The 69,199-nt window shown below is 33.9% G+C and overlaps 11 protein-coding genes across 16 annotated transcripts; 3 read left to right on the top strand and 8 right to left on the bottom strand.

Annotated features, from left to right (window-relative positions):
• Nucleotides 1–6,352: 6,352 nt before the first annotated feature.
• On the top strand, nt 6,353–7,445 carry LOC18049177 (chaperone protein dnaJ 20, chloroplastic). The gene is made up of 2 exons (XM_006443484.2): nt 6,353–7,019; nt 7,147–7,445. Exons 1-2 carry the CDS (start codon nt 6,543–6,545, stop codon nt 7,324–7,326), a joined length of 657 nt encoding a protein of 218 aa, XP_006443547.1. The 5' UTR covers nt 6,353–6,542; the 3' UTR covers nt 7,327–7,445.
• Nucleotides 7,446–10,924: 3,479 nt separating this feature from the next.
• On the top strand, nt 10,925–16,315 carry LOC18049176 (cyclin-C1-2). The gene is made up of 9 exons (XM_006443483.2): nt 10,925–11,046; nt 11,133–11,239; nt 11,544–11,583; nt 11,882–11,926; nt 12,821–12,939; nt 13,054–13,168; nt 13,594–13,644; nt 14,573–14,720; nt 15,878–16,315. Exons 1-9 carry the CDS (start codon nt 11,015–11,017, stop codon nt 15,980–15,982), a joined length of 762 nt encoding a protein of 253 aa, XP_006443546.1. The 5' UTR covers nt 10,925–11,014; the 3' UTR covers nt 15,983–16,315.
• A 766-nt stretch (nt 16,316–17,081) lies between these two features.
• On the bottom strand, nt 17,082–18,592 carry LOC18049175 (transcription factor MafB). The gene is made up of 3 exons (XM_024188778.1): nt 18,270–18,592; nt 17,565–17,695; nt 17,082–17,484 (listed from the first exon to the last, which is right to left on the bottom strand). Exons 1-3 carry the CDS (start codon nt 18,566–18,568, stop codon nt 17,459–17,461), a joined length of 456 nt encoding a protein of 151 aa, XP_024044546.1. The 5' UTR covers nt 18,569–18,592; the 3' UTR covers nt 17,082–17,458.
• Nucleotides 18,593–21,816: 3,224 nt separating this feature from the next.
• LOC18046430 (GTP cyclohydrolase 1) lies at nt 21,817–25,234 on the top strand. Its single transcript, XM_006443481.2, has 2 exons — nt 21,817–22,404; nt 23,594–25,234. The coding sequence occupies exons 1-2, from the start codon at nt 22,191–22,193 to the stop codon at nt 24,781–24,783; spliced, it is 1,404 nt and encodes a 467-aa protein (XP_006443544.1). The 5' UTR covers nt 21,817–22,190; the 3' UTR covers nt 24,784–25,234.
• Nucleotides 25,235–26,232: 998 nt separating this feature from the next.
• Nucleotides 26,233–29,489, bottom strand: LOC18046429. Of its 2 annotated transcripts, none has more exons than XM_006443477.2 (9): nt 29,215–29,489; nt 29,032–29,083; nt 28,718–28,873; nt 28,371–28,552; nt 28,052–28,226; nt 27,729–27,940; nt 27,404–27,529; nt 27,168–27,271; nt 26,233–26,501 (listed from the first exon to the last, which is right to left on the bottom strand). In XM_006443477.2, exons 1-9 carry the CDS (start codon nt 29,252–29,254, stop codon nt 26,346–26,348), a joined length of 1,203 nt encoding a protein of 400 aa, XP_006443540.1. In that variant the 5' UTR covers nt 29,255–29,489; the 3' UTR covers nt 26,233–26,345. The 2 variants fall into 2 exon arrangements, with proteins under 2 accessions (XP_006443540.1, XP_006443541.1); XM_006443478.2 differs by having other exon boundaries at nt 28,718–28,864; nt 29,215–29,488.
• Nucleotides 29,490–30,526: 1,037 nt separating this feature from the next.
• On the bottom strand, nt 30,527–37,331 carry LOC112100099 (myb-like protein X). 4 transcript variants are annotated; one of them, XM_024188044.1, is made up of 4 exons: nt 36,210–37,331; nt 35,841–36,112; nt 31,975–32,905; nt 30,527–31,643 (listed from the first exon to the last, which is right to left on the bottom strand). In XM_024188044.1, the coding sequence occupies exons 2-4, from the start codon at nt 35,916–35,918 to the stop codon at nt 31,156–31,158; spliced, it is 1,497 nt and encodes a 498-aa protein (XP_024043812.1). In that variant the 5' UTR covers nt 35,919–36,112; nt 36,210–37,331; the 3' UTR covers nt 30,527–31,155. The 4 variants fall into 4 exon arrangements, with proteins under 4 accessions (XP_024043812.1, XP_024043816.1, XP_024043813.1 ...); XM_024188048.1 differs by having other exon boundaries at nt 36,232–37,331; XM_024188045.1 differs by having other exon boundaries at nt 35,841–36,369; nt 36,455–37,331.
• Nucleotides 37,332–38,276: 945 nt separating this feature from the next.
• LOC112099989 lies at nt 38,277–39,110 on the bottom strand. The gene has a single exon (XM_024187545.1). The coding sequence runs from the start codon at nt 39,108–39,110 to the stop codon at nt 38,277–38,279; it is 834 nt and encodes a 277-aa protein (XP_024043313.1).
• Nucleotides 39,111–42,098: 2,988 nt separating this feature from the next.
• On the bottom strand, nt 42,099–47,150 carry LOC18046428 (exosome complex component RRP41 homolog). Of its 2 annotated transcripts, none has more exons than XM_006443475.2 (12): nt 46,931–47,150; nt 46,772–46,818; nt 46,623–46,683; nt 46,493–46,531; nt 46,356–46,423; nt 45,882–45,960; nt 45,761–45,797; nt 45,426–45,542; nt 45,218–45,303; nt 43,890–43,979; nt 42,762–42,826; nt 42,099–42,432 (listed from the first exon to the last, which is right to left on the bottom strand). In XM_006443475.2, the coding sequence occupies exons 1-11, from the start codon at nt 46,982–46,984 to the stop codon at nt 42,779–42,781; spliced, it is 726 nt and encodes a 241-aa protein (XP_006443538.1). In that variant the 5' UTR covers nt 46,985–47,150; the 3' UTR covers nt 42,099–42,432; nt 42,762–42,778. The 2 variants fall into 2 exon arrangements, with proteins under 2 accessions (XP_006443538.1, XP_024045361.1); XM_024189593.1 differs by having other exon boundaries at nt 42,099–42,331.
• A 250-nt stretch (nt 47,151–47,400) lies between these two features.
• On the bottom strand, nt 47,401–55,577 carry LOC18046427 (serine/threonine-protein kinase MHK). The gene is given in 19 exon segments (XM_024188394.1): nt 47,401–47,969; nt 48,578–48,653; nt 49,159–49,204; nt 49,316–49,350; nt 49,935–50,033; nt 50,141–50,201; nt 50,269–50,337; nt 50,461–50,526; nt 50,613–50,721; nt 51,264–51,330; nt 52,103–52,155; nt 52,291–52,352; nt 52,354–52,394; nt 52,546–52,684; nt 53,478–53,567; nt 53,696–53,764; nt 53,898–53,976; nt 54,071–54,367; nt 55,332–55,577. Coding segments are annotated over 18 exon segments (1,299 nt in total). The 5' UTR covers nt 54,079–54,367; nt 55,332–55,577; the 3' UTR covers nt 47,401–47,839.
• An 825-nt stretch (nt 55,578–56,402) lies between these two features.
• On the bottom strand, nt 56,403–59,475 carry LOC18046426 (pentatricopeptide repeat-containing protein At3g07290, mitochondrial). Its single transcript, XM_006443473.2, has one exon. It carries the CDS (start codon nt 59,291–59,293, stop codon nt 56,585–56,587), a length of 2,709 nt encoding a protein of 902 aa, XP_006443536.1. The 5' UTR covers nt 59,294–59,475; the 3' UTR covers nt 56,403–56,584.
• Nucleotides 59,476–59,603: 128 nt separating this feature from the next.
• Nucleotides 59,604–64,854, bottom strand: LOC18046425 (chloroplast envelope quinone oxidoreductase homolog). The gene is made up of 4 exons (XM_006443471.2): nt 64,611–64,854; nt 64,093–64,234; nt 63,248–63,345; nt 59,604–60,471 (listed from the first exon to the last, which is right to left on the bottom strand). The coding sequence occupies exons 1-4, from the start codon at nt 64,677–64,679 to the stop codon at nt 59,782–59,784; spliced, it is 999 nt and encodes a 332-aa protein (XP_006443534.1). The 5' UTR covers nt 64,680–64,854; the 3' UTR covers nt 59,604–59,781.
• Nucleotides 64,855–69,199: the final 4,345 nt, after the last annotated feature.

The raw sequence follows: 69,199 nt of genomic DNA, 5'->3' as shown, positions 1-69,199 counted from the left end.
TAGTTTGATCGCATCACGGCCTTTAACAAAACTAGGCCAACGTTATGCGCCTTCTGGTTGGTTATGCCTTGATGGGCAGTTGGGCACAAGAACTGAAGCACGAGTCTCGCTCCTATAGATGAATGAGAAAGTTACATATATTATCAAATTGTAATTTGTAAAAATAATAATAATAATAATTTTATGTTTTCCCATGATATTAACCAGCTATGTATGAAACAAGTTTCACATGATATTATTTTATTAAAATAACAAAAAGTGTCAAAAGATGTCATAGCTCAATTGCCAGAGTGCACATGTTGTCTCGTCTGTTGGTTTCTCTGATAATTTGTTTACATACACCATATTATTATTTCATTTGAAACTAATCAATGAAAGTTTGATTTGTCTTTTTATAACCAAGGAGAGAATTAGAAACTTAAATTAGGTCACATTGAAATGGATTAAATGGTCAATTTGGTAATATTATAATTAAAGATGGCCAGTGGGCCAAACGGCACGCATCCATACAACACGGCACGACAAGAGCACATTTCGATGGAGCACGCGGTGCGGCACGACACGCACGTGAGCTGGATCGGGCTTAGAATCTTAGGCACGCAAGCCTTAAAAGTATGATATAATTAGAGATGGGCTAAACACGGTACGATAAAAAAAAAAAAAACCCACAATAAGTACATTTTATTTTTTAATGAAAGTAAACTTAAAATTTTATAATTTTACAAATTAACTTCAAATTGAATTTTTTAATTCATTTAATTCCTAGTTAAAAAAATACTATAATTGATTTATATTTATAATTTATTAAATAAATAATTGATATCATGATTTTAATGAATAAAATTATAAATATCATGATTTTATAAATATACATTAATATTATTGTAAACTATGGTTTATGACTCTGTTCAAGTCCAAGTTAACAATTAAGTTGACCCTTAAAAAAATTATTATTATTATTATTGTTGTTAAGTATTAAAACTATGAGGTCAAACTTAGTAATTAATATTACATTCTCTTATATTATTAGTTTATTATTATTGAATATGGATTGAGTTTTGAATTTTTTATTTTATTAAATTTAAATAAAGGCATAGACCCCAAAAAAAAAGTACACATACTTGAAAGAAGTACACCAACAACTGGGCATGTGCTCTTAAAAAATAAAAAATAAAAGTTTAGTGGACCTTTTTTTTTCTTAGGCACGGCATGAGCATGAGCATGAGCACGCGTGGACCTTACTTTAATGGGTTGGCCAGTACAGCCTAATGGTCATCTCTAATTGTAGTTTTTAAAATAATTACTGTTAGTTGTTTTGTAGAAATAATCGAGTTGTGATGAGAATCAGTTAAACGTTTGTTAAAATTTATTTTAAAAGTACTGTGAATTTTAAAACAATTGCATGTATTTAGTAAATTTTACTGTGAACACAGTATTTTAATAAAATTTATTTATACATTTAGAAATTGTATATAAAATATTTTTTTATTGTGGATATATGATAATATTTTATATTATTAATTTTTTATTTTCGTTATCTCGATATAATTGGTAATAATTTAATAAAAATGATTTTTAAAAAAATTATTAAATACCGAAATTAACTTTTAATTTTTAGAGTGGAGCTATTGGCACCCCTACATTTTTCTTACAAAACCCCACTTTAAATAAAATTATAATTAAGGACAATTGAAAATTAAACACATATAGATTTTTTTTTCCTGCAATTTACTTAATTCTTAATCAATCCTTTTCAATTTTTTTTATATGTTACTTCCCATTTAACTAAAATAAATTATACAAATTTAGAATAATTTATTGTTCTCTTTTGATTTCTTATTGATTAAATATTTTTATACTTAAAATTGCTTTGAAATTATAATTTAAAATATGTGTTATTTCAGTCAATAATTAACACTAAAAAAATTATCACCCATATAACTTTTTAATTTGTGTGTAGATTAATAATAAAATTAAAAATAATTAAAAAATAGGACAATAATACTTTAAATTTTAACAATAAAAAAAATCAAATGAAAATTAAGCACTTAGAAAAGTGTATTTAAAAAAAAGGGTATTTTCGAAAATAAAATGAATATAACTAAAAATGGGGTTTTATGAGGAGATGAGAGAAGTGCTAATAGTCCAACTCTAATTTTTATAAAAATTATTTTTTACCCTCTAAAAAACAATTGCAAACGGGTCCTAAAACTAAAACTATGCAAAATTCAACTAACCATCGAAAAAGGAATTAATGCATGTAAGAAATTTCATAAATGATTCAATGTTTGTATAACACGATGATTACATATACGATCCCAGATTAGGCATCGAAGTTAGTTTAATTAAAGAAATCAAATTCCAATGAGGGGGAAGCTGATTGACTGATATCATCATACGGGCAAAGTGGCAATATGATAGCCAGTCGTATAGTCCGCGCGTGTAACTTCTAGAAGAGAAGAAACACGTGGGTGCGATATTTCTCTAAGTACTTAAAGTGAACACAACTCTGTTGCTAGCATTTTATTTATTTATTTATTTCTTTTCTTTCCAAAGCAAATTCTCTACTTTCTTAATTTGAAAGTTGCGGAATCTTCTAATGGACAATGGATCTTAACGACAGGGAAAAGTCTTTGGGTCCATGTTTAGTTGCGGGTAGAGGGGACGTTGGAAAGGAATCTTCTCGTCTCGTAATGTCCGTATTACGTTTGGTTTCAAACTTTGAATATTGAGCTACAAAATAACGATGATCTTCGAGATCGCCAGATCGGTGAGGTTTCCACGGTCAATTTCTGGGCCAACAACCCTCATCTCTTCCCACTTTTGAAGGCCCATATTTCCTTTAGCTGCTCAACTATAAGTTACTAAATTTGAAAACCTAAAAGCAGAGAAGGGACATGAGACATCTAATAAGGTTTGGTTTGGTTTGGTTTGGTTTGGTTTGGTTACATAATGTGTGTTAATAAATGTACCTACATCCGTAATGTTTTAAGAATAGATATAAAATTTTTTCCCCTTTAATATGTGTTATTAAATTCAATGTTATATAATGTAAATTTTCTATTATTTCTTTTAAGAAATTGATATTGTAGTTGTGTAAGTCTTGAAAAACACAGAGTTCGATAATATATTCAAATTATTTTTTTTTTACATAAGGACCCCTCAAAGAGAGATAAGAAAAAATAAAACGGAGATAAACAACCTCATGCATATCATGAAGGACAATATAATTAATAAAAACCACAAGAGGGCTAAAAACGTGTACCCAAAATCTTTAGATAACCATAAAAGGATAGATTTAAGAATTCAAGTTGGACACAACTCTACTTTCCAACTAATATCCAGCTTTTGCGGTCCCAAATGAGAAAACATTAATACACACACTCTTTACAATTTTAATTCTTTCATCGCTTTTAGTTACTTGCATAAAATAAGTGTAACACATATTTTGATTCATTCTTATCTCTTACAATGTGAAATTCCAATTTGCCGATGAAAATTAGAAATCAAATTTCGGTTTATGTAAAAGTCTGCATGATTAATTAACGCGTATGCTTAATTAATTCTCATAGCCAGCAGCGCTGGCACCTTCCCAACTTCTAGTAATTATCTATTCGTGAATTGTGACGTGCGTCAGCATCGAATCAACTCTGATGAAATACCAAATTGGGTCGGTGTCACCAAACTCGTAACATTCTAATCAGTCATTTGACTAACCCTTTAGGTCCCCTAACTACTAACCTGTCACACGATCAACTCATGCTACCCCAATTTAGATCCTTCTTAGCCTATATATCTAGCTAGCAACTAAGGAAAAAAAAAAAAAATACTCGCGTCGAAAAGTTGAGATATTATATCCAATGTAATTTCATATTTTATAATTAGCGTAATATTAATTTTATCACCAAATAGGTGAATATTAATCTTCTTCAACGTATGTATTTTTACTATTTAAAAGAGTATGACAATAAAATGATATCTAACATATTCAAGTCAATCAATCTCTCACCGAGTCGAAATCTTTTACTAGAATGAAAATAAAAAATAACACCTCGAGCTTTTTTTCAAATTATATTTATCAATTAAGTCTTTAATATATATATATATATACAAAATAGAGAAATGACACTTTTTTTTTGTAATTGTATTTATAGTTAGGCCTTTAGTCTTTTACTTTTATTCTCCCGTTTGTGACAGTGTTAGCGGCGGCAAACTCGTAACATTTTAGTAACTCATTTAACTAACTATTTAGGTCCCGTAAGTTGTCACAATTACGACTCATGCTACCCCAATTTAGAACCTTCCTTGCCAGTCTAGGTAGCTACTAAATCCAACTGGATTTTCAAATGAATCAAACCATTATAATTAAACCAGAAGTTCTCGTTTCATCTACCTGACAATGGCATCAAAGTTACCTTGATTTATAAAATAAATGTCTTAATAAAAAATAAAAATAAAAAAGCACGCGCGTTAAAGGTTGGGGTATTGAACCCAATGCAGCATCGTAATAACCTTATTTAAAAAAAAAAAGAAACTCATTTATGCTTTTTGCAATAATGATACTCTTAATAATATCTCATTTAGTTTTGATTTGAGTCTAACTATTACATATATTTCATATATCTAATAGTGAAATTTTATAATCTATCTATATATATATATAAAAAACTGAGACTTGAGGAGGTGATGTGGCATCACCATTTCTCATCTTTGTATATTCTCTATTATTTAATAAATAGAGAAATTTTCTTTTAGATTTGACTTTTCATCTTCTCATAATTAATTTGATTGTTATTACACAATAACAATTATGTAAAGGGTTTAATGAGGCACATTCTTTGTAATGAACATCTAAGGGGGAGTGTTATGAATTTATTAAAATAAATATGGATGTTCATAACATATATCTCTTAGTCTCTCCATTATCTCCCATTAGCAACCTTTAGCTTCCCTATAACTCCCACTTTCTCACAAGGAATTATGATCCATAATTTTTCATTAATTTCATGGATTATGTAACTATAAAAGAAGAGCTCATCTTTTTGTTTTGTACACACATAATTGGAATAAATAAAATCACTCTAATAATATATTCTCTCATTTTATTCTTTATCTTGCGTTGCTTCTTTATTTCGATTGCTGGCTAATAGTTTTTTTTTTTTTTTATAAGGTTGCCTCATCTTAAAAAAAATCAATTCATATTTTTTATCAGTTTCATCAAGTGTAAACTAAGAAAAAATGATAATACTAAATTTTTTTTTCAAAGCCGCATGAAACGCGGTTCTATTTTCTAGTTGATTCAATAAACGAATGACACCTCAATTGACATTCAGATATTAAAATATATAATATTATTGACTTATTGTTGTTCCAAAGGATATAATGATAAAATAACATTTGAATTATTCAAATCAAACAATCTCCTACATGTTGAAATCCTATACTAAAATTAAAAATGGAAAACAACACTTTGGTCCCTCCCCCTTTTTTTCAAATTGTATTTATCATTTAAGTCTTTTAGAATATAGAAAATGACACTTCGTTTTTTTTTTCAAATTGTATTTATCAGTTAGTTCTTTAATTTTTTTTAGTATCTTTTTTATATTTAGTGTTAAAATTATAATAGAAAAACATGAATAAATACAATGTTTTAACAAATAAATAATGCTTTAATTAACAAATATCTCTGATAATTAATTTTCTAAAAAATTATTAGTCATCCACTTAAAAATTATGTTGTCATAAAAAGTATTATTACAGTTTGAATTTGTTTGATTTTCCACATATTATTTATAAGAGTGATGATACGGCCACAAACTGTTGTATAAACGTATTTTGTACAGCTGATTTGGCATAACTCATTAGTTGAATAAAAATACAAAACAATAAAAACAAATTACGTGAATCCAGAGTTATTTAATCCAATCAATTTAATCATGTAAAATCAGTTTGTACAAAAAAAAAATTATACAAAAGTTTGTGACTATATTATTAGTCTCGAATGTACTAGTTATACACAAAAAAAAAATCACTATTACAAAATAACTACTATTATAATTTGTGCTTGATAACAAGCTATATTTAAGATAACTTCGGATGATCGACTGATGATTTTTTTAAATTTTAAATAAATAATTTAAATTTACTATTCAGTGATATACTTTTTTTCTATGTTATTATTTAATGAGTATTCAAAAAAAAATTATAAGTTAGGACTTAAGAGATAAAAATAATATTTAATAGAGACTAAAATATTTATTCTCCAAAATGAAAAATCATATACAGTATCTGAAATGCACTCATAGAAACTTCCATCCTTAATTTGATTTGTATCTAGTCATTGCTGGTTTGTCAACCCGTAGATATCTTATTGTCCGACTCGTGGGTTTCTACTTTTCAACTTGTTAAAATCCATTACCATCACTTGTCTCCATCACAAGAATAGAAGCTTCAACTTCGATCCACGCTTCTTTTGATTATATAAACATTTCAAAATTAAAGATTGATGACAGCAAAACAAGCGCATCACTCAGAAGCAAAAAATGAGTCACGGAATAGTCTCACCTGCAGCCCAATCAAATTTCCTAAACCACTCCAAATCCAGCATCCCAATCGCGAGCTCCATGCTTGCCGAAGCTTCTTCTTGTCTCAGCTTCAATCCCCATCTCCCAAAACTAAGCTTTTCTCTGAAAACTCAATCTGGGTCCTTGAGAAGAGGACCAATCAAGGCCTCTGCTCAGAGCTTGTCTGCCGCAACAGAGAGTTTCTATGACTTGTTGGGCATTCCTCAAAGCGTGACGCCGAGAGAAATCAAGCAAGCTTACAAGCACCTTGTGCTGAAATATCATCCTGACGTGTCACCTCCAGAACGCATAGACGAGAACACTAAGAGGTTCATTCGGTTACAAGAAGCTTACGAGACCTTGTCTGATCCCAATACAAGAGCTTTATATGACAATCATTTGGCCACCGGTTCATTTATAGCTTTTTCATCTAGGAAACCGTCCCGTTACAAGGAGGTACATATTTCTTGTTCTTGCTTTCCCGAATTATGTTCTCTTGAACTTTGGATTGATCGTCTGGGTTGTGCTCATCTTTTAAAATTTTTTATTAATGTGGGTGTCACTTTGTTGATCTCAATTCCAGGGTCTGGATGATTACGGGACTTGGAGGATCCGATGGCAGTCTCAACTGACAGAGCTGAAGAGAAGGAGCATGAATAAGGATTCAAGGGACCATATGTCGTGGGGATCTAGAATCCGCCGGCGCCATAGAAGCAAAACAACAGCTGATGATATTGACAGAAACTCGACTATAAAAGTTTGATGTTACAATTAGCTCATCTCGTATTACAGTATAGCTAGCTAGAAGAATATGCTCATTATGTGTACATTATTAATTTGAATGCCAAATCCAATGAAAATCAGAGTTCAAGTCTTGTTTTACGTAATGTTCAATACATGTTTAACTATCATGCTACAAAAATAGATGAATCATTTTCCACAGTGTTGTAGAATCATCATATGAAGGGGAGTTTGCCTAACTGATGTGCGAAGTCATTAATTATTTCAACAGAACCTGGACAATTCTACATTCCAACCAACAACCATGGAAAAATTGAACCACTTTCCACAAAGTGAAGCAAATAAAGTAGCGTTCTGAATCTTTAATACATATAAAAGACTTTCCGCCAATGGTTTAGAGAGTTAGGACTAGGGATGGCAATGGGCACCGTCCGCAGCGGGTTTGTCATTACCAAACCCAAACCCGCACAAAATTTAAATTACCAAACCCACCCGCAACCCGCAGCGGGTTTTAATTTATTTAAAAAAACCCACCCGCAGCGGGTTTTAACAATTACCAAACCCGCAATGGTACCCGGCGGATTTTTTGCAGGTTTCCGTATTTAAAATCACAAATGTTTAATATATAAATTTATAATAATAACCTCAAATTCCATATAACATACTCAATTTTATATTTAAACAATGTAAATAAAAAATTAAAATTTCAACATCAATCCAACACAAATTCTAAAATTTAAGTGTAAATTACACAAATCTATTTAAAAAACACAAACTAGTATCTAAAAATAATAATTATATTTCATATTATCATTTAAAACAAGTTCCAAGAGAAGATATTCACTTCATTCACCACCATAAGCACCCATCCAACACAATGCCTATAATAATAATTAAGATTAATATTTTCAAATACTAATTCGAAGGGAAATGCCTTTAGTTTTCTTTAGGTTATGACTTTAGAATGGGAGATGGGCCACATACACAACTTTGAGCCTTTGGCTATTTGGTAATTTGAATAATGACATTATTTTATTTATACATTTTTAGATTAAAATTAAATTAAAAATATTTAGAAAAAATATTGTGGGTTTGGTGGATATCCATGCGGGTATCCACCGAATATAAGGTTAATACCAAACCCACCCGTATCCATGTGCGGGTTTTAGTTTATAATACTAAACCAGCCCGCAACGGATAAAATTACCCGCAGCGGGCGGGTTTTGGCGGGTGAATTTGGACGGATTTACAAGTTTGCGGGTACAATTGTCATCCCTAATTAGGACAAAACAAAAACGTTTTTTGCTTCCCAAATGCCAAAGAATTTTCAGTTGCTTTACACTTTTAACAAGTTGTAGCATTCTTTATGGGGCCAGGCTTGTCCTAACCATGGTTGCTGATTGGACAAAACAAAAACGTTTTTTGCTTCCCAAATGCCAAAGAATGTTCAGTTGCTTGACACTTCTAACAAGTTGTAGCATTCTTTATGGGGCCAGGCTTGTCCTATCCATGGTTGCTGATTTGCTTGTTCCCATCTATAGGCTAAATTATAATTGAACCTTCAAATCCAAATATTTTAAGCCAGCCGAACGCATCTTAATTATAATTAAACGCATCATTTTCAAAGGAGGTGTGATTAATTTTGGGTTGGCTGACACAGACTTGTTTCTTTTTTTTTTTTTTTTTTTGCCCCTTCTAGAAAATCTAGTTACCTAAATTAGCCTTATCGCGTCTCAATTCTCATCCTTTTTAACACACGCGTAAAGAAGCTCTGCGCCCACTTGACGTTGACGACAAGTGGATTTAATTACTTTATATCATCGTTGAAAACAATTCACTTGACGGTAATACCGGTATGTTTTCTTTCTCTTTCGGTCCGAATGTCTAGAACAATTCAATTATACATTATGTTTTCTTTGGAGTCATTACTAACTTGGCCCAAGCAACGTCCGCGCCCTAGCCAGCCCATGTCAACGACATAAATTAGCAATTTAATAAAATATATTTAGGAGCGACTACTTGTGCTCTATGAATATACCTTGAACACAGCTATGTTTTAATAAATTTTTTTATCACAAAAATGCATAGAGATGGGCATGGGTTGTTATTTTATCACAAAAATAGAGGGACGACAATTGGGTGAGGTGGGGGTGGGAAGGCCTACCCTATTTCCCACCCTATTAAAAATTTCGTCTCTATTTCTCACCTCATTCCCAAATAAATTTAATGGGGTGGGATGGAGAATGATTTTCTTATCCCCACCCCAATACCCATTTACTTATTTCATAATAGGCATAGAAAAATGATTTCAGTAAATTAAAAATTAAATATTTAAATAAAACCATTACCGTATTATAAAGTATTTAAATTATTTAAAAAATTATTCAAAAAGTTGAAACAATATCTTGAAATAATGTCAAAACTAAAAAATATTTGAAGAGAGAATCACCTTGAGAGAGAAAAAAAAACATAACAATATTTTCGGATTGAATAAGAATTATAATGTAAGGTTTTCTTTTAGTTATAAGCTATTTATATTAGGTAAAAATAAAAAGAAAAATTTATTAACCAACATTGTAATTGATAAAACAAAAATTATTGAACAATAATTAAAAAATATTCATATATAATGGGGATTGGGGTGGAGAGTACAAAACTAAACCCACCCCATTAAGAATTTTTGGATTATTTTTCTCCAGTTCCCCACCCCATTTCCCAAAAATTATTTAAAATTTACTCCATTTGGGATGAGGCTCCATGAGATTCGAAATTTATGGAGGATTTTGCTATCCCTACAAAAATTCATATGAAATAAAATTAGGGGTGGGCATAAGTTGGGTTGGATCGAATTTATAAAAAATCCAACTTAACCCACTATTGATTGGATAAAAAAATCAATTCAGCCCAGGTAAAATAAATGTGTGGAACCCTTAAAATAAAGTACTAACAATGACAATTTATTACCACTAAGTTAATAAAATATTATTGTTGTTAGGCTTGGTAGAAAAGACAAGACCCTCACATGAGGACCTAGAAAAGGACTTAATAATAAAAGGAAAAAGACAAGACAGTTTATATTTTCTAAAAATATAAATTAAAAATTCCTAAAAACTTAAAATTATAACACTAAACTCTCTTTCTCTCTCTTGTTTTAGAGAAGTATTAAACTCTCTCTTAAGTCTTAATTAATTGAGAGAGTGCTTCAATTAGAGAAACTATTACTGAAAAATTAAATCTGTAAACTTTGATTTACTTTATTTTCTTTTTTTATTATTTATTTTGAAATAGACATTTTCTTCAACTCATTACAAGTTATACAATAATTAAAAAAATAATTAAAACTATTTGAAAGCCTAGCACGTCCACAGTCCAGCCCTTATGCTTTCTCTGGGCCTGGGCCGAGCTTGGAAATTTGCCCATCCACAATTACTATTGACGCTCATCTAAGACACCTGTTCTATGTAGTTGAAAGATATTCAACGGATTCTTGCAGGTCGGATTGAGGATTTCGTTGACTGCTGACAGGACCCAACTCGATTAGTTCCCCTCCCAACCGCTGAAGACATTCATATAACAAGGCTAATGAGGCAACTAACATACAGGCGCAAACTTTATGGGCCTCAGCCAGGCCCATTAGCAGAAGGGAAATCTGTTAAACGCAGCAGAACTCAAAAAGATTATTCCAATTCCGGCAAAGGTGGGGTGAAAAAATGGCTGCCAATTTCTGGACATCGTCGCACTAGTAAGTTTCAGCTTATAATTATATCAAACAAATTGTTTCAGAATCAAATTCGTAAAAATTGATTTTGTTGGTTTTTATGGGTTCAGCAAACAGCTTCTGGACCAAGAAGACGTGGATGTGGCGCAACCTCTTGACAGAGAAAAGGGCATCACTGTTGAAGATTACAAGCTCATTAAGATGCAGATGTCCAACTGTATGCTCTCTCTCTCTCTCTCTCTCTCTCTGTTTGGATTTCTTATTTTGTTGGGTTTTAATTTAATCGCCAAAATTTTATTTAAAAAAAAAAAATCAAGAAGTTGAGCATCAGTAGTAAATTGTTTTCGAAACGAGCAGGGTTTTGGTGTGTAATCATGATTGCAATTTTGTTGTCATAGGAGTGTTCCAGAAAATCGATAGATTTTGTACCATGTTAATTGAGCTAAGCCTGTTGTTATTTACTCAACTAGCTGATACTTGTGTGTTAATTGTATTTTTTTTTTTCTTTTTTTTCCTTCCAGATATATCGAAATTGGCCCAACATGTCAAAGTGAGGCAAAGGTTTGACCTCATTCTCCTGATAACCCTTGCTTTCACTAGATATAGGAAAATATTATAGCGAGGGAAATAATAATCGATATATTGAATAACATCGCAGAGATATTCTTGTTCTCCAAACTTTTTGTTTACACAATGAGATGGTATTGATAGGTCCATGTTCATTTTTATACAAGGAACTTGGGCTAGTGAGTAGGGCTCAATGAGCTAATTCTTTGAGAATCTTGTTCGTTTAAAATTTGATCTGATATTAATCTTACATCGTTAAACTTTCTTAATATCTCTGATGTCGATCTTTCAGGGTTGTAGCCACTGCAGTTACATATATGAGACGCTGTTACACCAGGTATATTACATGATCTTCTGATAGAGCGAGATAGAAGAGCACGGTTAGCAACCAGATACTTGTGACTCATTGCTTAACTGATATATATTGGTTCTATTCTGAGTCATCCTCATTTTTTTTTCCCTCATTTATTAATCATTCCCTAACCTGCACAGAGGCTGCTTAAGGCAATTTTATGCCCCACACAAAATTTGAAACTTGGCCTTGCCATATATTCTAAAGGAATTCAAATTACCTTTTTATATTCAAATTTGTGCTTTATTACAAATAGTCGTTACTCAAAATCAATTGCAAGCATTTTAGTTTTATCATGAACACTAATATAATAGGAATGATATAAATTTCAAACCATAATAGATGCATAAAAGTTGAAAATGAAAAAGAGTAAAATTTGAAAATGAACTTGCAAATGGTGATCATAGATATTATTGGGAGAATAGAAGGGAGGAGACTAGGGCTAAAGAAATAGTTAGGAGGAAAGAAATAAGTTTTTGTCTTAATTTTTGAAAGGGATAAGAGAAATTTAGCAAAAGCATCCAATTACTAAAATTACCTTCAACTTCAAAGATTTTATAAACAAAAATTAATAAATGAAAAAAGTTTTGACTCTTTATCATAGAGCACAAATATTTGACGAGATTGTAAAGAATATATTTTCATTAAATGCTTGTTAATAGGGTGCCTTAACTCAACAGGGGCTCGGCTCGGCTTCTTCACTTTGTCATTTCTGACAGTTGTACTGATGTGGGAAAATTGGACTATTAAGTAGCTAGTCTGTTTTTCCTGCTTGCTTTTCTTAGTCTTTGATTCCTCTCTATCTCTGTTGGAGTAGCCATAATATCAAGCCAAATGTGGATTATCTCTTGCTAACCAAAACTTCCTTTTGTTCTTTAGAAAGAGTATGACAGAATATGATCCCCATCTTGTTGCTCCAACCTGCTTGTACTTGGCATCAAAAGCAGAAGAAAGCACAGTGCAGGCCCGACTTCTTGTTTTTTACATTAAAAAAATATGTAATTTCTTGCTTCTGGACTCAATAGATCACATTGTATTCCTCTAAAAATCTAGTTGCTTGGATTCTATATTCTTTTAACAAGTGCTGACTGTCTGCCACTTTTAATTTGCAGATTCTGATGAAAAATATCGGTACGAAGTCAAGGATATACTTGAAATGGAAATGAAGATTTTAGAAGCTCTTAACTATTACTTAGTTGTATTCCATCCTTACCGTTCACTTGTGCAGTAAGCACTTTTTTTTTGGTAAAAAAAAAAATATTGCATTTAATGTGCTCTCTTGTTTGCTTTTTCATTTTTGCTAATTGTTTGCACGAGACTATTTTTATGCATGAGTGATGAAAAGAGAGAAGAGAAAAATATTTTTTTTGGGGAAAGGTATGCCCTCATTTTTTGTCGTATGACATTACTGTATTTGCCCTGGACCTTACTAACATATCTCTGTTAAGTTCAAGTGAGGTCGTTGTGGTCCTTGAAAACTATCTGGATATTTTTTGACTGGATGTGTATGATGTATTAACCTTAGTGCCCATAAGGTTCTTTTGTGATGTCTTCCAGTAAATCTTATCACTCTTTGGCTGTATTTAACTATCTTCTTAAGGGAATATCTTTATTTTGTTAATGGCAATATTTCTTCTCTTCTATGTTGCTAGGTTTTTGCAGGACGCTGGCATGAATGATATAAATATGACCCATTTATCTTGGTAAGAGTCTAAGATAACCTTTTCCAGCTGTTTTTCATGAACATGGGATACATGTCAACATTCTTGTTCTCATTCTTTGATTTTGAAATAGCTATGTTTCCTTTTTATCTTTTTTTTTAAAAAAGAGTAATAGTAGTAGTAATAATAATAATGATGATTAATATGTTACCTTAAGCAGTATCAATTGCATTTCTCAGAATTTACAGGTTCTCCCGTTTTCTGTTCCGTGTTTGGTAAGGGTGAGCAAATTTGGGTTCAGATCAACCAGATCGGTTTTCAGGATAATCGGGTTAGGAAAAAAGTTATCCGAACTTGTAATTTGATATGATCTGATCCTAATAGGATTAGATAAAAAATTTCAAGCAATTTTTCTTTTTAGATTGTGTAACCTGATTGGATTTTCAGCCAATCACAAACCGATCTGACCAGGTTGGATGGATTCCTACCCAATCGGGTTGAGGGGTTCATCTGCATCTGATCTGAACCTGAATTTTTTGGGTCGGGCTGGGTCGGATTGTTTGCCCACCCCAAAATATAGGTAGGTTTTCAAGATTGCTAGTTCCTGCTGTAGTGTAAAAAAATTAGTTGAAAGATAACCTTTTAGCTTGCAAAAGATGATCCTATATGGTTTGTTTATGCAAATTACAAAATGGTTAATTTAGGAGAATTCTGGTAAAATGATTAGTTTTATCCATCTTTCTCACAATACCTGGGGAAGGTGGTTCAGACTTCATGTGGCTAAAGACATTCATTTGAATGATGACAACTGGAGATGATCTGTGATAGCATTCTGAATATAAAGTGCTTGGGAGATGTCTTTTCTTGGTGTTAGTGCTCAGCCATTTTTTTTTCTTTGCTTTTTTGGTGTGTCAGATTTTTTTTGCAGTTAATGAATACAAGAATGCACTAACCCTGACATATTAAACAGGGGAATTCTGAACGACACATATAAGATGGACCTTATTCTTGTACATCCTCCACATTTGATTGCTTTGGCTTGCATATATATTGCCAGTGTATATAGAGAAAAAGATAACACCGCATGGTTTGAAGAGCTTCGTGTTGATATGAATGTGGTGAGTTTCTAAGCTAAAACTTTTTTCCTTTTCCTTATTAAAACTCTATAATAATTGAATCTTTATTAAAACCTAAGTAGCTTTCTCTTTGGTGATAATAACTAGTCAGAGAGAAGCCAATTAGGAATTATTTTCTTAAAAAGTGTTATTTTATGAGCACTCTGGAACAAGATATGGACTTGAAAGCGATATGTTCTTACAAGGGCTTTTTTTAGGGATGGGCAAACCCAACCCAACTCAACCCAACGGACCCAACCCAATGCAATCCAACTCAATTTAATTTGACTGGTTGAGTGAATTATTATGGGTTAATTGGGTAAATTTTTTCAAATCCAATTAATAATGGGTTTTTTTTTTTTTTTCTTTTGGGGGGGGGGGGGGGGGTTGGGTTAATTTAAGATAGTTGGTTTTTTAGTTTTCTTTATTGAATACTAGATTGTGAATATAATTTTCATGTTATAATATATTTATATTTGATTTCAGTAAGTTTCAATTGAGGTTTCATATCTTTTCCTTTATGTAATTTTTAATTTTGATTTAACCTTCAAATCGTTAACCCAACTTGATGATCTAAGGATTGGGTTTAACATGTTTATTTAATTAGATTGGGTTGACTTCATTTCAATTCATTCTATAATGGGTTGGGTTGGGTTTTCACAAACCGTGTCCAACCCAACTCAAGCCCACCCCTACTTTATTATGTGTTACACAAGGGATAAATGAGATTTTGTGAACATTTTTCTTTTGGTTTTTAAGTATTCCTTCCTTCCTTCATCAACCCCTGTTTGGTGCTTATAGTCATTAAGATGGAAAAAACACAATTGCATAGTTCTTCATAAAGCTCTCAGAATTTTATAGGGTTCCATATGGCTTGCTTTTACAGTATACGAAAACATACACGGTGTGACGTACTAGTGTATGCTATTTAAATATTCAAAAGAATAAAAGAATTATTTGAACAAAGCATTGGGGCAATGTTAGGTCTATTATAAACCCTGAACCTAATAAGCATTCCTTTTTGTTATATGTACTGCATGCAATCATGCATGACTGCTATGAAGTTTTCTTGCTATCACTATTATAATCTATTGTTCATAAAATTTTTAACGGGGCAATTTTACTGGAGTTTAAACTAATGTTAATGTATGTTTTGGCAGGTGAAAAACATCTCAATGGAGATATTAGATTTTTATGAAAACCAAAGACTGGTTAGTGAGGAGAGAATAAATGCTGCCTTCGGCAAACTGGCTTTGAAGACTTAAATGGCTAGGTGACTCTGCTGCTTTGCTAGATACCACCCTCTGTGTTGTATCCAAAATAGGGATGATTGATTAATATGAAGAAGTATCTGGTCGTGGTGTAGGCAATCATAAAATCATCAATCCTTTGATTCTCTAATCCTTTGAGCACAGCTATGCGCTCCTGGTACAGGTGGCATTTTCCATAAGGCAGTCATATCATATATGGGGAACAGTTAATGTAGTTAAAATTAGTGTTAATAAACTTTTATAACCTTTTATAATCTGCCTGAAAAGGGGATTTGTACTGGCAATGTGTTTTCTTTCTAAATTGATTTATTCGAGAAATTGCGTGCCTCTTTGTATATGCGCATAATTGTTCGGTAAACTTCTTAACTTTTACCTTCCAGCAGCTAGGCAGCTAGCTTTCAACTGTTCTGTTGTACAGATGTGGATTTAAAGTCAGCACACCACAATCTCAAGGAGAAAACTATGGTGCAACGGTGGTACTGTGCCACTGTTGCACCTAGGCGTTGAATTTTAATGGATCCATCCATTCAAGTGGATCCAACGGTTATGGATCCATCCATTCAAGTGGATCCAACGGTTAAATGCAACGGTAATACGGTACCACCACTGCACTGTAGCCGGACCCCAATCTCAAACATCAAACCCTCTGGGTTAGATGACAGAACTCACCCAGAGACCCAAATAAATAAGGCCAATCAATAATTCTGAAATGTACTAAAGGGACCTGACTTGGGAAATCGAGGTACTTTTGGGAGTGAAAACAAGATTTTTTTAATGATTGCAAAATTAAACATGAGAAGCATTGATGATCTCTATAATTGAAAAAATATATTACCTGCTGCTGAACCACTGCCAAATTTTGCTACACTTAACAACTATAACTTCATTTTGCACTGTAAACTCTGAAGTAAAACTGGGATGTCTTAAAGTTGCACATTATTTTCACCAACCTTGTCAAAATCCAATATTCCAATTCCTTTTTATGAGTCTCCAATGGTATTTCAATTCGATTTATTTTCATCTTAGTTTCCTCATCGTTAAACAATATGATAGCTGATAGCATCAACTAGATAACTTGGAAAGTACTCCAATGGAAAACAACAGACGCCAAAGATAACTCATTTCAGTAAGACAAGTAAGTTCTACATTTGTGTGTGATACAGAATAAATGCATGTATCTACGCTATCCTTGGCGTTTCATTCCCATTAACTACCTGAACATAACCACAGAAACAGTGGTGCAAGTGATTGATATAAGAAGATTCAAATAAATGACATATCGAAAAAAAATAAAAAATCTAGCTCTAAAGAACGTGAACACGACAGAATTATTCTCAATAAAAGAGGATAATCTGTGAAATAAAGTCAAGCAAATTCTATTTTTATAAGGCATATGCTTATCCTCCAATCTTGAATGCTTGTAAATCTTGGACTGTTAATAGAGCATTTCCAACTCCTCCATTCATTCTGCTATTTCCTTTTAGTCTGCTTTTTCTCTGTGAGACAAGTAGATATAATCAGAAACAAAATTTCCAAGTACATAACATGGATAAGAAGAGAAGTAAGAGTTAGGGACCTAATTTTCTCTTAGCTTCAGATTTTGCAAAGAACTCTCTCCATTCATCGGTTAGAACAAAGATAGGCTCATCATCATCATCTTCCTCTGCCTCCTCTAAACCCCAGTGCTCCTGCTCTTGCAACATATTCCTATTCATCAAGCAAGACAACATACAATAAAGGAAACAGAGCCCCAAAATATTGAAAATAACAAATCGGAATAAGTGCATTCATGTAATAGACAACAAACCAAAGGCTTCATTAAAATTCCCAAGTAACAAACTACATTACTTTAAGAAGGTAGACCTCTAAGTGCATGGCATAACTCAAAAAGAAGATTTTGTTTCTGCATGATGGCACTCCAAGAATCATAATGACACTAATATCCATGATTTTTGTATCGTCTAAAATCAAATAAAACAAAGTATCTGCATTGAAAGAGCAGTACAATTAGCCTTCTTTTGACTCCTTGCACATAATGGCATCAACCAAATTGGGCCTAATCCAAAGGAATATCAGAAACTGACTGCTCCATCCATTGGCAGTTAGCAAGTAAGATATTGAAATTGAATGGAATCTGAGTTTACTAGACCTAATGCTTGTAACCTCACCGAGCGGAAATTAAGCTAAACACCAAAGAGCAAAGTAACCAAAAGTTCATTACTTCCCCTGAATTACAATCCCAGAATAAACAAAAGAAGCAAGCAAGTTGAAGCAGGCTTACTGAGAGTCATCATCTGTAGCATCTTTGAAAAGGGTAGCCTCATCATTTTGCAATGGAGGTGGAGCAGCACCCACGAGTTGTGAATTTGGAGGAGCAAAGCTCGCGCTTGCAAGCCCATGACGGTTTAAGTGGTTGTGAGGATGATGATGATGGTGTTGATTGTGGTGCCGGCAGAGGAACAAGTGATGGTGGTGGGGAAAGACAATCAAGGGATGGTGATGGTGATGGTGATGGTGATGGTGGTGGTGCAGCGAGCACGATGTCCACGGCCTTGCGCTGCTTCTGCCCGAAGGCTCCATTAACGGCGCAATACTTTTTCTGTTTTGTTGCCTTTAGGGTTTATATAAAGCCCAAACATCATTGGGCCGGGCCATGACTTCATGGACTCGGCCACTCGGGTATATACTCACACACACACACAAACACATTTTTAAAACATGAATTTCCACAAAATTATTTATTTATTTTTTTTCCTTAAAAATCCAAGCTGTGTCTTCACAAGTTTTAAAAATGATTACTTTTATCTCATTGTTTAATTAATGAATGTCACTTCATTTATAATTATAAAAATTGACATAGCATTTAAAAAATATAACACTCTCAAATTTTATATATCAATATCATCTTACTAACACAATAATCCTAAAATTGTTGATGTTGGGTTTGCGATTTCGAGTATGAGTTTCCCAGACTTCAATCTAAACTTTGACTCTTGCTAATGGATGTAACCAAGCATGGTTCTTACTTGAATGAATTGAACAGACCAATATAAAATACTATTATAATCGCATTTGGCGAATTTTAAAAAAAAAAATACTCGAAACACTCAGCATCAAATCGACAACATGCAAATTGCAACCATTGGCCTCTTCTTCTACTTACTTTATGAATGCTGAGGAATGAGTTTGGTTCCTTTTGAAAAAATTAAAAAAATAATAATAATGAAATCTTGTGTTGCTTCATTCATGCCTACTCAAAAGTGTCAAGACTCAACTCATTTTGGTTGGTGGAAATAACTATGATTGAGCTTTTCATACCCTTTAGCCGCCTGCTCCATCGCAATCATTAGTTTCTCACTTCCCATTTTAGGCTTACTTTTTGCGATTCGTCCCCTCCCCCCCGGCTCTCCTTCGGCTCTTCGTCTTGGCAGCGGCAAAAGGAAAAATAGTAATCAAAGGCGTATTTGTTACGGTACTAACAAATTTCATAGCAAATAACAATGACCCAACAAAATTAATGATCCATCTTAGTGGTTAGATTGATTAAACAAACTATTGACAATCTCTTGCTCTAATGACCATGTTATATCTTATTCCATCTTCGTGTTAAAAAAAGGACAAACTTGAGTAGGTGAAGTCAATGACGTAGTACCTTTTATTATGTATTTGTATCTTGTAGTCTATAGATAGTTAGTATTTATTGTAAAAATATAAGTTATCTACTTTTAAAAATTATTTATATAATAAAATCATAAAAATATTTCAATCTACAGAAATTATAAAATAAAATTATTTTGGCAAAATTATAAAAAAAAAAGAGGATTTAAACTAGATTATATAGTTATATATAATGGGGCTGAAGTAATAAATAAACAAATCCTCTCCTCATTCTATTTAGAAGTTGGGAGATTGCGTGTATTATTTGTATGGCCTAACAAGTGTGGTAGGTGAAAAGTTTAGGGTGGCCAAAGATGAAAACTTAAAGAATAGTCAAACCAAAAAATAAAAACTAAAAGAAAGGTGCAGTAAAGCATAATGTATATGGAAAATGCACCAACCAAAGCATCTTAGATCCAGGAAGTGCGGGTCTACTTTTCCAATGGGAAATTTTCATTTTAGCCCATTTGTATTAACATTATTCAATCCGCCTTCATCTTCATTCTTCAAGCTTAAGAAAATAATAACACATCCCATCAGTTGGCAATTTTTGTTGATTACAACCGTTTGACTGAGGACCTGTCTATGGTACAGATTCTGTAACAAACATCTCCCGTCATCCCATCATCCGATTTTCTATTGTTTAGTTTCTCACTCCACATCCAACCACATCCAACGGCTGATGCTGCAGTCTGTACCTTACAGGTTCTGTAAGCTAGTCGAGTCCTTTGACTGATTTTATCTAAAATGAATTAAGGGGCGGCTTGGAGTATTATCATTAGGGTCCAACTATCTTGAAACCGTTTTAAGGTAGAATATTTTTTTATAACCATACGATCAAAGTTATAATGAGTTTTTTGTTATTTAACACTTTTTATGTGTGACTAAAATTCGTGCTCCACCATATATTGGCTCCAACGTAGCCATAGCCTTATCATTATATCAGAGGTAAAATTAAAATATTTCATTTCTCAACTGGTAATGAAAGGCTGACATCAAATTAAAATTTCTTCAATTGGGTCCAAATACATTCAAATATGATGGGAGACTGATATCGAATCAAACCAATTAGGTATGGGAAATTTACAAGAATAGCCTTAAAACTTTTGTAATTTTTGAATTTAATCTACCTAATTTTTTTTTATCATAACTAGCCAAACACTCTATTTTTAGACTAAATTACCCTCACCGCTTTCATCAAATTTACTAATGCATGCCACTCGATAAAGTCCAACACAACTATAATGCTCTTAACCCTAAATAATTTAACAAACATTTATCACTCTCAATAAATCAACAAATTCTATCAAACAAACATTGCATAATTGAAGATATAATCATCAATTGGAGAGCTTCTTAAAGTTAGTTTATACTCTTACACAATATAAACCTTTAATCTATTGATTTTATCAACTAAGTTCGAAATTAAAGTGGATTTTATTGCAAATGTTGTTATTTTCATTTATAAAATAATGTGATTTCGTAAAATACTTAGTTTGAGTTGAGAAATAAAGAAAAATCATTGAAAACACAGAAAAATCGGGCAAAAAATAAAATTCATAATAAGTGAGGCAGGCAATAGGACATGTGCCTGTCTCACATAAACGCACTGTGTTTATGTGTGACAGACACCTATCTCACTGCCTGTCTCACCAAATTTAGTTGATAAAATCAATAGATTAAATGTATATATTGTGTAAGAGAATAAACTAACTTTAAGAAGCTCTCCAATTGATGATTATATCTTCAATTATGTAATATTTGTTTGATAAAATTTATTGATTTATTGAGGGTGATAAAAGTTTGTTAAGTTATTTAGGATTGAGAGCAGTATAGTTGTGTTGGATTTTATCAAGTTATATATATTTATAAATTTGATGAAAGTGATAGGGGTAATTTAGTCTAAATATAAGGTGTTTAACTAGTTATGATAAAAAAATTAAATAAGTCAAATTTAAAAATTATAAAAATTTTAAGGCTTGTAAATTTTCCGTTAGGTAGGAATCAACCACCTCCTTTCAGACATAGAGATCTCGCCCCTCCCTACATGGCTACACCTACCACCTAGGCTGCCATACTACGTGTGGGTCCCAGTCCTTTTTGCAACACGATGTCGTATTCTAGAGTGAGGAAACACGAAAAACAAAATTGCCCAATAAATAAAATGACAGGAGGAACCCTTCCAACGGCCAGTATCCACACATTCCAATAATCAACGGCAGCCCTACGTATCCTCTTTCTTTTCCCTTACCCTCTCCCTCTACTGCTTCTGCTTGCTATCTCTTCACATCTCTCTTCTTCTCGCTGTTCTTATTGTCTCTGGCTACCTCTTCTTTTCTTTTTTCCTCTCTCTCCCCTTTTTTTCTTAATTGACAGTTTTACAAAAAATTGATTTTTTATTTTTGTGTGTTCCAGAACCAATCTCTTTTCGAGTTTCCAATATCAATATCAATATCAATATCAAAGTTGTTTTGTGTGTACTTTTTTGGGTTTTTGATTGGTTTGTTTATCTGGGTTGTTGTTATTTTGTGTGTCTCTCAATCAAATGGGCGCTTTGGATGAGGGACATTTCGATTTGGAGCTTGAGAATGGAGTGAAACTGAGTAGCCTTGAGCTTGGCTTTGAGCAAGAACCAGACGCGCTCGCTATTGAGGATGCCGTCAAAGTTCTCTTGCAAGGATTAGGTGAAGATATTAATAGAGAAGGCATCAAGAAGACTCCTCATCGCGTTGCCAAAGCTCTTCGTGAAGGAACCAAAGGTGCTTACTATTGCCTCCTTTTTTTTTTTTTAACAATTTATTATTTTAATTTGGTTAATTGATTGTTTTGGGGTTTTACTTGGGAGATTTTGTTTTGTAGGGATCGTCATTTTTTTTTAACATTATTTGGTTTGGTGGCGTGGTATTTACTAATCTGTGCAGATCAAAGTCATCAATGGTTTTAACGTTTTGCGTATTACTATATTTTCATGCTTACTTTCTATTCATTAACTAATAGAGGCATCAATCTGGTTGTTTTTAGTTCCTTTCGTCACTACATGTGTTGGTTTGGTTTCTTGGGTCCTTTTCATTGTGTTTGGTGGGTTGCTGAGCCTGAACAAACGGCTTTGTACTTGCCAAATCCTGGGATTGCCCTGTGTGACTTTCTTAAATGAAAGCTAGCTTTTACATTATTTTTGCTTTTTGCCTCACGATTGCATTTGCATCATCTAAACAGGGCATACTGCATTCATATAGACACTTCCTGATATCTCTGTGTTTTCCTTCCAGCGAATGCTTTGGTTGTTTTCCATTGTTACGTTGTCCTCTTGTGAAATGCATCTATAACTAGTTGCTAATAAATGTATTTGTCTACATGAGTCTAATGTGGGCCAAGGTGGTATGAACCTTAATGTTATTGAGTAATCCTAGCCTAGCTTTTGCCTATACGCTAATTTATAGGACATTATGGCCATGAATGCATTATTAGCTTCCAACTCATCTGCACACCAAAATTTGTTAGGCAATTAGGAGGATCTGGTCATGTAGAACTGATTTACGGTGCCCAAAAGTCGGTAAAGGATGCTCTATTAGTACATTCAAACATCATATTGGTCAGTTTGGATTCTTTATATGGCTGGGACCTAAATATTATTCAACTTTGAATAAGTAGAAGCCTTCAACAGTTGGATAAGTGGGGAATGCTAGGGTGAACCAGAGAAGTTTGGGTGGAGCCGGATCTAAATGTTGGCTAGGTAAGCCTCCTGTAGTAAGAGGAGTAGTTATGAACCCTGTAGACCCCCTAGACCCCCCCCCCCCCCCCCACCTCCCGGGATGGGCCTTCATTCTTTCGTAATATGTGATACTAATAACTTTATGATCTTTTTTCCTCTAATATTTTCTGTTTCTTTCTGTATCTTCATTGCCTATTGCTTATTATTGATTAAGGCATTTTTGATATCTGTTTCAGGTTACACACAAAATGTAAAAGACATTGTTGAAGGTGCTTTGTTCCCTGAAGCAGGTGTGGATCATGGAATTGGTCATGCCGGAGGAGCAGGTGGGCTTGTGATTGTTCGAGATCTTGACCTCTTCTCATACTGCCAGTCTTGTTTGCTTCCTTTCCAGGTTAAGTTTCATGTAGGCTATGTGCCATCTGGTCAACGAGTTTTGGGATTAAGCAAGTTCTCCAGAGTTGCTGAAGTCTTTTCAAAACGACTCCAAAACCCACAGCGTCTAGCAGATGAAGTGTGTTCAGCTTTGCAACATGGTATCAAGCCGGCAGGTGTTGCTGTCATACTTCAATGCTCACACCTTCATTTCCCAAATCTGGAGTCAGCCTTTCTTGACCCGAACCACCAAGGATGGGTAAAGGCACTGGTTTCTTCAGGTGCAGGAGTTTTTGAAAATGAAAATGCAGATATTTGGAGTGATCTTTTGAGTCTTCTTAGATTCAGAGGCATAAATGTGGATAAAACTCATATCAAAGACTATGCTGAACGATGTTGGTGTCCTTCTATGTCTTCCTCAAGTTCTAAACATTCTTCCAAGATAGAATCAGCTAATCAAGGAATGGTTGCTGCAGTTGTTTCAATTCTCAGATCGCTTGGGGAAGATCCATTGAGGGAAGAACTTTTAGGAACTCCTAGACGGTTTGTGAAGTGGTTGATGAACTTTGAGAACTCTATTATAGATATGAAGTTGAATGGCTTTGCTTTCGGTAGAATGGATCTTCTTAAGCCCAATGGAGAAGTCAGCCGTGGTAATGAACATATACATTCTGAGCTTAACTTGTCATTCTGGTCCCAATGCGAGCATCACTTACTTCCGTTTCACGGTGTCGTGCATATCGGATACTTCTGTGCTGAGGGACTTAATCCAATTGGAAAGTCACTTTTACAGTCAATAGTACATTTTTATGGTTTCAAGCTCCAAGTACAGGAAAGGCTGAACAGGCAGATTGCTGAGACTGTTTCATCACTCTTGGGTGGGGATGTAATAGTCGTCGTGGAGGCAAGTCACACCTGTATGATCGCCAGAGGGATTGAGAAGTTTGGAAGTAGCACAGCTACAATTGCTGTGCTGGGTCGATTTTCAACCGACCATTCTGCCAGGGCAATGTTCTTGCAGAATATTCCAAAAACTACATTCGATGGATGATAATTGAAACGGCCGATCAATTTATCTTCTAGAAGAGATCAATTTATCTTCTAGAAGAAATAGTAGATTCTATTATTTCTTTGGCATTCTGGATGGTAACTATATCTGCAGTGATTCAAGCATGAGGGGAATAAGATAAGATAGACCTGTCAGGATTGGGACTGAAGGCAAACTGCTTCGCCCAAGTTTCGTACCAATGGAGCTGCAGTTTTGCGTCGGTCACAGTTTTACGATAATCAAGGGCCCAAAATCACCTTTCTTTGGTTCAACTTCGGCTTATTCGTCTGTAATGGAAAATTTCAAGGGCATTTCATTTGTGTCCTTCATATTTTGTCGTCTCTATTTTTCCTACTCCAAAAATGTTACTGATATTGGAAAATCTGAGAACATTTACTTCATTCCTCCCATTGATACAAAGAAAGAAGAAAGGTAAAAATTTCTCGGTCGGTTATTAGCATTCTCACAACTCTAGTCTCAGCCATTTTATAATGCATTTAATTTTGACCGATAAAGCTATGTAAACTCCTGGAGCGCGGCTGTTTTATTTCCCGCATTTCGTCTGGAAACAATATACAATTTTTAACGACTGAGAATTGCTATTACCCTTACACCAATCCAACTCTTATTTTACAAATTCTAGCAGTGGGGCAACACTAAATGAAAATGGCAGTCAGTAGTAGATGCAAAATCAAAAGGTAAGACCAGGTCTAACTCCAATATGCAATTTAAGTCGGAAGGTTCTGAGGCACAGAGAAATTAGTACTGTGCATAATCTCATTGTGTTCCATTTAAAGACGATTCACTGTTACATCTAGCGTATCACTTCAGCTGCAATAGCACAAAAGTTTTGCAACAATGATTTGTTGAAAATTGATTAAAAAAAAAGTGTCAATGGTGGGTGGTTGAGCAACCATCTTTGAATTCAAAAATGGTGGAGGGCTAGCCATTGAACAAGGAAAATAGGTAGATGCCGCCCATGGAAAAAAGAAGAAAAGGAAGCCATAATTTGGCTATAAATAGAGGAGTGCTCCTCCTTATTTTTGTATCCAAATCCTAGAGAAGCGATCCAAATTTTGGTGAGAATTGAGAGATAGAAATATTCTTAAGCATGTAGTTATATTGAAGGAGTATTTGACTCCTCAATATGAGTATTATGAGGTTGCTTTATTAAGGAATATTTATCGGGATTATGTATTTGAGGCTTGGGGGAGAGAAAATTATTTCTGAGAGTGATTGTAATAATTTTCCACATAGTGAATATTTTTCTCTGATTGTCTCTCAACAACGACTGTGATTTTTCTCCAGATTTAGAGTTTTCCACGTAAATCTTGTGTTGTGTGATTGATGTATTCTCCATTTAATTTTTTTTTAATTTGTTGCTTGATAAATTGTTTGGAGTGATCTTGGGAGGAAGCTCAATTTCCTAACATGATTACCATAGACTCAGTATGGATAATGAGGCACCTTAAATAATAAAAGAAAAGCATTTGCATCAATGGGGTCAATCAGATTGTTTCTATATCTGATGTGATTCAAACCTTAACCATAAGCTAATAACAATCCTAGTCTAACCACAAATGCCGGATAGCACGCCAATCAACATGACTGTTTGATTTCGGGATACGGTGAGCATTCAAATGTTGCATTTTGAATGCTATAATGGCAATACCCAGGACTAGTAACAGATTTAAGAATGCCATTACAGAGACTCTAAAACCCTGCACATAAATAGCTGTAGTCAGCTCACTCTTAATTAAACAAAACATTAAACTAAACTAAAAAAAGCAGAGAACCGAAGTCTGTCACAAGCAATTACTCAAATCCTAAAAAGCAGGTTGAACTTTTGATGTCATATATTATAAGGATATTACATTATGATCGATAAAACATCAGAATAACATCACTTACCAGGCATTAATTCACACAATCAACAACACAAAGTTTCAGACTGCTTATATAACTAGATTTTTATGCCCTCTAAGATTTCACTTTATTACAGTTTGCAAAACTCAAAGGATTGATTAACAGGAATAATCTAGGACATTGGATTTCCTAAGAACTTAAAAACAAAAGGTTTTTATGTCCCCTCCTTAGCTGTAATTTTTATTTTCTTCGATCTATTCGCCTAGTTCTGTCTGGGTTTAAAGAAAAGAAACGATAAAGGAGGAGGAGGTGGGGTGCATGGTAAGTACATGTATTTTAAGGGCACTTATAATCAGGAGGTGGGGTGTGTCATTTTAACTGGAAGATATATGCAAGAAAGAAAAGTTTGCAACTCTAATTCCATTTCATATGTCCTTATAATCAGAAGACAATGAAAATACTAAGACCCAGAAGTTCAACAAAGCCATTAAGCATCTAAATCTTTGCAAGAAAGACTAAACCTTGTTCCTCGCGCAGCTTTTACAAGATAGATTTCTATCGGCATGTTCAAGGCAGTAGCGCAACATATCAATTATTATCAGCTCGTTTTCTGGATCAGAGCTTTCTGCAAGCAAAAGGAGATGGAACTTATGGTTTATTCCCCCACCTTATAATCATGAAAAAAAAAAAGACAAAAAAGCCCAATAGATAAATTATGAGAGCAATAAAAGGATCAAAATAACTTGATGTGGATCACCTGGAATGTCGAATATTTGTTTTGCAGGTGGTATACCCAGAAGCTCTCCCAGATAAGTACGGATGCGAGCACGGTCAGTGAGTGAAAGTAAATCACCATGTGTGACAACAACAACAGGTTTATCATCTGAAACAGAAGGAGAAGAAATCGCCATGAAAAGGTAAATAAGAAGTTATCATAGAAGTGTGCAAAGAGAAAATGTACGAGGAGATTGTAACAGATGTCGTATCTAGAATAATATATTATGCTTAAAAAGCAATGTTATTCCACCTTTTCACAAGAACTCCATCAATAAACAAATAGATAAAAATAAAGAGACTAATACCTCTGAATGACAAATATGGGCAATTGAAAGTTGTAGCAACAATCTGGTCATACTGCTTCTCTACATCACTGTCGCCTTCCATGGATTTCAGAACTGCTAGTCCATCGACAACAAATATGACAAAATTAACCTTCCTAATCACACTCGGGTCACAACCAATCTTGCGAGCTTTGCACCTCATTCTGTTCCTTAAGCTTGAACTATCTGACCTTCTGAAAAGCACGTCACAGGATTGAACTAATTTAAACAATGTAGATTTTAGGCCTCCGCAACCCAACCCACCCGACAAAAGGAAAAAGCTCTCTGCAGTTACAAAATCATACCTGATAACAAGTTCCCCGTGACGAACACCTTCCATAATCCAAAGCTTTATCATATTAATATTATCAGATGCGTCATCAGACAAACTGCGGGTATCGTAAAGAGAGAAGGAGTTTGAACCTCTTGGTATCGTGTATTCCTGAAGGAAGTAGGTTCCATCTCCAACAGATGAATTATCTTGCATTAAAAGAAAACACAGGGTAAACATTTTAGTGAAATGACTGCAAAAAGTCTGTCACCAAACTCTTCCTAGTGAAAATTGCACTCATTCCACCACATCATACTTCAAATCTGAAAAGCAAAAGTCAAAGCTACATGTACATGTTACTTGAGCTCTTTCTGATGCGAACTTGTCGTTTTCAAAAACCTTGGAAATTCTATTGACCAGACTGCTTTTGCCAGAACCTTTTGGACCAATTAAAAGGAGGGATGTTGTCTTTGGCACATCATAATCGCTCAATGTCATGCCTCCTACATTCTCAATCCATGCCCCAGGGGTATAGCTGTCAATATAAAATTACACATCGATTCAAGCACAGCATAAAATCAATTGCCACATAAGCCTTGTACAACAAAATATTACTGCTTAAATAAAGCAGTTTAAGCTAACCCGACTCCTGTTCGAATCTGTGAAATAGTAAAATGCATGCATTCTTATCAGTAAGTACCTCAAAATTTTGTTCTTTGCATCTGTCAAGCTGCCAATTCGGGTCCGCAATTGATCATAACTCTGCAAGACCTCCCTAAAAACAGCATCTCTCCTCCGCTGATCCACCAGAGAATCCCAAGAATCTTGACTTCCCTCATCATCACCACTATTCATGCTTAAATTATTATTATTATTATTACTATTATTCCTAACCCAGTTCACAAAAATATCAATAATACTAGTACTAATAATAATTAAAAAAAAAACACCACAATCAAATTAAATTTAGTAATAAGATGATGGGAAAGACATATAATAAGAATGTTAAAATACCTGAGCAGAGGGAAATCAAAGTCACCAACGGGAGAAATTATTTCCTCTCCTTCTAAAGCAGGGACATATTAGAACCATGTGAGTTTAATTACCAAGATTTCTTTTTTTATTGGTTGGGGGGGGGGGGGGGGGGAAGTTAATTAATTTAATTTAATTAATACAGAGAGGGAAGGGATCATGTACCAGGAGTGAAGAAACGAGAGGTAGTTTTCTCGCCACCCATGTTTGATGTTTAGCTATGCTTGTTTTCGTTAATTTTGCCTGCTCTTCTCTTTCAGTTTTATTTATCAACGGGGTGAGAGAGATGAGAAAATAATAATAAAGCAATTGTCTTTTTTCTTGTCAGTTAAGATTCGAGAGAGAGTTGAGTGTTAATGGGACTGCTGACTCTGCACCACGTCCAGGTGGAGGCTTTCAAAGTCACTTGAAAGCTCGTGCAGGGTGCCAGCTCTAATCGTTAGGCTCAGGTGAGTCCTATTATGGAACTCACTATTTTGCTTTCTTTTTCTTTTTCTTTTTTTAAATTAGATTTTGACTTGAGTCCCCAGACCCACTTCCACTGCTAAATTGGCAGAGCCGCCTTAATCATCAAGGCATCCAAACTGCTAAAAGTCAAGTAGTTAGCGTGTTTTTGTAACAACGGATGACGACTTTCAATGCCTTCAGGGTTAAATGAAATTTGTCAAAAGATTCGACTGTGTAATTAAGATTAACCCGATCCTTTTTTTTTTAGATTTAGGTGTTATAATTATAAAACAGTTATTATAAAAAAAAAAATTAATAATTATAAAATAAAAATTAATAATATGTAGTAAATATAAATTTTAAATAATAATTTTAATAAAATTATTACATATATAATAAATTTTTCATCATATAAATAAAAAATCATATCAACATAATTTTTAAATTACAATAATTAATGTTCACCAAACACTTTAATATTAAAACTTAAATAAATACAACTGTTCAATCTCAATTTCAAACGCACTTGATATATAATAATAACATTGATTTACTCTTTTATCAAAATTATTACGTGACAATATATCATTTGCAACTGAATTTTCCATGTAAACTTAATCTTTCTACTTGGTGGTTCGTTAATATTAGGTTGTGATTTTCTTTAACAAAAAAAGAAAAAAAGAATTGGAAGAATTGACATGGTTAAAAGATGGGCACGTTTACATAAATTAGAATATTCCTAGCGTTTAAATCCCGCAAGAAGACATCTTAGTTAGCCGCCAAACGATAACATTCTCTGGGATGCCACAGAAGCATACCATGAATCTGAACACTTCGGCAGTAACGTGCCGTCTTCGTTTACTGCTCTCCAGACCCCATTGACCCATTACACTCAAAACACGGATGGATATATTACAAAGAATTTCCCCAGTTCAGTATAATAGATACAGGCCCATACAAAATTCTCTTTTTAAGTTCTCCTGCACATCCTTTCAAAAGAATCACCAGAATATCTACCAAAGCAGCTTAGTTAGATGAGTACTAAAGTCTCTTTTCTTCCGCCTTCTAATATAAATTTTACGTATATCATCTTTACAATATACAAATCAAAATTGTTTGCGGAACAAATACCAGAAAAAAAAGGGGGAAAAAAATCCTATGTTTCTCATTTCTATAGACTTTAGTCTAAACTATTTTTAGCTCTAAGCTAACAAAAAATGACTCCTAACCAGTACCATATCGGTATTCTCAATTAACACATCCCTTCCTCTCTCTCTCTCTTTCTCTGTGTTGTGAGTCTCTCTCTCCAGTTCATTTTGGAGATGTTCTTTCAATAACATCCAATGAGGGTTCTCACACAAAGCACAAACAGTGATAAAAAATCACTCTTTTAACAGTCCCCAAATAATGAAAACTCAGTCCCCTTTAAAGTCCTGAAATCAGTGTCTGATGCCAAACATAATAGATCCAGGACAAGGTAAATTAAACACCATTAGTAATGACTGCAACAGAGATTTGACCACTGCAACGAAAAGCAAATGCAGTAATAAATCGATGATCTCTGGACCCAGGCATGCCTTCGTGGAAGGTCAGTTTAGTTAGGGTAACAGCTGATTGGAGATGATAATGGAAGGGAAACTAATAACAATCCAGTGTTCTTTAGAAAGGGATGACATACGGCAGAGCTGTTAAATCAGCAGACTCTATCTGCAGAGCTTCCGCCCACACTTGTGTCCCACCGACCTCAGGAGAACCCACTTTGGGCTTCTTTGACTGCACGCAGTCACTGTTAAACAGCCACACTTGGTTGTCGAAATCATCAAAACAATCCTCCAATTTGGGTACAGAAAGAATCTGATTCAAATACTTGGAATCAGGATGTGGTGGCTTAACTGATGCTTCACCATTCTCAATAATTCTTGCTTTAGTTAACAAAGGCCCAGAAGAGTATACAATTGGTTTTTGAACTTCCATCAAACCATTACTCTTGTGTTCCTTCATATCCACTTTACGACTATGAACTCCCCCCCGCCCCTCGGATTCAAGGTGGCCAGCAGTATGGTACGGTTCCAATTTCCTTCCATTTTCCATGACTTGGTGGGAGGATGAGACAGGTCTCGGCAATTTATTAGGCTTAATTCCATTGTCTGTCACAAAGTTGAAAGAATAAGCTACAAAAATAAAAATAGCTGACAAAAAGCTACGTATTTACATTAAACATCTTATCCCGGACAAAGGCAGAGATGAAAATTTTATGACAAGGTTCTTACCAAAATATGATGTAAGAACAATTTCAGCCTAACATATTTTTCAAAATTCAATCATACCACTTATATCCCCAAAGAATACAGGGATTAAGCACTGGACCATCCAAGTAGTAAAAAGGGTTTGTGGTTAACATAAATTTGTGTTTCCAATCACCAGATAGATATAGAGGTGCTGCAGTATGATCATTGTACGATACAGGAAAGGACTCACCATGTGAAATTCCATTTATCTCAAGCTCCTTACGTTTGCCAAGATTTCCCTCACCAGCAGGATTGTTGCTGCTCGTCTTTAAAACATCTAATGGTTTTGTATTGCAAGAATTCAGGAAGCCTTTGCCATTGTCTTTCAATTTTGGACTGCTATCTTTCAACTTCGGACTCCTGTCTTTCAGTTTAATCTGGTCTTTATTTGTTTCAGTTACCTCCTTCGCTTTCTCCTCCTTTTTCTTTTCCTTATCCCTGTTTTCGTCTTTTGATCTGCTTTTGTTCTCCCGGTCTCTATCCTTCTGTTTACCATCCATATTATTGTTCTCCTTGTGCCTATTTTTATCTTTCTCCACCTTCTTCCCAAAATCATTCTTCTCCACAGGTTTAGCAATTCCTTGAAATCTTTTTTGATCCACACTGGGAAATCCTGGGACAATTGCATTTCCTGAACTTCTAACCTCGACATGGTTCCTTTGCCCATTGACTTTCCTATCATTAGCTTTCTCTTTTTCTTCCAAACGACTGCCAATACTATGCTCCACTGTCCTCCCTGGCAATTCACCTCTTCTTGGATCTTTAACAGTAATCTTCTGACCAATTTGGCTTCCTGTTGCTCTATCATCGTTCCTGATTCTCCTAGCCAAATCCTGCACATACTTGGAACCACTGTTCTCAGAATTTTGCAAGTTGCTTGGACCAAGCTTATCTCCATTGTTGCACTCTGGCTGCCCTCCAATTCTCTTCGCATCTGAGGTTCGGTTCTTATCTTTTTCCTTATCCCTATCTTTCTTGTCTTTGTGCTTCTCCTTTCGATCTTTCTTATCGCTATGTTTTTCTTTACTTCTCTCTTTATCTTTGTTCTTTTTTTCTTTACTACCTTCTCTCTTGTCCTTATCTTTCTTATCTTTTTTATGTTTTTTCTCCTTGTGCTTTTCCTGAATATAACATTTCAATTGTAGAAAAATATAAGCAAGCAATAATGGAAGAAAATAAATAAAATTATCTCAGGTGGATGCAGAAAAGATGAAGGAAATAGGCTATCCAAACACCATAGAAAAAAATTCCAAATATTGTTTGTCAAGACTGATATGTCACCTGATTGATAAAATTCATCGTCTCTATTTAAGTCTTTCATTTTTTTAACTTATAAGTTTAGTAAGTGAGGAATATATAATCTTTCCACTTACTTGATAAACAAGATACTTCAAACAACAGAAGGAAAGTAGTCATTAAAATTTAAAACAACAAGGAACATAATTTTCTCCTTTTTGGCAGCTGCCATTAAACTGCTTGGTTTTCCAAACGTGCATGAATTACAACGAAATGAATAGGAAAAAGAATGAAAAATTCATTTTCATTTTTAATACTCCAGAGAACATAACACTAATCAATATACAGTCAAACAATTTAGTATAGAGCCAGGGAGGAACCAAGCTTACATTATCCTCAAATCTAATAAACATAGGAGTTTGACTAAAAGCTCAGCAACAGCAGATCATTGAGTCTATATGTATTTTATTCAAAATAAATACACACACACACAAAAGAAAGTCAAATACCAAAAATGTCACATTAACAATAATCATAATTTTTTAAAAAAAAAAAAAACAATGGAAGCATCATACACAGAGAGGGGAGAAGAGAGAGCAAATGACTGAAGATTTGAAAGATAATTGGGGTCATTATCATAAGACTTGAGTTTCATTTGTTATTATGAATATCTATAACACTAGCAAGAACAGGTAGGGATACAAGTAGCTATAACGGAAATTTTTTATTAAGCTCAGTATGATAGTTTACATCATTACCGTCATTATTTGGAAGAATACAAGACATACATAGACAGAGTTGTGCTTCGTGTTAATAAACTTCTAGTTTTAGTACCTTAATTTTTATCTAATCCTCGATGTCATTTTCTTTTAATTTTAAAACATATTTTACGCATTTATTATTCTCTTCTGGCAACTTTTTCCTTACCAAACAGACCAAGCTTGAAGTAAATGATGTGAAATGGTTTTTATGAATCTAAAGCAACATTAGATTTATATCACCGCTGTTTGTTACAGTTACATATCCATTAAATTATATCAACATTGTTTGTTAATACTACATACCCTACATTTGGAGTTTCTTAATCGTCCAGCATACAGGATTCAATTATAGAGAACCATGTCCTATGCCTATAAAGATGCTCGTACTCATATAACAAAACATCCTACGTTTAGGAAGACCCCATGTCATTCATGGGTGGAACATATGCGCCTAGCACATCAAAAAATAGCAAGCCATCAAAAGAGCTTCTCACCTTTTTGCCTTTTATATACATCAAATCACATTATCTATACCCTAATTTTCTTAAAAAATAGGCTTGATCTGCAATGAGTAAATGGACCACAAAGAAATTGCATTTTCAGTGTAAAATCTCAGAAAATATATGGAAAAAATGTATGTTGGTTTATTAGTTTAGAAATCTGTCTTCATGTAGTACCACAACTTTAATATGCATCAAGTGTGACAAAACAATGGATTTTAAAAGGAAAAAATCCATAACGTGTATTTTACAATATCAAAGCATATATCAATTGCTATATCATTATTGATTTCCCTGCAACTGAATTGCACAAGAATTTGAGAGTAAACAGCATCAATATCAATCCCGTAAACAAGATCAATATCAAACCCACAACTTCATCTAATCTAACTCATGTTTCTTTATGAGAGAGAGAGAGAGAAAAAGAGAGAGAGAGAGGGAGGAGAATTACAAAGATGGACCGGATATCCACATCACATTAGCCTTAAAGTCATTGTTTACCATAGTAGGCTATTGTGTGACATTATAAAAAGACAGTCTCCTAGGATTTCTATAAATGTCCCAGGCCAAAAGAAACGGAGCTCCTTTTCTGAATAAACTGCTCCATGTTTACCCCCCTCACATAGACACAACTCTCCATATGGCCCCAATTGTGTTAGGGTGAGAAATTCATCAAACAAGTGTTCCACCATAATCTCAAAGTTCAATGAAGTGTACATGTGTAAGGGGGCAGGTCTAACCAGATAATAGAAGGGGAAGAAAAAGCCTTCAAAAATTCAAAGAGTTTGTCCCATGAGATTCATAGTACAAACATACACTTCATTCTTCCTTCATAAATGGACATGTCTATAGGGTGTATCAAACATGACACATATCCCACAACCGGGTGTTCATACCCATGAGCAAGAGAGCATTTTATGAATGTTAAAAGTGGGAGCATAAAACTTAGTTTGAGTTAGTGAAAAGATTTGCCAGAAAAGCAGTAATATATGCAAATTAAGGGCAGTTTTGTGCTACAACTCAGTCCTAGCATCCTCCTCAATTGAACCATCTAACATAACTCTGATGGTTTCGCTAAGACTTGTCTAATTACATCACCATCTTGCCCAAAATTGAACAATGTTAACAAGGATTCACCAGTGAAAATACGTCATAACAAATATTTTAACAGGAAAAATCAATATACGAAACTACATTTGTATACCATTAAACCTAACATAGTACTGTAAGTCTATGCTTTCAGGACACGAGATCATCCCCCCTGAGCTGTTTCAACAACTTTCTCCTCTATATAATCTTTAATTGTTCAGCATACATGCCCTAGAAGGCTGCAAAAGAGTTGCAAGGTTTTCCCAAATTCAGCCATACATCTATTTTTGTATCTCAGGTCAAAAGTACCTTGATAACAAACTCTAAACCAAATCCAATGATTAGCAATTGCCAGAGCCCCATATAAATAAAAAAAGCACAGAGAGTACCAGACAAGCAAAGCAAGATCCCACTGAAACGAGCATAAGCATGCTAGCAGTGGTGGTTAACTGAAAAGATAATATATAAACCTTTGTTAGCAAGTCTGTATCTTCGATTCTGGCCTTCTTTTCATATCCTGGAGGCGGAAATGGAAAGCAGCGAGACATTGCATGTAATCCTTGAAACAGCAAAGTGGGATCCTTCCACCAACCAAAAAGCTTCTTTTAGCTTCCAGTATGTTTGTTCCAACACAGGAACAGACCAGAGACTATGCCCTTGCCCATGCACCATGTCCTTGCAATCATTTCCAGCTTGAAAATCACTTCATGGTCATCCAAAGCCACCTCCCAGACAAAAAATCCTGATACCCAGCAATTAGAATATTCGCTTATTTACATTCAAATCCTACGAATTGCAAAATGATAACAAAAAATTTGCAGGGAACTAAGAGTACCCACAAGGCTCAAATGCTTAACTCACTCCTACAACCACTGAACTAACACAAATGTGGCCAGATAATCCAAGTTCCACCCCAAAAGATTTGTTGACAAGAGAAGAAGTCCCAATGCAATTTGAAAATTTCCGTGTTAAACTCTAAGCCAAAAGGGGTATCACCACCTGCTCATCAGCAAAAACTAACTGAAATCAGGAGAATTCCCTTATTACAATGATCAAAAACTCATAACACGATACCAAAACACACCATAACCTTAAACTTGCAATCAAGAAATCTCCACTTCCTTGATTCCTCCTGGTTTGTTCTCAAAAGCAATTCTCAAAATAATCCCTTTCACAGATTCATTGTGAAGCTTTAAAGCAATCAACTGATCCCAACACCTCAAAATTCAAGATAATATACTTAAAAAGGAAAGCTATACAATCCAATCCTCAGTTTCTATGTACACTGTGTATTCTTCTTATGATCATAACCCTAATAGTACAAAAACTGCAATTAGGGTTGATTGAAGTAACGATCCCACCAAACCCTAGATAAATCAAAGCAACAAAAATACGTCAACAAAACCGCCCACTTAACTCAGTTTTAATTCTTCAAACAGAAAACCTGAATCTTCTGGAGAAAAACGATTAAACCCACGAAAACAAGCCTTTGATAACGAAACGTGACAAAATTATCCACCAAATTGAAGTGAAAACATGAAAGATAAATTATGGGTTTTAGGAATTTTATTAAGTAAAACACAAAGTAGAGAGTTTTAATTAGAGAAGATTGCAAGATCTTCAAAGTAAATGAGAATATAATTTTAATAAATAAAAAAAATCAGTGTCTGGTTTTTGTATTGGCTGGTGCCTGTACAGACACCTCTCTCTCTCTCTCTCTATATATATATATCTAAAAACTTGAATTTGATTGAGGGGTTTCGGTTTTCGGAAGCTGATCGATGTTATGTTCTATTGAGATCTCTGTTTGCTTCAATGGAAGGAAGTCTTAAGAAAATGGGTTCGTTTTTGGGGTTTCTCCTTTGTTCTTAGAAAGGGAACTTCGCTCTCCTGTCAATTAATTGATAGAAAAAAGGCAGAAAAAAAATTATATACACCCCAACAAAGGGTAGAGAAGTTATAAAAAGGTTTGTCAAATGGTATTTATAAGAGAGTGAGAGTAGAAACGTGTCATTAAGAAGCATCCAGACCCATCACTTTACAAATTTGCACATTACATAACCTTAGACAATGAGGAGAGAATATAAGATAGAATAATTCACAACTCCCCAGTCCACACCAACACTATCACCATCTTCTGTTTCTAAATTTTAATTTCACTTAGTCTTCGATACCGTTCTTGCTTGGTTGCCTGATATTGCGGACCGCTCCAGTTGCTACTCCAAGTGCCTACAGTTTCAGGCCAATAGCCTAAGGCAAGGATAAGAGTGCTAGGTTAGTCCGATTCTAAAATTTTTTAGTTAACTCTAGCATATCTTAAGTTTGTATTTATCTAAAATTCTCTACACATCTCTAGCACATGTAAATATTTAGATATTTAGACAAGTTGGTAGAATTATTTAGAATTCTAGAGTTTGACAAGCCTCCCTATAAATAGGGTATGACATTTGACATTTGAGCATCAAGGTTAGAGCAAGCAACTCAGTCACTTTTGGTAAGCTCTCTTGTAATCTCTCTTGCGAGTAGTATAATTTTTCTTATTCGGCTCTATTGCTCTCTTCTATCTAACTGTTTTGAAAACCTTTAGGCTTAACTAGTTGAAAAACTCAAAAGCTTACTTAACAACTTTCAACAAGAGTTGTCTAAGTGCCGCACAAGTTCGTTGCGTAAAACACCTAATCCCGTGACACTGAGTACGCTTAGCTATAAAATATAAAATACAAGCAAATCTTATTCATGAGTTAAATTTTTTGTTTGAGTAAATTAGATGATAAATTTTATAATTTATAAGATTATTTGTTAAATCAATTATCTTTTGTCTCGTCAGTCGTCACTTATATGAAAAATTTTAAATGTTACGTTGACCGTGTTTTTTTTTTTGAAAAGAAAGTATGCTTTTCGATTGATTAGGTTAAGAACAAGTACATAATCTCCGGTGGAATTTCATCCAACCAAATTACAGTTTCCTTCTTTTGCAAAGCTAACTTTGCTAATGAATGAGCTGCATAGTTACAATCTCTAGGGAAATGTTGAGCTTTGAAATTCTGGAAATTCTGCAGATTTTCCTGAATGTCAGAGATCAACCATCCAATTTCAGTTAAGCTACTGGACTTCTTGTTGATTAAGTCAATAACTTCTAATGAATCCGATTCAAAAATTCCAAAAGTAATATTAGCTTTTTCAGCCACTTGTAGGCCCCATTCCATAGCTGTTGCCTCCGCCATTGCAACACTACCAGGAAGCCTCAGACTTTTAATTGCAGCTGCTCTGCAGTTTCCATCTGAGTCTCTCACCACAACCCCCAACCCTGCCATTTGTTTCTCAACATCCACAGCCGCATCAACATTAACTTTTTGCCATCCATTTGGAGGAGGACTCCATTGCTTTTGCCTGTCAGCATTCCCCTTTGTCTTATAAACTATCTCCGGTTGTCTAATCTTTTTAAAAGATTCCACTATCGCCTCTGCATTTGCTACTACTCCGAGAGGGTTTTCGTGTTTCCCTTCAAAAAGCCATTTGTTTCTTGCCTTCCAGATAGCCCATAGTAAAGCTGCTACTTCAGCTCCCTCAACTTTAGCATGCTGTCGTGGCAAAAATTGCAGCAGCCAAATAATGTCACACCTGTGAACTCCACGAAATTCCTCTGCCAGATTAGAGTACCTCCAGATCTTCCTTGCCCTATTGCACTCTACCAAGGCATGGGACACCGTTTCTACATGACAGTGACAACTTTGGCACATTGGTTCTTGCAAAACCTTTTTTTTCCATAAGTTTTCTGCTGTGGGCAATAAATCGTGAGCTGCTCTCCATAAAAAAATTTTCACTTTTTCTGGAATTGCAAGCTTCCAGAGAAAACGTTGACCGTGTTTTTTAAGATATGAATCAAGTGATTCATAAAAAGTCAAATTGAATTTTGTGCTGTTAACCAAATTAAAACTCTTTGTATAAATTGCGTTTGATGATCAAATTACCGGATATCAATTCGTGGTATTAAACATGGAAGTAAATGCATCGATCACGCGTTAATTAGACAGTGCAGTAATGCATATCACCAAAAAATATAAAAATAAAAATTTGATTTCTATTACATTGCGGTCTTTAAAATCTTATTTGTAGAAGATCAATAAATAAGATGTTATTAATTATGCAATACAAGATGTGCATGTAATTTGGCTCATCAAATGGACCAAATAGATTTATCGATAGAATGAGAAGAAGCACTGATTGTCTATAAAACGGGTAGTGGAAGAGAAGAAAAAGAGGGGAGAAAAGAAATGGAAGACAAAGGAGAAAAGAATTTCTTCTCTTTCTTGTGCAGTCTTGTACTATATTTTAGAAATTCGTTAAATTAAATGAGTTTCTATTTGTCAATATGAGCGGCTAATTTCCTAAACTAAAGTAAAAGGTAAAACTCAAAAATTTAAATTATGAAAGTGATTACTCTCTCGAGTAAGCTTATAGTTTATTATTTCAATTATATATTTACAAGTTATATTAGTCACTAATTATTTTCATTTCATTTTGATCTGTAGATCTGGATCCATCTAGTATTTAGACCTAATGTCGGCACATCATTATGGCTATGAAACAATATGTACTTTATCCCTATTTTTATCCATAAGCGGTTAATTAATAATTAAGCAATATAATAATTAAATAAATATAAAATATAATATGAGAGAGTATTATAATTATAATTTGAATACTAAGAGTAAATCATGTAATCTTAGGATTTTTTAAACGTATAATTTCTTTTTTGTAAATTAATTTTATTTAATAATTAATTACTAGATTCTTAGATTTCTTGTGATTCAACCTGTGACTCACTTGGCTATATTACAAATAAACACTCTTTTACTTGAGCGTAATTAACAATTTTGAGTCATGTCATTTATTTAATGTAATTTAGCATTAAATAAAATTTATTCACTGGCCCATTTGATTTTACTGTTATGTTGTCTATTTTTATACTAAAAATATCTAGTTACAGATTATAATAAATGTAACTTAAGAAAATTCAATAATATAATTTTGGGTGAATTTAATTTTTTTCTGACAGGCTTCAATTTGACAATAATTTTTCTAAAATAAATGACATGCATGGCATGGGACAAATGGCTTTGCATCGATATAAGTACAAAAGAGTGCGGTGTGTCAATATGGTTAGCAATTTTAATCTCAACCAAAATTTTGTAAAAAAAAATATTAAATAAATAATAAATAAAGATAGAACTAATTACACAATATAAGAATTTAGTTGTATAATTCTATATCGGAGAAAAACCACGTCTGCCAAAGACGACGAAAGAAAAATCTATTATGTAAAAAATTATTACAATCATTCTAGTATTTTTCTTTTCTCACACTCAATAACACCCAATCTCTTAATAGACCTATCATTTCTTTCACACTAGAAACTGTCTATTTACAGAAAAGTGATTAATGTGTTATACAAATAAGTAAATCTAACCTCCCTATATATAGTGATTATTTCTTATAGGAGAAGTTTTTCTTTTCTTATACTAGTTATATTCCTCCTTGAATAAATTAATTATTAAATAAGAAAAGCCTAGAAAATATCCTAAATTAAGATTTACAAATCCTCATTAAAAAAAGGAGATATATTTTTCTAACACATTGTACACCACATAATCAACTGTTCTAGATCTATGTGATTATTTTACTTTATAAAATAAAAACTCTCTCTATTCTATTTTATAAAATAAGAGTGCATATTACCTTTTTTCCTATATATTGTTTAAAAACAGAAAAAAGGGAAATTGTCTCCAGAAATAACCAGGAGGTCCTACCCAAAATTTACTTTTTAAATTTTTTAATATTTTTAATAAATAATTAAATTTAATTTGAGTTATTTTAATGAAGAAAAATTTATACGGGAAAAAACACATCATCTCACCATATTGAAATAGTATATCCAGCATTGCCACTTACTCTCATCGGTTTAATATCCGAAATAAACCGGTACTACAACGAGTACAGCTGAACCGTCCACATCAGCTTCTTTCATCAGCAACGAATTTCTTGCTTACGTGAGTAAAAAGGTTGTGGATGATTAGAAGAAATTAGTTTCTTAAGCTGCCTTTAACAAGAGTCCTGGCATTTAACAAGTTCAATTGATTCCGTCAGAGGACCACAAATTAAATAATTAAATTTAGATTATCTTTTTTTTTTTATAAATAAAATAAAATAAAATTAGGATCTCACCACGAGACCCATTGGACCTGCTGGCAAGTCCTTAATGGCGGGGGGGTGGACCCCCTCTTCCCCAGCTAATATGAGCGGCCATGACCAAAATTTCGTTGACCACGTTGTGAAGTCTTATCGAAAGAATCAACTTATCCTTTTAATAAATGAATGCAGCCCTAAATTTGTGAATTGTGATAGCGGGTCACTCTATTGAGTAATAATAATGTTTAGTTAAAAAAACTTTTAATTCAATTTAGGGGCTCAATTCCTGTAACTGTTTGCGAGCAGTATTTTTTTCCTTGATTTCTCATGGAGGAGGTTTGGGCTGTAATTAAAAGGAAAATTAACAGTTGGATCCGCCCATGTCTACAGGTAAAACTTTGTATACTAAATAATTGTAAAATAAAGTAATTCCTAACCTTGGAAAAAGTTTCTCACAAGAAAACCTGATGGCAACTGCAGTTATATCCCTTTTTCCTAGGAAATAATGATTGTAAATTGAGAATACAATGGCCGAAAAAAAAAAAAACAAGAAATTTCCAATTAGAAAATGTGGATAATACAGAATTTTCCTATGCTACTTAGTAATTGCTTTCCAGTAGCTCCATAACAAAAATTACCATGTAGCCAGAACAAATACAACCAAGGGATAATCTGGTGTACTAAAAATTTTCCACAACAAAATTGGGAATAAGGCAACCATGCTTTAAGAGACCAGGGTTGGATTTGAGTAAACATTGCCATTCAGTAATCCCTGTATGATCTCACATTTCCATGTGAAAGATGGTACAATTCAAAGTCAGAAAATGACCAGGGCAAACAACACCGGTCAGGCAACAGTCAAAGAACAACTACCTGCATTTTAGCAACTTTATACCTGTCAGGAACATAATTGTATGACCTAATCCCCTAGTTTGAATATTGCCATAGAAATGAGAGTTGAATGTCAAGAGTTCCCAGATTGGGTCAACTTGACGCACAACAGATACTCAACAAATTTGTTGAACCAACGAATTTACTGTACTTTTAAAAAAGAGATTCGAGTATTTTCTTCTTTCTAATGTTGATTGTCCAAAAGATGTTTGGAAGGTGAGATTCAGATATCAAGTGATGAGCATGGAACTACACTCTATGCCATACCATAATTTTAAGACAATTTGAAAACAATCAATAGAAGATTTTACCTTGCCATGACTATCTATCATAAACCCCGGCGGCATTCCAACTGCTTGGTATTCTCTAGCAATACCTGTATAACAAATGAGTTAATGATTCCAACTATTTCTATGAATAGCTGGTATGACTTTATGTTGTGTTTACTTGCTGGAGTGGGAGTGAGGAGTGTGGATTCCTCCCACTCCAGCGTTTACTTCCTCTAAATAGGAAGGGAGTGGGAATCCCACTCTGTGGACCCCACTCATTTTTGGAATGGGGAGTGGGAGTGGGACTCCCATTGGGGGAGGTGGGAGTCCCACTCCCACCTCTCCATTTTTTACCCTTTTATTTTTTTTTTAATTTAATTTAATTTAATATTTTATAATTAATAAAATAAATATTATTATATTTATTTAAATATTATTATTATATTTATTTGAATAATAATATTATATTTAACTAAATAATAATTTACATTGATTCTAAGTTAAAATTATTTTAAAATAATATTATTATATTAATTGAGAATTAATAAATATAATATTATTATAAAAATAATATTACTATATTTATTTAATATTAATAATAATAAATAGTTTATTCTAAGAAAATATTAATTTTGTACTAAATAATATTATTTTATTATTTTATATAATAATAAATTTAATATAATTATATAAAATAAAATAAGGTTTCATTTGTATTAAAATTAATAATTTATTGTTCATAATTAAGAATATTAATAATTATAATAAATTTACAAATATAATAAAATAAATATTATTCATTAAATATATTTTTTATTAGTTTTGTAATTAAAAACTATAATTCTTTAAATAAGGATAAAATTGTAATTTGAAACAATTTACTCCCAATCCAAGACAAAGTAAACACATAAATTGGATTCTGATCTCTATTCCATGCTTCAATTCTAGTGTAAGTAAACAACCTACTCCCACTCTCACTCCACACTCCCAATCCTAGGATTCTCACTCCTCAGGATTCCCAATCCAAAAAATAAACGCTACCTTAAAGCAGCTAACCATGAAGCATGCAGTAGATACTATTTGGAATGGTTAAAACACAAAGGTTATTCTAAATTTAATCACAAGGCAAAGACCAACTATATCAACAGCTATCAGCAAAAAATTTCTTACTTCTCGAATGTAATTTGCCACTGCCTTACAGCCTTCAATTGCAAGTTGCATGACATCTTCAAAGGTATTTGTAGGTAACTTGGCATCCATCTGGCCGAATAAGCATCATAAATAAGATGTCTATGACTGAAAAATGAGACTAAATAATAGGAAAATAGTGCTTTCTTTTTGTTTCGCTGCCCCGGGGGGGGGGGGGGGGGTTGTGGCAGGCAGAAACAAAAAATAAGTATATTAAGACGTAGGAAAAATGTACATAGAGGAGCAACAAGAAGTCCATATAGTCAAAAGTTAAAAATCCCCAAGCCCCAAGAACTATCCTATAAGATAAAAATTCTAATTAACGAACTTACACCATAGCTGCTTCCCAATTAATCAAAATAAAGAAGAAAGACAAATCTTTAAACTCCAGAGAGATAGAAGCCCATATAGAAGCTAAGAATTTAACTCTGTCCCAAAGAAACATGTAACCCTCCACCACTTTGTTCTTAAAAATTCTTAGGTTTCTTTCAATCCATAGGACCCAAAGTATAGCCATAAGTCCCACAAGACAGAAGCCTTAACCCTACCATTAAGTGCAAAATCAACATAGATAACCTTATCTAGAAAAATAATACTGTTGGACAAGAAACAGGATAGAAATCAACAGCCTGGATTATGTTCTTCCTTCAAAAATACGTAATACCATATAAAAAAATTATAGAGATTGAAGTGTTCAACTAAAAAAACCAGAACCTTTATATCTTGTCCATATTAATTGTGACTAATTATTATATGCTTTCTTTCAGTTTGAAAGTATTTATGACAGCCTGAGAGAAGGGTCTAGCATGAACCTATAGAGATTCAGCAATTAAGATGAAAATTTAAAATAAAAGGGAAAGGAAAGTAGTGGAGAGCATTATTGTTCAATTTTTCTTTTTGCTAAGTAGATAGAGTTATTTATTCTATCTGCAGAATTTGCATTCTAACATGTGCAGTACTGATTTAACACATTGTAGCATGGTGGAAGATCCGTGCTGCCTTTCACTTGATTACTCTATCAACCTGGGTTATATTGCCGGTACTTTTGACAGAGATGCAGTGCAAAAAAATTCTTATCACCAAAATAATTTCAACAACATATCATACAAACAAAACATAATGGTTCATAAAAACAAAAATTCATAAAGACCATCGGCACCCACAAGTCGATAAGTCTCAGATTTGAAATGAAACTAAATTACAGCATCCAAAACTTGCGCATGCAGGGAACCATTGGAATATAAAAGCACGGATTAAGGTCGTTGAGAAATTAACAGAGAGAAAAAAGAGGAAGAGAACTTTAAACAAACCTGAAGAAGAGTAACTTTGTCCAACGTAGGTAAAATACCTACAGTGACATCAGGGCCTCCAGCACTATCTTCAACATAATTCAAATCTGGCATGTGATAAATCTTAATCAAATAATCTTTGGTAAAAACTTTCATGCCAGACCATGTAGTAATTAATGGGGAAAAAAGAAGCACATGCGCTCAAAGGGGAACAAGGAAATGAATTTACCAAGAAGAGGAGTGCTATTGAGGTATCCAGCACTACATGAAGTAACAATATCGCGCATTGGAATCCCAGCATCTTGAAGGGCTAATGTTGCGGCATTAATACATGCGGATCTTGTCCCTGTTGACCACACATTACAAAATCAGCAAGAGACATTTCCTATTTCAGAAGATGAACTACTCAATGTCGTGGCAGAAAAAAAGGAAAAAGATAAGGGAAGTATACAAATGCACTGTCAAGCAAACACACAGAATCAGAGGATGAGAGAGAGATAATATAAGAGGTTCTTGTCGTCTAGGGGATCATCAATAGGGACATATGATTGAAATATAAGCTACCTCCATCTGCTTGGAGAACTTGTACAAAAATATCTATCTGCAAAATCCAAAAAGAAGCACTCAGAAAACAAATATTGTGTTTCTGAAAAAAAATATCTATCTGCACATCTCTGAAAAAAACCTGGGAACGAGGCATTAAGTGGGTCAAAATGCACGCTTCCATAGTCTGGCGAATAACCAAAGATATTTCTGTCGATCGCCTGATTGTACCAGAAAAACATCAAAAATTAATGTTTTCAAACAACAACATAAGCTGCCTATAAACAATTTGCATTTTTTTTTTATATTTCTTTCACATCAGAAGCTAAATCCCCTCAGCCCCCATATGAAAGGTTTTAAAACTTTCAATCTCAGACTGTTTGTACCATCTTAAAAAATTTTACCAGTTAAACCAAATAGCAAATACAAGCAACAACAATATGCACAAATTAAGTAGCATAGAAAAAGCAGTAATCGCTCATAGCCAATAGTTCTAAAATTACTTCCTAACTCCATACCAGAAGGAATCATTCTCTGTGTGTACCCCCAAAAAAAAAAAAAAAAAAATTCCAATGATAAAGTTTTATAAAAAATTTCAAAGGAAAATTGGTCCAACCTGTCACCCTTGGGTTTTCTCATGCGATCCCCCGTACTAAAATTAGCCATGCTGTACTCACAGCGCACCTGCGAAAATATATTTATATAAAAGAAAATTTGAAATTAAAAGAAAAACAAAATCATCGAGAATGGTACCAGTGCTTGGTCACTCATTTGTTGGCTCTTATTTTGGACCTGAAAAATCGTAGTAATTTAATTAGCTTAAACAAAAGGCATCACCTCTTAACAAATTATATGTACAAACGATAACTAAAATTGAAGTTACCTCTCTAGGGCCATAAACAGCAGCTATGACTTTAGTGTTACCCATTTCGAACACAGCAGAGCTGTTAAAAACGTAGTGAGGCAAAGTAAATTAAAAGGTAATCCTATTAAAAAAGAAATATTCAATTTGTCGAAGAAAGAGCGAACTACCCGTCAGCTTTAGCAACGTTACCAATTTCTGCTCGAAGTTGCCTCATCTGAGATTGTGAAAGTACATGAGTAAATAAGAAAAATATATGAAATAATTACGAAGTATAAATTTAATATTCGAAATCTTTAACCCAAAAAAAAGCACGCTTAATTACTTACTTCAGTCGGACGGCGACCGTCCAAACGAAGTCCTTCAGGGCTCACGAATTCCATCTCCGTCAACTAAGCGAAGCAGAAAGCGGCAGAAGAGATGGAGGCGCGCAAAATTGAACACTCTGACGATGAATATGATTTTGTTCTGGATGCGACCGGGTTAAATCAATACGGGTTTCCGGACCGGGTTTTAATCCGGAACCAGAAGCGTTAATTTCAAACGCACGTCAACTTATTCATTTTTTTAATTCGAAATTTAATCACAGTTCTTTTTTTCTTTTTTCTTTTTTTCTTTTTTTAAAAAAACAAATCAACTGACCCTGCAGTGTCATCGGCCCCGGTGTTGATGTATTCATATATCAAGTTTAACCTACCCAACCAGTATTTGTCACATCTTCCAAAATTGTACACAAATACTTCCAATTTAGATCAGTTGAAGTGAGAATTAATATAATAAACATTTCTAAAATGAAATAAAAGTTGGGGCTGCAAAGCCAATCGCCCAATCACCAATTATCCATTGTTTCACTATTTTGTTTTTTCATACAATGTTTATACCACTTAAGAGCAGAATGGGTACAAGACTTTATATATATACTCTCATAACTAAGAATTAAAATATCTTAGCATTTGACATATTTTCCCCTCCAAAAACTATGAAAAGTGAAACAATTTTCAACAATCTTTGTTTAGACATAATTGTCCGCTAAGAGAAAGGTTGCTAAAATCTTTCCTTTCTAAAAACTTTTGCCAGGATTTGTAACTTTCCCAGACAAGTGCTCGCAGATGGAGCAAACAATAGAAAACATGACAGTCACGGTGCTAAACAGCTCTTTACAAGAAACAAATGTGATAAATTACAGTATCTTCTTCTACACGTACACCTTACTTATTAGATCATGTCAATCGGCTCAGTCAAAGGCAGTGACTTTGCTGCAAGGGGGAAGACACAGCCAAAAAGGGACAATCTAGGAGGTTAGGCTGTAATGATGTGATTGCGTATCCAGCTGATTGTGGAACTCCGGTTGATGGATGTTGGATTGAACTGCCATGCAAAATTTGAATAAATCAAGTTTCATGTCAATTGGAAGCCCTTACGATGAAACTTATAGGGGGTAGAGAAAAGCAACCATGTACAGACAATTGTACCTTATTTTATGTATCTTCTACGTATGTACGTGCAAGAACTATTTTACAACAACTGATTCCCACAATGTGAATATGTGATTACCAAATTTAGATGAACGTAAATTCATAATTATTGTGCCAAAGACAAGCATATAGAAAATAAAAAAATAATTTAGAATTATCTGGAACACTGCACACACATACCCCATGCTCCAACTCTTTAGTCACTTAAAACAAGATTCGTACTAAAGCATGCAATGTAAAACAGGGTTCATACTAAAGCATGCAATGTTGTTCAGCAATAATGATTTGATAATTCTTGGTATGGCTGCATGGGTGATGATCAACAAACACTTATCTTGGCCCATGGAAACAACAGAAGCATGGGAATGACAAAATCAAAGCAGTACTGTGAAGAATGTTCAATTGCTGACATCTTTTGACCTCTGTGATTGTTTTACCTCTAAAGCCAAGACACATAATAATTCTACCTAGAGCAAAGATTACAGCACTGCATAAACTAACCTGAATGACAGAGACAAGGAAGATTCAACTGGTGCGCGCATTCTGTTTTGATCAGGAGAAAGTAGAGACCAAAAAACTGGGACATCAAAAGTTATAATTTATTAGTAAGAATCATTTAATAAGAGCAAAACAAAATTTGATCTCTTTTCCGGAAATGATTAAAATGATGTAAGAAAATAACTCCTGTTATTTAAATGAAGCTTGAGCTTTTATGACTTTGGACAGTGTGTTACAAGCTAAGTTCATAACAGCTTATGGTTGCCTTATTACGTCAACTGATCTCAAATTTGTCTATGCTAAGTCTGTTATTGACATTTCATTTTCCAACAGGCTTTCTTCCAATAGTACACCACAAAAAATTTCCTCAATCACACCAAGAGGAAAAATGGAAACAAACACCAAGTCTACTCACAATATTATAAGACTTCTTTTTTCTTTTTTTTCCCCCTAAAAAACAAACTATTTTCCAACAAAAACAGAAAGACTGCATTTGAATTTCCTTATAGTCTTCCCCTTAAGACCAAACCCATGCAATCATAGAGCACGTAGGAGAGATATCAGAGACAAAGACAACAAATTACCTGTCTGTTCGGAATGATCTTTGAGATCAGAGCAAAACAGTATATCCTGCATCATGAAATTCACTATATTTCAGGATATGGCCTACGATATATGTAATTTCAGCCACAAAAAGAAGTTGTGACAGTATCATCTCAGATAACAGCATTCTAAACTCACCTCTTGCATACCTTGAGGTACATTATGGACCATTTCTGCAGACAATCAATTTCAATCAGATAACTGTCTGGTCTCTCAATGTAAACCAATACAATAGAAGAGAGAGAAACACAAGTACTCCAAAACCAAGAGTAAAATCTAGCAAATACGGGCTTGACAAACACATTACTTGAAGATTCTTCAGTTAAGAAATCAATTTTAGACATCACCAATGATGGATTAAAAAGTAACACTAAAGGATAATATAAGCAGCCCAAGGATGCACTGCAAAGTTTACACATCAACTTTTCTCCAGGGCAAGTAGCAACCTAAGTTTCACATGCATCACCTTCTACCTCCCTATCCATAAATAGGATAAGAAGAAAATTCTTATCAAAACAGTCACTGAATAGGCAATTGGAGCAGTCCAAGCAGAGATTATGGACACTATGATATTATTCTATTGGGCAGAAAAAACATGCAAGAGATGGTAAACGTGCACATCTAAAATTAAAGGAAGAGAGATGGTGGCAGATGAAGCAAGTTTTAGATTTACCCTGCCACATGACTGCCTGTATCCACAACAAAAACAAAATACAAATGCACTAATTTGAAATACAATAGGCATAATAATATTTACCCAAGTTAGAGGGCTTGACTGCCAGCGTTAAGCCAAGAAAACAGTCATCAGGTTCAGTGCCAAAGTCCCAAAGATTCAGCTCAAGATTTGGCTTAGATCCTGCAGAAGAGTACAAAATGAGAATTATATTTTTGACTTGACAAAGTAGACCAAAAGCCAGATCATATATACATCGTGAAAACAGATGGTGAACTCCAATAACTTACCCATGTTATTTAGCCTGAGCTCAAGTGGATCATGGAGTGGGTATGGGACCCATGTTTCAACCTATAAGCCACATGTTAGTAAATAAACACAGGAAGGTGCTTAAAAAACACTTGAGAAAGAATATTACATTGAAAAATGGATGTTGTAATGCTTGATCTGCAGTTGGCCTCCTCAAAGGGTCCCACGAACAAAGTTGCTGAGGACGGTCAAAAAGTGAGGGTATAAGAAGTCAATAATTCAAACTGGTAACACTTGGAAAGCTAGTCGATGATAATCAATAATTTAAGAAATGAAAATATAATGCAATGGAAACACGCACCCAGATCAAATCAATAGCTTCCATGCTAGCATTAGGAATGATGTCAGAAAGGTTGATAGGTAAAATCTATACAGAAAAAGTTATGATGGTTAGAGAGAGGGCGATGTTGAAGCAGAGGACATTTGGAAAGTAATACCATCTGACAATTTTACCTCTGAATAACTAATACTGATCAACCGAGAGATATTAGTTGCCTCAGGAAAAGCAGTCCAGTCTGGGGCGCCAAGAATGCAGCATACCTTGTACAACTGATCAATTTCACTGCCATCACAAAAATTACCAGCATCAGCAAAACCAAAGTGCATGATCGGCCATCTCCAAATTTTATAAAATTAGCGATTCTAATATTTGCCAACTTTACGCGAATGACCATAAACATGCCACATAAAAAACTTCAATCCTTGAAAAATAGACAATAATATGGGAGTAGCAATAAAATATAAGGAGTACAGGTTGGTGGTGAAAATAGTCACACCATTGTAAATTCCAAATGGAACTTTTCAAGCCTAAAAGTACATTTTTCATGCCAATGCACTTAACATGCAAAAGGGAAAATGATTACAGATAGGAAATTTTTTTTTTTTTTTTAAACATGCCCTTCTGACCCTAGTGTGACCAAGGTTCCTACTCTTCTATCAACCCAAGAGGTTTTGAACTAACTGACACCCATAAATGATTAAAAAAGGTTCTTAGAAAATAGACTTGTACGTACTTAAAATAATTGCCTTTATTAGAATCTTTTCCCACCAACCATTAACTAAGAAGAAAAAAAACGCGCTTAAAGCATAGGACAATAAATTCACCTGTCGCCGGGGAAGATTGGAGACAAGGTGAAAAGCTCAGCTAATATTGCTCCAACTGCCCACATATCTGCAAATAAATTCGTTTGTTAATCATCAACCAATGGAAAAACAAATTTGGAAGAAGTAAATCTCAAGAAAATGTGCTAAATAGAACAACTATGCACTAGCATAACATGAATTGTATTCAGATAAATCGTTCAAAAACATACTCATGACTGTAAAAGCAAATAAACGTACACAAGTGTGTGTATGCACAAACACACTCTGCCATTAAAGCAATCTTTGGCCAAAACCATCAACATGCCCAAACACACCAGAATATTTCACAATTCCCATGGCCTTCTGCACCCTTTTGAAAAATTAAATTGTGATTTCAATTTCCATTTAAAACTGATATAGACTTGGTTAAATTTCCAGGACAAAACTGATGGTTATAGTCTAAACCATTTCAAGTAATGCAACAAAGTAGGATCTTCTCCACTTTTAACTTATTTGTTTTGACGTCCAAAAAGGCTAGAATGACTTTCCATTATTAAACAGTTTGATTGATATGTTGGAATCATAAAATTGAATACAATTTAAAACTATAGTTTTATAATTCAAATTTTGTGAAAAGAAGGAAGTTTAGAAGGCTTTCCTTAAAAAAGTAAGGATAGTTTGAATGTGGAAAATTGCTACCTACCAGTTGATGGGTTGGGTTCAAGTTGGAAAGATAAACTTAACTGATCTACCTAACCAATTGCCAGTCTTTGCAAGAGAGCAGAAGCATTACAGTTACAAATTAAGATAACAAAAGTAATTTTAGATTGAATATGTGAAGGCAAAGAAACAATATATACCTATTGCAGGAGAGTAAGATGAGGACTGCAACAAAACTTCAGGAGCTCGGTACCTGGCAAATTATTATCTCAGCTCATGAAATAATATTTCAAAAGTATTGAACAACCGACATAATCAATGGGATCACATGCACAAGTGCACACTGATCTGCATGTGTACGAAAAACTTATTAAATGAGATGACTCACCAGCGTGTGGAAACATATTCAGTATATGGAGGCATTGATGACAATTCTCTAGCAAGTCCAAAAGTCAGCAATTTTGAGAACATCATTTGTTACCAGCAAGTTTTCTTTAGAAAAGAAAAGAAATTTGATTATTAACTTGTTAACAAAATCTAGAAACAAAAATATGCAATACGAAATCTGAATTATAGATTCTACTAATACGAATGGCAATTTTAATGTAACAAAAAACATAACAGGTTAAAGTAAAACTTTTACCAGGCTTTAAATCCCTATGAAAATAACCATTCCTGTGCATGTGAGCAAGTCCTTGCAGCATCTGAGACATGAAGCTCCGAATCTCTCCCTCCGAAAATGGTATTTGTCGTTCTCTCATTATATGGTAAAGATTATGTTCCTGGTGAGTTGAAATCCAAAGTCAGGCACTATTTAATAATGATAGAGACTCATCCAACCTTCACTTTCTGTACAGAATACTGCTTTCCCTGAAAGTATAACAATACAAGATCCCAATTCTAATGATGATAACTTGACAATCTTTTTGTTGCAAGGGAAATATGGACACGACAAGTTTTAAAAGTCATGTGCACCTCAGTGCTTGTAAACCATAACATGAATTCCCAATCACACACGTTTTACCTGCCTATTTGGCAGATTTCAATATTGGCTTGTTTTGAAGAGATTGAACATCAGTAAACAAAGGGTACCAATATATGGTGAGAAAATGTAAAGAATGCAAATGCTGATGCTACACATATTATCTAAAGAAACAGCTATATTTTTGTTATCCATCATAGACGTCTGTTTGTCTATTATTATCCAGTTGAAGCAAACAAAATATTTTTTCAGCCTAATTTCCAGTAATATTACGTTGCAATAACTAACTCATCTAACTTCAGTGAAAGTAAAACCACATGATATTTGCAGCCTAATTTCCAAACTATACATTTACACATATACCTAACCAACCACTAGGGTTGCAGTTTCAGAAGCTATTCAGGCTGCTAACATCAATGATTGTACATATGTATCAGTTAATTAAATGTGGTATTTAAAAAGAAAAAATGAAGCTATAGAATCATATAGTTAGTGAACTCAATATGTGAGAATAGCCTGGAGTTACTGCATATTGCAGATAGAATACAAGAACTGTGAAAAAATAGAAAAAGCAGGAAAGCAAGCAATCTCACCATGTATTCAAAAATGAAAAATAGTTCATTATTTTCCCTGACAACCTCCTTCAACTTTATAATATTTGGATGATTCAACTTACGAAGCGCCTGCAGAAATACAGATCATGAAAAAATAAGTAGAAATACATGATTTATAATCAATGATATGTTTTTTGATTTATAACCTACAGAAAATATGCAGTAAATTACTATTCAATGACAATGAAAACACATACCTTAACTTCTCGCAAATTCATACACTCTTCCCAAAAGTAGAATTTTCTCTTCATTTTTTTTACTGCAACCTAATATAAGGGAATAGAACCATAAGGGGATGATTAAAAAGGACCAAAATACCTCAAGCATATGCAAGATAACAGTAGAGAATTAACATGTACTATAAAAGTTCAAAAGTTATTCATGGTTGGAGTTCCCTACAATTTCGTACGTTTCGACATTGAAGGCCTTGTATACACAACCACAAGTACCATCTCCAAGCTCTTCCAAAATTTTATACCTGGGAAAAAGGGGAAGTGAATAGGATCAGATCACGTCTACAAAACTATTGCCTAAAAATCTCACATAACAAGGAGCACTGACAAGAAGCTCACCTCTCCATTAGGTAGAGATGTTACAAATTATAACCAAATTTGTCAATGAACTTCCAACAACCTCCAAATAGAGGTATCAACTATATCAACAGAGCCTTGCTCACTATTTTGAGTATAAGGTTTAGTGCTAAACTGTAGCTTGAAATGTAAGAGGTCGAAAGGAACCCACTTTTCATTGTAGAAGTAATTGAATACCAGCCAAAAAATAATCAACATTCTTTAGATGCAGCTTCTACAAGCTGCAATCAGCTGGTATCATCTAAAGAGAACCACTGCATGAGTCCTTCAGTATAACTCCTGCACAAACAGAAGACAATTTAATGCAAAAATCCATTTCCAATAGCATCTAGGACATAGCTGCAAAAAATAGATCATCAATCAATAAAACTCACGCGGCCCAAATCTTTCAGTATAAGCGCCAAACACACAACTGAGAGTTACCAAATATGAGGAAATACACAACTTGATATGAGCCTGCTTTAATCCAGTTTACTCTTAAAACTATGGATCCGGTCGTTGATTCCAGCAACAATAAAATATATTTTATATTTACAAATACCGGACAGTGTAGAGATTTAAAAGAAATTTATCAAAAGGTCATATGATAATCACTGGTCAGTGAATATTAATTACTACCATTAACACAAATTAATTGATATTTTTCATAAAATATGATGAAGATAAATAACATCACCAGCTTACCAACTCAGGAACTTAATTTTCCCAAAAAAAAGGACAGAAAGAAAAGAGATAAATCGAGAATTTCAAATCTGATGATTAAAAAAAGAAAAAAGAAAAAAAACTGTAATAGGATAATAGTAAATAATTTAAATTTTAAAGTTATTCTCAACGTTTGAACAATATGTATTCCTATTTTTTGGTTTAAACGAAAGAAAAAAAAAAAAGCAAAACCACAACCGAAATCATCAATTGATTTTTTTTTCCTTTTTTTTTCTCTATAAAAGTTTCTTTCGGTAGCTGAGAAATTGCGGAAGGAGGAAAAAGAATCAAAATTCTGAAGTAAACTTATTATTAACGACCACCTCCACTCACTGAAAGTTTTTCTTATAAGCTAAAAAGCAACAGAAAACAAAAGCCGTTCTCTCGGCAACCACACACAGTTTCATTAACTGAAAACTCCAACTGCATTTCAATGAAGCAGAAGGATTACAGCTGAAACTATAATCAGAATAAAAATTCTAAATTGAAGAGCTAAAATACACAAAAAATAAAATCAACAAAAGTAAAAAGATCGACTCACCCATTGATGCTTGATAGATAATAACAATAATAATTATATCAACGATCTGAGGAGAAAAAGAAAGAGATTACCAACAATGGCTAAAGCAATTTCGTTGGAAACAAGAAAATGGAAGAAAATAAAATTTATGGAGAGAGAATTTTTGGATTACTGGTTAAGCCATGAAAGAGGATTCCGCAGAAGAAGCAAAGGAGAAGAAACCAAATATTTGTTTTTTTTTTTTTAATTATTAAAATATTTTAAAAAAATTTAAATTTTTTTATTCGTTTTAAAATTGAAACGAAGAAATGCTTGGTGGTTGTGGGGAAGGGAGGTGGTCCCCGGGGCGATAAAATATTCATCGGTACGAAATGACTGAACCATCCCTCAACTACTTGGATATTACGAGAATTTTTTGTTCTTGTTGACGATATTAACCCGATTTAATGGATAAGGACGAGGGGTTGAAGGTACATGAGATGGTACTGAAGAGTGATTTCTGATAATTGTGTGGGTATTCTAGTGAATTCAGGTGTTGCCTGGTATCCTTGGTCATTAGTTTGGCTTGTGGTTGATGCGGTTCAGGATTCGGGCCATTGACTTGAAGCGCGTAACAATGGGGTCGGGAATCCGGAACCGGATCGATGGGAATTGGCCGTGGTAACAAAGAAAGTATAGAACACTCGTGCTTTCGGGATCTAGAACTGACGCGTGTTAAAAGCAAAAAACCTGAAGGAAATTTCTAGCTTAATTACAAGTTAATTAAGCGAAATCTTTCAGACAAATCTTGGAAAATAAGTTTTGTCAGATACATTAATTCGGTAATTTGTAAGGAGATGCCAAATTACCAATTGTCTAATTCAAGAATTCTAGCCAAGAAAGCTGTTGGTTAAGGCAAAAGAATACGGACAATCTTGGTCTCAATTTTGATTATTATAAAATTTGGTTACGTGTATCTTTCTTTGTCGATTTGTTCAAAATATTCTCTATTAAATTACTGATGCTGATGTTAACCTATTTCATTGTAAATTGCTTTGTGTAAATCATTAGTCACAAATGTATTATAAGATTTTTCATGGAACAATGGTCGAGTCTTAATCATATAAATTTGGTTACATGAATATCATTCTCCCTTACAATGTGATTAAGGTCTAATTATCGAATAAACTCGAAATTTCCAAAAAAGTGTATGTACAACAATGAACATTCTTGAGAAATTTCTCTCTGGCCATTGTAAAAAATTTACAAGCATCAGCATTGCAATGGAAATTGAACTAGATAACTGGTCTCTGTCTATAATGTACTTGGTCAATTAGATTCAGAAGATCAACAGATTTGCCAAGTTCATCTCCCGTCAACAAAAACTCAATATAAGGTAAAACTGCAGCTTTTTCCTCGATGCCATTGTATCTGAATAGGTCAGAAACCAGGTTTTTAGCTTGCTTATTCCTCCCTTCGCTCTGAAGACCTTGGATCACCGTACAATGAGATTCGAAAGAGGGAACAAATCCGCTTTCGAGGATTAGGTTCATGAACTCTAGGCAATCATCATATTTCCGCTCCTTGCAGTAACATCCTATGATAGAAGTAATGGCCTTGGCAGGAAACACACCAGATTTCATAATATCTTTCGTTACGCGATCTGCTTCAACAATTCTCCCTGCTCTGCATAATTCCACGACTAAAAAGTTGTAAAAATCTGTTGTAGACCCACCACAGCTCTCGATCCTATCTCTGAGTCTGAAGGCATGTTCAACATCCATTTCCCTTAGAAAATTTTTGGAAGAACGCTCATAATCATCATCATCGTGCTCCAACCGTGATGAACCAGCATCAGAATGACAACTGGTGCTAATACTTAGCACTCCACTAGCCTTGTTTGAAGAAACTAGCCCTGCTAATAGTGCAGAATATACATTACTATTGAGTTGACAACCATTAGCCACCATGAAACTCACAATTTTAAAGGCATGATCCAATCTACCAGTACTAGCATGTGCTCTCACTAAAATGGAATATGTTATGTGGTTAGGGGATACTCCTAAATCAAACATTTTAAAGAGAAGCATCTCCGCCTCCTTAAATCTGCCCCTTTGGCACAGTCCATTAATGATAACAGTGTATGTGTGGACATTGGGGGGGCAGCCAGCTAACTTCATCACTTCTATCATGCTCATGGCAAGGGCAATGTTACCTGCTCGGAAGAGCCCATCAACTAAAATTGTGTAAGTCACCACAGATGGAACTAAACCGAACTTTAGGATCTTTCCAAACATTGCATATTCCTCCTTCAACTTGTTTTCTTTGCAGAGAACATCAAGAAATGAGTTTAAAACATGAGGAGTTTTCAGATCAGTATTCTGAACCATCCTCTCAAAAATCATTAATGCCTCTCCAGTTTTACCATTCTTGCAATGCCCATCTGCTAGGGCTGTAATTGTTGCTTCATCAGGGGATATTCCCTTCTTTACCATCAAACCAAAGAATCCATTTGCCAGCTCTGGCTTTCCCAGCTTGCAGAGCCCATCAATTATTGAGGTGAAAGTAAAGCCGTCTGGGACAAGACCAAAAATGCTCATTGAATTAAAAATCTTTAGAGCTATATCGAGTTGTCCTTCCCTGCAGAATCCATCGACCAAAATATTGTAAGTAATCTCGTCAGGAAATAAGCCACCATCAACCACTCTTTTCAATAGGTGAACTGCTTTGTAAGATTTATTCATTCTACACAATCCTTCCATAAGCTCATTGTAGGTACGTATATTAGGTTTGCAGGTTCTTTTTTCCATAAGAGCAAGTAGCTCAAAAGCAGCAATAATCCGCCCTTGTTTACAATATCCATTAATCAACACATTGTAAGTTACCACGCCAGGAAAATGCCCATCTTGTAGCATCTTTCCACACATCCCGTTCGCCTCATCAATCTTCCCTTCTCTACAAAGCCTATCAATCAAAACAGTATAAGTATGAGCATTTGGTTTACATCTCTTCACAACCATTTCATCAAACAAACTTAAGGCTTTATCAGTCAATGAAATATCACACAAAGCTTTGATAAGTACAGTGTAGGTGCGAGTACTTGGCTGCCAACCCTTCTCACACATTTCATCCTTTAAAGAAAAAGCTTCATCAAGCCTACCAACTTCACATAAAACATGTATCAGAGTTGTAAATGTGACCGAATTGGGTCTATAACTGTCCTCTTTGGACATTACGTCAAACACCTTGAATGCCTCTTTGAGATCATTTCCTCTACAATGACCCAGCACCAAAGAAGTACAAATATGAGTATCTAAACAAAACCCATGTTTCAAAACCCTGCACAAGAACATTTCACCAGCACGTACAAGTCCACTCTTGCATAAAGCATTAATTACACTTCTGTAGTCAATAGCACTAAGAACAAAACCATCAGCAACCAGTTTTACAAAAACTGCATATGCAACAAAACCCAAATCTAACTTAGCCAAAGACATTAAAAGACAGCTATAACAAGGGTAATTAAGCTTAAACCCATCCTTGCTCAATCCATCAAGCGCGACAATTAGCTTCAAAATGTCATCTTTACTATCACTACACTCCTTAATCAGTTCAATAATAGCTTTATGTGCAACCCCATATAAACTACAAGATACAACAAAATTCAACAAATGGATTCTGCTATTTACATCGTAGCAATAAGTGGATTGCTTACAAACCCACTTGAAAAACCGGACACCCAACTCGGTGTTTTCACCATGAAGAAGAATAACTTGTGAAGCGACATGTGGAGGCATATGAGAAACAAGTGATTTAAGGATGTCGTTTTGTTGCCAATTTGGTTTGTGAAGCAAAGCAGACACTTGACACGCGGTGTCGTTTATGGTTTCTGGGGATTTCAGGTTGTAAGAAGAGAGAAGGGAAACAGAGACGAGGTTGTAAAGAGAATGTAACCCGTGAGGTCTGAGCCCGTGTTTAGTGAGCTTTGTTAAATGAATCAACATGCAGAGAAAGAGAAGAGGCTCCTGGGGACTAAACCCAGAAGGGAACGATGTCGTATGGGATGAGCACGAACCGCCATTGAGAAAATAGGGGTATTATTTCTTTTTGGCGGGCAATCTCGAGGGAAAGAACCATTTGGTCAAAAGAGTCATTTTCTTAAATTTCTATTTATTTTGCTACGTTGTTTTTTCTCCAAACAGTTTGTAGGCCACAACTATGGTACCACAGTGGTACCATAGCCGGACCCCAGTTTGTAACGTATTTTGTACTGGCTCTCGTTTGAAGTTCTGCTTCCCTCGCTGAGTCAAATAATTTACCCAAATCCACATATCACTTGGACAACATATCGTCTAATACACACAAACGATCTAATCACAGCATCTGGTTGAAAGTAATTACACGATGAAACAGCACATTTGCCATAAGCTTTGTCCTACAGACAAATTCTTCAGTGACATAAAACTTCAACAATAAACCAAATCATATGAAGTTATGGCTCCACAATGATCTTCCCTGTAGCATGGCCATCAATACTCTCAGCCCAAGCATCTTCTGCCTTGCTCAGGGGATGCTTTGAGTTGATTACTGTCTTAAGCTTTCCTTCCTTCACCAACTTAACTAGAAAATCTAGGTTCTCACGCTTGGGAATCAGCAGCAGTGGTACCAGCTGCTTTTTGGAGAAGGTAAGTTTCTTCAAAGCAAAAGTCAGCATCGCACTAGGGCCAGGAGTGATATCTATCACCTTCCCATTTGTGCCCAGATTAGGCTCAAAAGTAGACCAGGGAATCCCTGTTGCACAGTGGATCACTGCATCGTATTTTCGACCAGATGGACTCTTTAGAGCTGCCCCGTCAGGTGTCTTGTAATCAAGAACCTCATCAGCCCCTAAACTCTTGACAAATTCAATGTTGCGAGCCCCACAAGAGGCAGTCACGTGCGTGTTTCCAAGCTTCGCCAACTGAACAGCATAGTGACCTACACCCCCTGAGGCAGCAGTTACTAGAATGTTTTTCTGTTGCCCACTTCCATCAAGCTTGACACCTGCAGATTGAGTAAGGGCCTGGTGAGCAGTGAGACCAGCAACAGGCAAGCCAGAACCTTCAGCTGCTGAAACCTCTGATGGCCTAGCAACTGTCGAGCTCTCCTTAGCCACAGCAAACTCAGCTAGTCCACCTCCATTCTGTAATCAGGCAAAACAATTAATAACTGAAACAAAGTGGACATGTGAGATCTAACATTCATGGTATGGTGTTATACATGTGAAACATCAATTCTCCATAAGTTGCACATTCAACTAACACAAAACTAGGAGGAAGAGCCTGGAAGCAGCAACCCTGATGTAGCAACGTCACATCTCCGTGCAAATGCATGAAATGACTGAACCTTTCACATGCCAAAGATATGGTCGAATGAGTAGTTCAGGGCAGTAGGCACTGAGGTATCCAATTACAAGGCCCAAAAAACAAATAAAACTTCAAAACAAAAGTTTGCAGTTTAGTTGCATAACTAGAGATTTGGGGTACATGCCTATGACCCAGTCCAACAGTTGCAGCATGGGGTTCTTCCCCCCCTTCAGAATCTCATCTGACAACAACAAAATCTTTGAAACATTGATGTGGGTTCAATTGCCCATACTGGCACATTCTTGCTTTTCATGATTGACCCAAGCACCATAAGAAACAGAGAGAAACCCAAAAGAAAAAGAAAAAAAGAAGAAGAAGAAAGGAAAAATCCAATTCACGCCAACAGCTGATCGCAGGTACCAACAGAGAGTTTCAGAGAGAAAATACAGTTGCTAGCATAGTGAAGAACCTTAGCAATGTAAAGACATGCTTTTTCCACATATTATTAATTATTAGTAGATGCAACCATAACCATATTAATTGGAAGGAAGTTTAGGACTTAGAGTTTAGTGTTTGACTGGTGTTAGAAAATTGAGCTTCCTCTCAAGATCACTCCAAGCAATTTGTCAAGCAACAAATTAACAGAAAAAATTAAATGGAGAATACACCAATCACACAACACAAAATTTACGTGGAAAACTCCAAATCCGGAGAAAAAACCACGGCCGTTATCAAAAGACAACCAGAGAAAAATATTCACTATGTGAAAAATTTTTCCAACCACATTTTCAGAAATAATTTTCTCTCATCTAAGCCCTAAATACATAATCCTGAGAAATATCACTTAACAAAGCAAACCCGTAGTACCCATATTGAGGAGCCAAATACTCCTACAATATATCTACATGCTTAAGAATATTTCTCTCCTCTCAATTTGGATTGCTTCTCTCCATGGCCAATATTTCATGTCCATTTTCTTGAGCAATGCTGAAGCTCATTGCTGCTCTTTTGTCATCAAATGACACTCCAATTTATAGCCAAACTATCACAGCAAAAATCTAACAAGTCGGCAACTACTTTCTTGTTTTTTCACAAATTCATGCATGCAGTTCCAAATTGCCATCTTCCAAGTTGTTTGTCAAAGTTTCCAGCTACCAATTTGAATGCAGTCCATGTGCTTCCATCCATGTGCTCCCATAATTCTCAAAACATTATCTTCACCAACAGTCATAATTTTCAAAATTGGTCAATAAATTTGGTGATTAAACCACCAAATTTGAAGCCACAATTTTTGACATTTTTTTAATCACATTTACAACAATTTCCACCATAATTAAAAAAAAAATTCATAGCCACTGCTACAAAACACTGTCTTCACCAACGGTCATAATTCTCAACATAAAGAATTTGAATGTTGTCCATGTGCTTCCATAATTCTCAAAACATTGTCTTCACCAACAGTCATAATTTTCAAAATTAGTCAATAAATTTGGTGATTAAACCACCAAATTTGAAGCCACAATTTTTGACATTTTTTTAATCACATTTTCAACAATTTCCACCATAATTAAAAAAAAAATTCATAGCCACTGCTACAAAACACTGTCTTCACCAACAGTCATAATTCTCAACATAAAGAATTATCATACTCCACCATAAAGAGTATACCACTTAGAATCAACGATTCTAAGATTTTTCTCAGCACATGTCGAAATATCCTGCTAAAATTTATGGTGCAACTTCCATGTTGACTTTCCTGGAAGTCCGTCAGCCATCGACATAAATTGACCTAGTTTTCCTTAAAAAAACGAGTGATAATATAAGAGATACTGTCAAGAAGATGGAGCGGATTCGGCAAATTGCTCCAGAATCAGTAAAAGAGATACTGATATTCTCGCAAATGGTGAGTTTCTTTTTAAGAGATTGGATTAGTTCTTTTGGCATGTAAATCTCCGAGTTGCCATGAAAGAGTCCATGTTATTATTAGCGGCGTCCACAAAATTTGCACACAAGGTATGGTTGGCATTGATGCAGGGTGTGTGGTGGAATTTATGTCGATGGCTGACGGACTTCCAAGAAAGCTAACATGGAAGTTGCACCATAAACTTCAGCATGATATTTCGACATGTGCCGAGAAAAATCTTAGAATTGTTGATTCTAAGTGGTATACTCTTTATGGTGGAGTATGATAATTCTTTATATTGAGAATTATGACTGTTGGTGAAGGCAGTGTTTTGTAGCAGTGGCTATGAATTTTTTTTTTTTTAATCATGGTAGAGATTGTTGAAAATGTGATTAAAAAAAAGTCAAAAATTGTGACTTCAAATTTGATGGCTTAATCACCAAATTTATTGACCAAATTTGAGAATTATGACTGTTGGTGAAGACAATGTTTTGAGAATTATGGAAGCACATGGACTGCATTCAAATTAGTGGCTGAAAACTTTGACAAGCAACTTGGAATATGCCAATTTCGAACTGCATGCATGAATTTGTGAAAAAACAATAAAGTAGTTGCCGACTTGTTAGATTTTTTTTTTTTTCAACAACTGGAAATTTATCCAGACAAATTAAAGATAAGATGAAACTATAAGAGTATCTATGAGAACTTACAGTTACGAGGTAGTTAAGAAAAGCTACAACTTTGTCACCAGCTTTGAAAATTTTAACTTCTGATCCTACCCCTACGACCTCTCCTGCTACATCAGTTGCTGTCTCAAAAAAAAAAAAAAAAAAAAAATCCTCAGCAAAATAAATAGCAGAAATGCAATGGTTCTAATAAATTATACATAGAGAAACAAATACAGCAGAAACCAGAATAAATTCATTGACATTTGATAAAAAATAAAACAGAAAAGCAAAACTTTCAACAAGTATTCTATATCCAAGTTTGTAGCAAAATCAATCAGTATCATCCAAAAACTGTTTTCTTAAGGCTTTGAATCTTGAGTGACGTACGATACAATGATGTATGTCATAACATATCTTGTTTTAAAGTTGATAGCGTTTGAATGACAAGTAATTTGTCCGATAAAAAATCAAACAGAAGCAGAAAAAGTTAAAAATAGAAGTCGGAGACAAATCATAACAACAACATTCCAAAATCATCATAGGAGTAGGACAGCACAATGGAATGGACCATAAGGCTCCACAAACATATCACATAGCATCTTGAGTAAATTAACAAATAGAAACTGAAGTAATTTCGAAAATTCAGTATGATGAAAAACAAATTACTTGATTTATCATATGAAAAGTACATCACCATGTTAAGCAGAAGAGAGGATCTGAGAAGTCAATATACAGAAGGGGTAAGCGGAAAAAGGCCAGCGTAATAATAGAATTGGTATTACAAGCTTGGCACAACTAAGAATCATACACATCAAAATATGTTCGAGAAGGACAAAAGTTATTAAAAGATTCCAGTTCACAGAAAATCAGAGGCAAAACTAATATACCAGGTATGCAAGGAAACTTGCGAGGCAAAAAAGGGCGTAACTGGCCCTTCTGGATTTTCCAGTCAACCGGATTTAGAGCAGTTGCTTCAAGTTTAAGCAAAACCTCATCTTTGCTTGGGGTAGGAACCGGCAGTTCAACATGCTGCAAAGGGAAAGTATAAAGATACTATCATGCTAACACCCCAAATCAATGCTGAAACTTAATCACAGGTTTCTCCTTATTTTTTATTATTATTGTTACACATGGAAAAAGATTAACAGAAATTAAAACTCCAGAAAAAGGAAAATTTCCCAAAAAATCCCAGGAGTAAAATAAAAATGATCGCAAACAAGTAGAATCACTTAATTATAAAAGTAAAGAGAATAATTCTTCACTCCACAGTTCATACCCCTTATTTAGCTTCCTTGTTTAATACTAATAGTATTGTAAAAATCTTGAGCTAGGCATAAGAGCAACTTAACATGCCAAAATCGTTATAAATTGAAAACAAAAATATAAGCAAAGAATATAAGTGAACCTTCAAATCAGCAGCTCCTCCACCATAAGAATTATACTGAACCGCGTGCATAAGAGGCTTTCCTGCCATTTTCACAGCTAATACACGATGCCGTTTCTGGGATTTCGAGTGTGCTATCGATAGAATCAAAGAGACCACTCTGCATACGATTATAATATGTATGTAACGCAGTGATAGTGTACTCGCTTCCCTTTGGGTGGCCGCTTACTAGTAGTGGCCTAGTGGGTATTAAAATGCCCGGAATGTCACGCGCGCGTGGCTCATAGTGGCGACATCTTTCTGGCTTAAAACTTAAAGACGTGAACAAAAAAAAGCGTGACGCGTGGCCGCTTCTTTCGCAAGGAAACGACAATTGCGGGCATCCACAAATTAAACGCCTTTTTCATTTCCTTAATTTTCGTTTTTCTCAAATGGATTTTAAGCGACTAATAAAAATACTTCTAGAAATAAAATAATAAAATTTTTAATTCTCTCCGTTATATCAACTTTTCTTTGGGCTTGCGAAGCCTAGTCATGTCGACTGCTTGTAATGTAAGCCAAAGGTTCGATTGTTTATTTTTTAAAATTATGTTAAATTTTCAGGTATTTATATTTAAATAAAAAATATTTTTTTTATGATTTTAATCTGAATAAAGAATAGTCCGAATCATAAATGAATATTATATTTTTAAAAAATGTTATAAAATATAATTATTTTCTAAATTATAAAATTCAATCTCTTCTTTTGTTTTAATTCATAAAGATATAAATGTCAAATAATAATGTTTAAGATATTTTTAAATAAAAATAAATAAGATGTCATTTATATTTAGATGTTAAAAAAATAAATAAATATGTCATTCAGATAATCATGCTCAAATCCATTTAAACTTTAGAAAATTTTAGACTCATTCAAATTTTGGATTAAAAAAAAAACAAATGCTACCTAAGCCAAGCACCATTGTTTGGTCTTATTTTTAAATCATTTTTCTTTTATTTTTTAAATTTTGGAAACCCTAGGCCTATGGATATGAGTCGAAAAATTGTAAAGCTCGCATAAATTGGGTCTGGATAAGGACCTTTAGTTTATTAATAAAAAATGAATTAAATTTAAATTAAAAAGAAAAAACTCAAAATACTAAATTAATATGATTTTCTTATATTAATATTTATGATTTATTATGTTGTATCATTAATATTTTGTGTATTGAACTATTATTCTATTATGTATCAAATAATTATCTTTAATTTAATTTTTTTTAGTTTATTAAAAAATATTTTATAATTAATGAAAAAGATAAGGTCTAACCCAAGCCTACCCGTCCAAATTTGGAAGGACTTTCGAAGGGCCTAGGTTTGTGCCAACCCGATTAAATTTGCATTTAGTAAATTATTTTTAAAAAAAATTAAAATATTAAATTCATACACTTTTAACAAAGGAAGCAAATTGTTTTCATTGTTTTCCAATGTTAAGCTCCAAAATAAACAATTTTGTTCCACCATCTCTCAAAACAATAATAATAATAAGAACATCATCATCAACAACAGCCACAATAATAATAACCACCACCACCACCACCATCATCATCTAAAAAACCAATTTCTCTCACAATAATCTTTATATTTTTTATTATACATTGTAATATTTATGTTTTTGTATATTAAATCAAATATGAATAGTTTATTATTTTTCTTTAAACAAATAAAATTAATAAGATCACCTAATTTATTCTTAAAATTAAAATAATGTAATTAATTAAATAATAAAAATGATTAAAAAATACTTAATATTTAGTTAATAAAAATTATTCTAATAATGCTTCTTTAAAATATTCATATTGAATGTCTTTTACTTTTTTTTGTCTTCAAGATCATATTTAGAAAATTAGACCAAATACATTCATAATGCTATCCACTTAACTTAAAAATGATTGGAGAACTAAACCCTGTCCCAAAAAATAAAATAAAAGACATCACTTTAGATGTGTTTTAAAAAAAAAGAATATACTCACCTAAAATAATGTCATTTTTTGGGGTGTATTTTTGTCGGCATTTAGTTTTCACTTCTCACATGAGTGCTATAATATTTAACTCATTAAACGCCTATTAAAGTAATAACTATTTGGTGGATTTTAATTTTTGGATAATTATTCACCGACCACTTTTTTTTAGCTTTTTAAAAAATAAATAGATTATATTTTTGTTTGCAGCGCTTTATCTGAAATTAACATTTTTTTCACTAGTTCACTCCCGTTATAACACTGTTAGAATTTTGTTGACATCATAAGAGTAAAATTATCATTTCACAACGACATTATTTGAAGACATAAGTGGACATGTACAAAACAATATAACTTCAAGTGGAGTTCAGTAAAAAAAAAAATTAAGAATTGTGTATTTTTCAAAAAAAGTGAAAAAATATGGTCGATGAATAATTGTTCTTTTTCATTTGGGATAAAAAAAATTATTTATACAATATTCCGTTAGTTCTCTTAACAGTTTGAAGACGGAAATGGACAGATGCAAAATAATATAATTTTAAGTGGAGTTCAGCAAAAAAAATTTAAAATTATGTATTTTTAAAAAAGTACAAAAAAATAGTCGTGGATAATTGCCTTAATTTTTTAGGGGTAGTTTTTACCATTGGTTTCTCCAAATTTTACTATAAAAAAATGCATATATTTTGTTTTTATTTTTTTTTTATATTAATCACGAGGTATCCTGGGGAGGGCCCCAACTGTGGGAGGCACCTTTAAGCCCGTACCACAACCCAGACTAGAAGTCCCCGCTCGAACCGGGAGGCACAGATTCTCCCAACAAAGGCTACTTCCCTGCGACTCGAACTGGGGAGCAAACCCAATCAAGCCACTTAAGGAGACTCCATTGCCAGTGGAGCCAACACTTTGTTGGTATATATTTTGTTTTTATAATATATTACCAATTCAACCCACACACATCACCTGCCCAACGAATATTTAGAAAATAACATTGCCCTTGTTGAACTGGTTCAAGGTACCGCAACTTTGTCCTTTTCTGTAAAGTTGTTCGGCTAGAGATTGTTCAATTGATTTTTAACATTACAGTCCCTATTGTTTATTGTAGAATCATAAATACCAAAGTTTTAAAATATTTATGCACAATTCACATTGTTTTTGAAATTTCATCCATTGACTTAGTTTGCCCAAAAAAAATAGTAATAATGTAAGAGCAACAATGTAATCTTAGATAAATAATTTTTTATTATGTAATATAGATTTAATATAAAATAAATAAATTGAATATGTATTGAAAATATAAGTTATTAAAGGACTTTGTGAAATAAATAAGTGTGAAAATTAAAAAAAAAGAAGGTTATAACACTTTATTATTTTACTATCACATTTCTCTTTCCAGCATTAGCTGACATTTTAGTTTATCCATACACACAATTTGTTAGTTGATATATAAAATGTCAATGTTGCCCTTTAAATTTAAAAGAGCCATCTTGAAATTTTAAATGTGGCCAAAGAAATTTATATAAAAAGACTACAATAAAAATATAGAAAAAGAAGTTAGTTTAGTTTTAAAAAAATAATAATTCAAAAGCTTCTGAGTTTTATGTTTCCTAATAATTACCTATGTTTTTTTTTAAAAAAAAAATTTGGGCATGTGAATCCTTGTAATAATATTTTATTCTTAGTTAAATAATAAATTTATTAGTTTTTACGTATTCTTTTAATTGTAGGTGGCTTTTTTTCTTTTTTTTTTCAAGGGTAGTAAATCATTGTAAAACATTCTCAGTGTCTTGAGCTCATTGCAACCAGCGTAATTTACTATCGTTAAAGGCTATACTTCTTGTAATAATTAATTAAGTGCTTGATGGCTCATTGTTGTCTCCTCTACTGCTTTGCATTCCTCTTGGCTACCATCACTTAAGAATCAAAGTGCTAAAACACAACTAAAAGTTTCTTTTCAAGGCAATCCCTAAGTTGCGTTTAATGTATCTTACAGTCTGATTAATATCAACCATTAAATATCTTCAATTTCAATCCAACGGTTGACGTTTAATTTATGCAGCAGTAATAATAAAAGGGAAACCGGCTGAATTGGTTAGGAATAACTTATGGGCAACCGGACCAAAAGGTTTCAACTTTCATCATTATTTGAGAAGGCAAAAATCACTAAGAAAGGGAGAGGGAATGATTTAGGGATTATGGAGGAGAATAGAAAATTGGTAAATGTTTGATAAAATAAGAGATGAGATTTGATCTAATTAACCAATTCTATAGATTTCCAAACCATGAGTAAATTCAGAAAGAATGAATATAGAAATTAAAGAGGCCATTACTGTTGTTGATCAGCTGCCTGCAGAGAATTGTAAATTTCCAATAAATTACATGTATCGGTAATTGATTGATTAACAAATGCAAGAAAATCAAATTATACTCAGCAATTTATCATAAAACTAGAATTAAAACCCTAGAAATTTATCTTTCTCTTAAGAATTTGAGTAGCCAAGAACTCGACTTTGAAATTGGCTAGCAACAACTGGAGATCGGAGGAGAGGATAGAGGTTGCGACCTCCCAAGCAGCGTTGGTTTGTCGAAACTAAATGAGCCACTAATTTGCTG

This window comes from Citrus clementina, unplaced genomic scaffold (assembly GCF_000493195.1).
Source record: "Citrus clementina cultivar Clemenules unplaced genomic scaffold, Citrus_clementina_v1.0 scaffold_3, whole genome shotgun sequence".
Taxonomy (NCBI): domain Eukaryota; kingdom Viridiplantae; phylum Streptophyta; class Magnoliopsida; order Sapindales; family Rutaceae; genus Citrus; species Citrus x clementina.
This window is presented reverse-complemented; position numbering and strand designations above follow the sequence as displayed.

Excerpts from the sequence above, each read along its gene's own strand:
- LOC18049177 (XM_006443484.2), top strand. The coding sequence starts at position 6,543 with ATGAGTCACGGAATAGTCTCACCTGCAGCCCAATCAAATTTCCTAAAC. Across the intron at positions 7,020-7,146 it reads AACCGTCCCGTTACAAGGAG|GGTCTGGATGATTACGGGAC; the intron begins GTACATATTTCT and ends TCTCAATTCCAG.
- LOC18049176 (XM_006443483.2), top strand. The coding sequence starts at position 11,015 with ATGGCTGCCAATTTCTGGACATCGTCGCACTA. Across the intron at positions 11,240-11,543 it reads TAAGATGCAGATGTCCAACT|ATATATCGAAATTGGCCCAA; the intron begins GTATGCTCTCTC and ends TTTTCCTTCCAG. Across the intron at positions 13,645-14,572 it reads AATATGACCCATTTATCTTG|GGGAATTCTGAACGACACAT; the intron begins GTAAGAGTCTAA and ends CATATTAAACAG.
- LOC18049175 (XM_024188778.1), bottom strand. The coding sequence starts at position 18,568 with ATGGAGCCTTCGGGCAGAAGCAGCGCAAGGCCGTGGACATCGTGCTCG. Across the intron at positions 17,696-18,269 it reads GCTACAGATGATGACTCTCA|GAATATGTTGCAAGAGCAGG; the intron begins GTAAGCCTGCTT and ends CTTGATGAATAG. Across the intron at positions 17,485-17,564 it reads TGAAGCTAAGAGAAAATTAG|AGAAAAAGCAGACTAAAAGG; the intron begins GTCCCTAACTCT and ends CTTGTCTCACAG.
- LOC18046430 (XM_006443481.2), top strand. The coding sequence starts at position 22,191 with ATGGGCGCTTTGGATGAGGGACATTTCGATTTGGAGCTTGAGAATGGA. Across the intron at positions 22,405-23,593 it reads TCTTCGTGAAGGAACCAAAG|GTTACACACAAAATGTAAAA; the intron begins GTGCTTACTATT and ends TATCTGTTTCAG.
- LOC18046429 (XM_006443477.2), bottom strand. The coding sequence starts at position 29,254 with ATGGGTGGCGAGAAAACTACCTCTCGTTTCTTCACTCCTG. Across the intron at positions 28,553-28,717 it reads GCAAAGAACAAAATTTTGAG|CTATACCCCTGGGGCATGGA; the intron begins GTACTTACTGAT and ends TTATATTGACAG. Across the intron at positions 26,502-27,167 it reads AAAGCTGCGCGAGGAACAAG|GGTTTTAGAGTCTCTGTAAT; the intron begins GTTTAGTCTTTC and ends ATTTATGTGCAG.
- LOC112100099 (XM_024188044.1), bottom strand. The coding sequence starts at position 35,918 with ATGTCTCGCTGCTTTCCATTTCCGCCTCCAGGATATGAAAAGAAGGCC. Across the intron at positions 32,906-35,840 it reads ATACAGACTTGCTAACAAAG|GAAAAGCACAAGGAGAAAAA; the intron begins GTTTATATATTA and ends TGTTATATTCAG. Across the intron at positions 31,644-31,974 it reads GATAAATGGAATTTCACATG|ACAATGGAATTAAGCCTAAT; the intron begins GTGAGTCCTTTC and ends ACTTTGTGACAG.
- LOC112099989 (XM_024187545.1), bottom strand. The coding sequence starts at position 39,110 with ATGTGCCAAAGTTGTCACTGTCATGTAGAAACGGTGTCCCATGCCTTG.
- LOC18046428 (XM_006443475.2), bottom strand. The coding sequence starts at position 46,984 with ATGGAATTCGTGAGCCCTGAAGGACTTCGTTTGGACGGTCGCCGTCCG. Across the intron at positions 46,424-46,492 it reads AAATGAGTGACCAAGCACTG|GTGCGCTGTGAGTACAGCAT; the intron begins GTACCATTCTCG and ends ATATTTTCGCAG. Across the intron at positions 45,543-45,760 it reads AGTTCTCCAAGCAGATGGAG|GGACAAGATCCGCATGTATT; the intron begins GTAGCTTATATT and ends TGTGGTCAACAG.
- LOC18046426 (XM_006443473.2), bottom strand. The coding sequence starts at position 59,293 with ATGTTGATTCATTTAACAAAGCTCACTAAACACGGGCTCAGACCTCAC.
- LOC18046425 (XM_006443471.2), bottom strand. The coding sequence starts at position 64,679 with ATGGCAGGAAAGCCTCTTATGCACGCGGTTCAGTATAATTCTTATGGT. Across the intron at positions 63,346-64,092 it reads CAAGTTTCCTTGCATACCTG|CAACTGATGTAGCAGGAGAG; the intron begins GTATATTAGTTT and ends TTTTTGAGACAG. Across the intron at positions 60,472-63,247 it reads TTCTTAACTACCTCGTAACT|AATGGAGGTGGACTAGCTGA; the intron begins GTAAGTTCTCAT and ends GCCTGATTACAG.